This window comes from Mercenaria mercenaria, chromosome 8, assembly GCF_021730395.1.
Source record: "Mercenaria mercenaria strain notata chromosome 8, MADL_Memer_1, whole genome shotgun sequence".
Taxonomy (NCBI): Eukaryota; Metazoa; Mollusca; class Bivalvia; order Venerida; family Veneridae; genus Mercenaria; species Mercenaria mercenaria.
This window is the reverse complement of record NC_069368.1, coordinates 85,437,028-85,509,116: the sequence shown is the minus strand read 5'-3', so window position 1 is coordinate 85,509,116 and position 72,089 is coordinate 85,437,028. Positions and strand designations below refer to the sequence as shown.

Here is a 72,089-nt window from a genome sequence, read left to right as displayed (position 1 = left end):
AACTTTGAATTCTTTTGACCTTGCCTCCAATTCTTCTGATTCTTCTGTTGTATCATCAGTTGTTTCAGTTATTCCCATCTTTTCTCTTCCATAATCTTCTAATCTCTTAAGTTCATCTTGAGGAACCCATCCAACAGGTCTATCTCCCCAATTTATTGGTGTAAAGGGAGCCGGTTTTAAAGCTTGTTGCTTTTTATATTCATCCTGCATTCTTTTAGTTAATTCAGTAATACCTTGTGTCAGATCTTCTGATATACTTTTTGGAAGTAACGCTTATTGCTCTTTAATTCCAGGTAACGTTTTTAACTGACTTGACAATTCTTCTTTTTGACTTTTTATTCCTTCAGTAATTGGCTTATAAATTTCATTATACATATCCCGATTTGTAGCTTTTTTTATTTTTTCTCTCGTTATTTCTTCTCTAAGAGCTCTTACCTTTTGCCCGACTAAGTTTTTTCTTATTCTTATTTCATTAAGTATTGCTAACATTTATATAATAATGTAAGATAATGTAAGATATTATATGATAAAGTTATATTATTATATAATGGAAATTCCAAATTATGATACAAAAAGTGATAAATCTAATAACTTTAAACAATTTTATCCTTTTATGCCAGATTTATGTTTTAGAATGTTAATATGTGCATCTTCTGGATCAGGAAAAACAAATACACTAATGCATATACTTTGAAAACCTCTTATATATTACGATAAATTATGCCTATATGCTAAAAACCTAGAACAATCTAAATATCAGGATTTAATTAATTTTTTAAATGAAATTGCAAAAAGAATTAAGGTAGATCCAAATGAAATACTTGAATATTCGGCTGATCCCAACCAAATAATTGACGTTAATGACCTTGAATCAGAAAAACAAAATGTAGTAATATTTGATGATTTTGTATGTGAAGATAAAAAGGTTCAAAATGAAATAACAAAATACTTTATTCAAGGACGTCACAAAAACTGTTGTGTTATTTATTTAAGTCAGTCTTACTATAAAACACCAAAAGATTTCACATTATATTTTATTTGAAAGTCCAAGTAAACGAGAAAATGATATGATTTGTAATGAACAAAATATTAACCCTAAATCTTTTGCTAATGCAACAAAACAAAAATATGATTTCTTATATATTGACAAACCAAAGAAGTTTTTTAAAATAAACTTTACAGGAAGTATATAGATGGGAGTTTTTAATGATGTAAAACAAATAAGTGAACCTGACAGTATAAGTAAAGGTAAATTTGATATTGATTTAAGTGATTATGCTACTAAAAATCAATTCAAAAAACTTAAAAAGGAAACGGAATCGTATCTTCATAGAAATAACACAATGAACAGAGCATTAGATAAGGGAGATAATGAAATAATCAATCTAGGAAATCCAGATAAAATCGCTGATGCAGTTTCAAGACGGTTTATGTATAAAAAAGTTCAAAGTGTAATAGATGACTATAATCTTGAAGGTATCAAAAGTATTAAACAGACACTAGAAGCAGGAGTAAAGAATATTGAAGAATTAACAAAAGATTTTAAAAACAATTCATTATTAATAGTTGAATTACAAGGTAAAATTGAAGAAGAAATGAAAGCTATGGTTGATTATATTAAAAAACTTGAAGAGAAATCTGATTTAACAGACGGCAACATAAAAAAAGTATTCAGAACCGATTTTGAAAAGTTATACAATCAAATTCAGGAATTAAAAGATAGTATGATTAAACATGAAGAACTAAAAGAAAAGATTATTGAAGCTGAGAAAAAATTACAAAATATGTATAAGTTAGAAATTAGAACAGAAATAAATAAACTAAATACTGAAATGGTAAAAGGGAATCAAGATTTACTCGATACATTTTCAAATAAATTTGCAGAATATAAATCTGAATATAAATCTGAACTGGAAAAGGCAGCTTCACAAAGAGGTGATGACCATGACACAGCATTAGATAACCTTAAAAAAGATCTTGATTCTAAAATAGAAAATGTTAAGAAACAAGTTCGGATCTTGATTAGTACTGTTGACAAACGTCACAATTTAAAATCCGCAGACTTAAATACACTTACAGGTTTATTACAAAAAGATACAGCGCAGCTTAATGCTAAAGTTGAAAAAAATAAAAATGAACTGGACTTTGTAGTTGAAAAATCAGTTAAACAAGGAGAGTTAATTACCTCTAATACTGAATCAATAACCACTAATGCAGAAGTAATTATAAAAGTAAAAAATGTTTTTTTAAAAGAAGAAACACAATTAGCTAGAACAAAAAATACCATTTGTCTGCTTCTGAAGTTCCTACAACAAAACGACTTGATGATTTTGCTGAAGTAATTCTTGAACTAAATGAAAATTTTAAAGCAATAGAAGATGAACTAGAAACAGTAAGACGTGAAGTATTTCTGTTTGAACAATACAATAACAGACAACTACATGTAACGGTTTTTGATTTATTAACACCATATGATATTGAAGATAAACAATTACAACAAAAGGTAAAGACCCGATATTTTTTTGCATTATTTGGAATACGAGCTAATAAGATTACAGATTATAAAAGTTTTATTAAAAAAGGAACAAATAAATTTCCAATCGAACAAGATGAGGATTATATAATTGAAGTTAACATTATCGTAGGTATCGTAGACTCCTTTAATAAAAGTTTTAATTTTATTTTTAGCTGGCTGGGGCTGGATGGTCACACAAATGGAATAGAGTATATATCACCTGAGGTTAAAAATACAACACTTGTTTTTAAGAAAAAAAATAATTTAAGCCAAAAAACATGGTTCGCAATTTTACTAAATGTAGACATATCGAAATCGCCTGGATATTATGATCAATTTACTATAGAACCAGGAAATTATCTCAAAATATATCTAGTCAATTGATTTATTTCCATTTATTTCCATTTTATATAATGGGAATATTCAATAACATAAATGAAAAAGTAAGTAAAACAGAAAGACAAACAGTAAGAAAACCTCCATTGTTTTGAACATCTGCAACAGAAGATGTTTCTGGATTATTTCAATGGAACGTTGTAAATGCTAGTCCTGGTTTAGTTCAAAATGGTAATAATGTAACAATTAATCAAAATTGCATTTTAATTATTCTTATTGATGCAATTAAATTAGATAAAGGAGAAGCTAAATTGGAATTAAAAAGCAAAGAAAGTAAAATTCTTCAAAGTTACAATGTAAAAAATAACAGAAAAAATGAATCTATTTCTATTAATTATACTGATCAATCTTAAACAAATGATGTAATTTATATTAATTCTTTAAACGTTAAAAATATTCAGTTAACAGTTTATGGTTCTGTAACATAACCATAGGCTAATGTATTAATACCATTATCAAGAATATATCTTTTATCGTCATAACATGATAAAGATGTTTTATTTATAACATAACTGGAAAGATTGTGTTGATCAGAACGAATAACTTTGAAGGTGTGATTACTTTGAGTTGAATCAAACAAAGTATCTTTGTATTTTTTATGAACTATTGTTTTCTTAACAATATGTTTTATAAATTCCTTTACATTTTTTAATGTTAACCTCATTTTGTAATAAATATGAATACATTTTAGTTCTTAATCCAATAAATTCAACAATGGGAATGCCGGCAGCTTCATTTTTAAATTTTCCAATCACTTTTTTGTTGTAATCAAAATAAAATTTTGAAATTGGGTTATATTCACTATTTTCAAATAAATTTTTGTCCTTATAAAAATCCTCATATGCATCTTCAGTATTTATTTCATAACATAATGATTCAGTGTCAGTAAATAAAAGCTTTGCTGAGTTTTTATACTTTTCCTTAATGTAATTATAATGAAAATCATACATTAAATATTTTGATAAATCTAGAATGCACATTCCAACATAACAAGGTCTATTTAATAACAAACTTTCTTTTATTCTATGAATACCAAACAAATCCTTGTTAAACATCGTTGAACTAACAAATGAAGGTTTGGCAATGTATTTTAATAAAACGTTTTCATCATGTCTTAATTTAATATTGATTCTTTTGCGTAAATTCTCCATCGTCTTACCGAACACCGAGTTGTTCATTAACTTAAAAAAGTCTTTTCCAAATGAATCCTTTGCTTTAGATCTTTTTTGAGTATTAAAATCAATATACATTTTTAACCAAGGACTTTCGTTAAAAGTTAATATTCTGTGTATTGTTGTTACGTTTAATCCTAATTGTGTATATAGTTCAAGATTTTTAAAATGAACAACATAATTTTGTTTTTTCATTAAAGTTGGGACTGTTTTTTTTTACATTACTTTTTCCTATTTCAAATTCTTTTTTTAATATTTTTACTATAATTTGAAAGCCATTGGTCTGGTATTTTAATTTTTTCAGGAGCCAAAGGATAATCATTATGTACAGTATGTAATTCTTTTGGATATTCAAGATCACATTCAATTATAAAATTAGTTTTGCCCTTTGCAATTAATTTCTTGTATTGTTTTTCGGATATGAATTTAAAGTTTCCAGAGGGTAAAGGTCGGCACATGGCCCAACCATAAAGATTATTGGCGTCGAGGTACATAATGTATTTAGATTCTAATTCAGGATCATAATCTTTCATATATTTATTGTTTGCTTTACTGTATCTGTTTGAATTATAACTTATTCCTCCTCTCAGTCCCTTTTCAATAAAAAGATACATATCAATATCAGTTATTAAATTCAGATTTATTCCAGTCATTTTTAACATTGCATCCCAAGCTAACCCAGGGCTACTAAAATAATGACAAGGGTGAAGTTTATAATATTCCAAACATAGTTTTCTAAAATTTTCGAATACATCAGCTAAAAGTAATACGTCAGTTTTTAAATATAGATCATGATATTCTCCCATTATTTTAATTTTAAATTTATTCCAAAATTTTTTAGCATGTTCATATTCGTTGTCAGATATGTGTGTTTCATTTCAAATAGAATAAAAATCTTCTTTAGGAGGTAATTCAGTTTCTTTGAATATTTTAAACGACTCCATGTAATCATATGGATAAATACCTTTTGTTTTTAATAATTCTAGTGTAACTAAAGGTTCCAGCTCCGCAATTTCACTGCCAAATTCTTGAGATAAATATTTAAATTCTGGAATATTTTTTACTAAGTTATCCAATGATTGAGACATAAATTGAAAACTATCTATAAAAATCAAATCACTTATCAAAAATGCCATATATCTTTCCATCTTATTAGGAATAACATTTCTTTTTTAAATTTTCCTATTTGTTACATAATAAAATGGCCGTCATAACCTCTTAAATTATGAAAAATAACAGGAATTTTGTGTGTTAGTCTAAAATTAATATTACAGTATTGATGAGCACTTCCTCTGAATTTGCCTGTTATATGACAGTGATCTCTTACTTTAGTTTCATTTTCCTTATACTCTTTTTCACAGATATGACAAAACTTTTGTTTTTTTAAATTCGATTTCGTCTTTTTTAGACATTCTTAGTTCTTTGTTAAAATTATCTCTAAATATTTCCTTACAATATTCCTCTTCCTCAAGCATTTTCTCAATAAATTTATAAACTGCATTAGGTCCTCTATAAATCTGGGTTGGTTTAGTATATTTATCGTCATAACAACAAACAACTTTATAACCGTAACCACAATCTATATGTTTTTGATATGGTTCAGTAAATGAAGATTCAGGTGACGGTAAAGCAGTTAAAACTTTCATGGTTATTGATTCAAAATCAGCATAAATTACAAAAGGTACTGCTAAACCTTTATGATAATTTTTAAATTGTACCTTACTTCCCTCTTTTGGCATTTTTACAACTTGAACACCATTAATAGATAAACAATTTGGAATATGTTCATTTAATATTCTTTCTTGAGAAAAAGTTTGTAAACAAAACCTAAAAAAATGTTTTTTTATTTTTACATTTTGTTTTCAAAAACATTAATCTATTAAAGCCTTTTATCCAGACATAATGGTTTATTTTATCTTTATTGATTAATAAAATGTCACATTGTTCTGCATATATATATTTTGAAATGTATAATGGATAAACATTGTTATGAGAAATGGAAGTTCTCCTGGATTTCTGTCCATCTTCATAACCAAATATATTAAATCTGATTTCATTCTGAGTTTTTATTTTATGTATTTTGTTTAAAGTAACAGGAAATTTTATTCCGGAGTAGTCTTTTATATGTTTTTTATATTTTGAAACTCTTTGAGGATCTTTTTCAGCAGGAAATTTATAAGCCAAATGACACCATCTATAACATTCATTATCATCATTTTTTATATTTATTAATCCTTTCATTGGATGTTGTAATGGTTTTGGTAATTCTAAATAACTGGAAGCAGGTAATGGATTATATTTATATCTATTTATATAATGAGCATCATCTGACTCTATTCTCCAGCCACTTCCTTCTGAAATCCAATTACCAATTCTATTTATTATTTCATCAAAAGCTTGACGTAAAGTGTTTTTTTATTTCATGTGTATTAATAATAATTAAAGCCTTTGATTGAAAATAAGCTGACTTATATATTGTATCTGTATAATTAATTTTCGCGAAAGTTACTTTTAAAACAACATTTATTTTTATACCTTTTAAAGCTTTAAGTTCAGATTTAAGTATTTCATAAGAGTCGTTTATAGTTAAATATAATTGATTTTTTGGATCTTGTCTATATTCAATCTTAATTTCAAATTTCTTATAATATTGTTTTGTAGATCTCTCAATTTCCATCTATATATTATATTTAGAAAAAAAAATCACTAAGCAAAAAAGGATTAAAGAATAAAGATTACGAAGAAATAAAATATTTAAATTTATATATTTTTCCGTTAGTTTTGATATTCCACTTTTTACTCTGTTTTTCCCTTCACAGCACATTTTTATTAACACAGAATTTATATCATGGTCTTTAGATGCTGCGTAAGTGCTTCTATATATTTTTTCTTCATTAGTGTCACAATCGGTGCAATAACTCTTTTAGGGTTGTTTCGATGATTATTTGGTCTGGGACAATCACATAATATTTCATTACTTTCCTCTTCTGACATTAAACAACCACAGTCCCATTCAAATAAATTCTTTTCTAAAAAATAAGGATCTATAACATTTTGTAATTTATCAATCACATGATTTTTATATTCATCGCTAACTGTTTGATCAAGTTTTGATTCAATAACGTTTCTTCTTTTAAGAACATTTTTATATGAATTTCTATCTTCATTCATTATTTCTTCTAAAGTGCTAGATAATTTTGGCATAATTATTCTGTCTACTTTTCTATTAACCATTATATAATATACTTAAAGAAAAAAATATCTTTAACAACGCACCTAAAGCACATTTAAAAAATAGACAATATTATCTATATCTATTGAATACGATTTTAAAGTTATTTTTTCTAAATTGTTATCAACTGTTAAAATTTTAATGCCTTCTTGAGACATTCTGTTTAACCATTCTTCATGTAATTTGTGTAAATTTTCTAAATAATCTAAACCAACACTTACTCTATTTTCTTCAGTTATGTTTCGTTTTTGAAGTCTTTTAAGGCATATTTCTGGGTCGGTTTTAACATAAACAAATCCATCAATTGTGTTTTTTTTTCCGTACATTTTTATAATATGATCAGTTAAGAAAAGATTGTATACTGCCCACTCGGGGTCATTTATAATACCGTTGTAGTGATGTTGTTTTGTAAAAACATTACTGTTAGTTAAACAACAACGTTCAAGGACAGAAACACCATCAAACTGTTTAGCAGAAGATAACATTTTTATATGACTGTTTAAAGTCGTTAGCTGAAAAGGTAATAAATATTTGGAAGGTTCTTGAGCAGCAAGTTCAAAAAGGTTATATGAATTATAACTTGGGTCCATAACATTTTGCCATTCATGAATTGGTTCTGAAATTGTATTAAAATTAGGATTATATTCTTTAATAATATCTAAAAACGTACTTTTTCCTGATGTAATTTTGCCTTCAACTGATATAATTTTTCTCATTTATATAAAATACTTATAGGAAAAAAAACACACTTAAAATCAACAATCTAAATTTATTCTTCTTTTTTATTTCTATATCCGTTAAGTTTAAATCCTTTCATTTGCATTTCAAGAGGCATTGAATAGTTTTTTTTTCTTTCTGCATTTCTAACAGTATTGAAAAAATATCTTGAATAACTTTTTTCTCTTCTTCTTTATTTACTTTTCCAATTCGTGCTTTTGTTATAAGTTGTTTTATTTTGTGGTGATGCAATTTTAAAATAGCTTTTTTGTCTTCAACTTTTAGTCTATTAATAAATATAGTAATTACTGATGGAACAGCGCCAGCAACTGCTACAAATATAGGAATAGCTGGAACAAGTGCTAATGCAGCCGAACAACCAAAAATACCTGCTGTAATTTGTAATCCTGTATTTACTCTTCCACAAAATTTATAACTTTTTCTGTAAGCTGCAGCAAGTTTAGTCAAGTGAGTAATTAATTGATCTATTGTTTCTATTCCAGTGGTTGCAAACGGACTACCAAGTTCCTCATTAGAAATCAGATTTTTATTACTCATTTATATAATATATTTTTTAACTTAAATTTCTTCCAATTCACTAAATGGTACCCAACTATTAATTTTTTTACTATAACCTTTCCATTTTACTAAAGCTTGTTTGTTCTTATAGTCTCGTCTGATAACTTTTTCTATTCTAAAAACCTCTTGTTTAGTATGCAAAAGTTCTTGTTCATAAAATGAACCCTGAATTATTTCATCATTTAAATCTTTTATAGTGTATGTTCTGGGATTTGTATTATTAATTCCATGAATTATAAATATCTCCTCTGTCCAGTTTGGTGTATATCCTTTTTCAAAATGTCTTTTAAGTTTGTTCAAGCGAACTCGATCACCACTTTTCAATTTAGGTTTACTCTTTGGTATCTTTAAATTACCATATAACAGTACCTTTATTTAAGTTTTTTTTTGCTGTAAAATATTTCCACATTATTCTTTTTAAACTTCTATTAAATCTTTCTATTACTACAGCCTTTCCTTCATTAATTGTATGATACATGTTAATCTTATTTTTATTCAAAATGATTCAAACTTTTTATTAAATTTTTTTTCCATCATCTACCCATAAATGTGTAGGTGTTCTACCTTCTGAAACTATTTTATTAAACGCTTCAGTAACAGATTCTCCGGTTTTATTCTTTAATGGAATAACCCAAGCATATTTACTGAATATATCAAAAACGGTTAACAAGAACTTCATACCTTTATTATATTTTGAAAAAGCTTGCATATCAACTAAATCAGCAGACCAAGTATCATCAATATCATTAACTATCACTCTTCGTTTAATAAATTTTCGTTTAATAAATTTTCGTTTAATTGGTTTATGTAATTCTTCGGCTAATTCATCGCTCCATGTTATTTCGGTGGTCTTTTTGAGTAAATACTCTACCCCTTTTTCCCGTTTTTTAATTTTGTTTTCGCCCAAGACCAAGTTTGTATTTCGTTTTAATTGCAGGTTTTACAACTAAATGTTTTGCAATCTTTTCTCCAAATGTTTTTGATTTAGTGTTATTTAAGTTGGAATGCATTTGATTGTCACATGTACTTTTTTACACCGCTGTCGTAGCAAAAGTCATGGTTCATACATACTGTGTCTAGTTCATTAACAGGAGGTCGATTATCTAAAGGATTTCCTGGTCCACAATAGTTATATCCTGGGAGTGTTAAACCTTTCTTAGGTAATAAAGGTAACATTGCTTTATGAATATCTAGATTACCTCCTGTACTTTTAACAATCTTTGATTTCATTCTCCACAAGATGAACAGGTAGCCTTTATCATTTTTCTCCCGGTTTTTGCTGTAACATAATGAGGATTTAAATTGTCGGTGAATTTTCTTTCTTTCTAAGAGTATATTTTATTATGTAAACTCATTTATATTATATGTATTTAAATTTAATCCAAATTTTACTTTCAATATATAGCCGATGAACAAATAATACAACAAGTAATCTAAAAATAAGCGTTTACACTGTAAACGTTACTAAAAATAAACGTGAACAGTGTACACGGGAGTAAGAAATTCCACTAATGCTAAAAATAAACGTTTACACTGTAAACGTTACTAAAAATAAACACGAACATCGGACATGATCTAAAAATAAAATAAACACGATCATCGGACATGATCTAAAAATAAACGTTTACACTGTAAACGTTACTAAAAATAAACATGAACATTGTAATGCTAAAAATAAACGTTTACATTGTAAACGTTGCTAAAAATAAACGTGAACATTGTGCATGATTTAAAAATAAACGTTTACATTGTAAACGTTACTAAAAATAGATTTAAAAAACTTTTTTATTTATTTTTTGAAAAATTTTTAAAAAGTGCGCCAGAACCCTTATTTCTTATACTACTTTCAACTTTTTATTTTGCCGCATAGGTGACCAAATGATAGAGCGCTTGCTTAGAGTGCGGGGTGTTATGCGTTTGCTTCCTGACTGCGTCATACCAAAGCTTTTAAAAGTGGTACCAGTAGCTTCGGCTTTTGGCCCTCAGCATTAAGAGGATAGTACCTGTACTGGTCAGATCTGTCACAGTATACTGTGACTTATTGTTCTTTTTGTTGTTTCTTTTTTTTTCAATTTTGAATTTTCCATACACTTAAACTTGTTTTTTCCCCATTCATACTGAATCATCGCCAGCATTGTATACATGGCAGATTCCTCCTGTTTCAACAAAAGGTTTTGTCCAAACAATATGTTTGTAATCAGGTTTGTTATCTTTATTTTACTTAATTATAAAAATCCGATAGTTTTTTCTAGGACTATATACCTTTTTTGATTGAATGCGAACTATCAAAATAGTCTGACAGAAACCCATTTGTCTGAATGGCTGTTTATGAACAGTATAGCAACATGTACAACGCTCCCTAAAATTGTTTTCAAAAATTTGTCTATGAATTTGTCAACCCATTCCCACTCCAAGCGGTCAAATGATTTTGATTGGCCTAGAGATATGATAACATCATCTTCCTTCCTCTCATCAATATTAATGACATTCTAAATGTGACAATTTGCTTCATCCACATATAACCTGTTTAGTTAAGTTTGTAATCTACATTTAGTACATTAAGTGTAATAAAATGTTTTAAAATATATCCGTCCCATATAGGTCATCATCCCCCCACTTCCCTCCAAAAATACTAATGAATGTAGTGTTTATGTTTCCTGTAATTCTTGATACTGCCTGTAAGTGTCTCTCCATCCTCCCTTCACCTACATTACACCCCCACCCACAAACACAACTACCTCCGCACCCCACGTGCACACACGCTACGCGACCAAACTCACACTCTAAAATGCGTTTGTTTAGTTCCTTAGGTATTAATATAGTTTTGCGTTTGGTAATATACCTCCATCCACTCCATTTACAAATGCAACCATAACATCAGTCCCTTCACCTCCCAAACACTTTTTTGTTTTCTTTACCATAAGTCTCTTTTGTTAAGGAGGTAGGTTACCTTTATATCTGTATGTGCGCATGTCCAACCGGAAGCTAACGTGACGATTTACGACGATGTTTACGACAAACTAAATGTGTTTGTATATTCATTCTTCTTAAAACAAATCATAGACCTGTCTTCGATCTGACGCTTTATGGTTTAATAATGCAGAAATAATGAATAAATTGCCGCAGAAACGCTTCAAAACAATGTTGCCTTAAAATGACGTCATGACGTTACGTGTCAGTTACCGCGCAAAATAAATAGCTTTTATCTTGAAAGTACGTAATTCTGTGCATTTTCTTTATTCAAACTATTTTCAAATAACCATTATTTGCTGAAATATTTTTTAGGAGTCTTTTGCTCTGAATAATAATCAATATTTTGCTTCTTTTATGTAGTTATATTGAAATGTTATGCGGAATGTAAGAAAATGGATGATGGTAACCAATGTTATTTGGAATATAGTTGGGTGAGAGGTTACTTGTTACGGCCATTTTCAAATAAAAAATCTAGCAGTTAAATTTGTAATACCTATTTTTCAGGTTCCGTTGATATTTGTTATTTATATACTAAAACTAAGATCTAAAATTGTTCAAATTTCAGTAGAAAATTGTGGTTTCTTGAAATGAATTGATGTTACCATGGAAACGAAGCCCGTGACCTATGTATCTAAATGTAAAATTCAAAAGCGTTGACACTAGTCTATTTAAGAAACACAGCTTCGGCTTTTTATTTTCATTTCAACAATATCCATGAGAATAATAGTAGCATGCTGAACGATTTTTCCATGAAAAATGCCAGACGAGGGGCACTGCTGTAAGTATTCTAAGCTTAGAAATCTGTTAGAATAAATGCAGATAACACGAAAATATAACTTACGTTAGAAATAATATGTTTTAAAGCTACATCAACTAGAAAGATAATCTTATTCAATATTATTTTATAAGAAATTACGACAAAAAGCAAGATATAAGCCATTTTAAACATCTCTGTTGCCATGGTTACTTTAAACTTTATGAAAAATAGGGTACCATGTATAGTGCTTGGTATGTTGCTAATAATATTAGTCAAATATTCCATGTTGGTCATTAACAGAATGGCACTGAAGCGGTCGAAAACCCCTATTTTTAAAAATAATTGTTTAAAAATGAGAGAAAATGCGTTACCATGGAAACACGAGCCCCGCGACATATACATTTTAAGCTTATATTAGAAAGCTAACGTGCATACTAGTAAAATTATAGATTATGCGGACTTCTATGAATATCAATGAAACTAAAATACACTGAAAAGTGTTAAATATCCGTATTTTCCTTCTTCTTTCAATAAGAAATACCTTTGGAGGGTCATGTTCTTCAAACCTGGATAAAAATTGAACTTGAAGGGACAGAGACAAACGAAACTGAGATTTTAGCAGTTAAAACTTCATATTACACGAAATACAAAAAGATGCTGCGGTTCAACTAATTTGAATTTACCCTTGAAACAAGGTAACCTACCTCCTTTAAAAGGAGCTCATACTTACTTGCCTTAATTGCAGAATGTTTAGACTGGAAATTTGACAAAATAGAGTTATGTTTATCTTTAGAAAGGTCTTGCCGATAATTACATTTTAAAACCACTTAAAACCTTCTAGCTTGTATACTTAAAGATAAAATAGAAGAAGTGGAAACCCCACAGGTCGCTCAAAACAACAAAAACGAAAATGTTGCAGGCTCGGTTTGATTGAGCCTGTTCATGGACGGTAGTTAAAATGCATGCTACCGTCCACGCCCTCTAGCCCCGGGTTGAGCAGAACTCAACATTTACACATGCTAAAAGTACAAAAAAATATTTAGAGACATCCGATGTCAACATTCAATAATGTTCCAGTTGTTGAATAGATAGAACAAGCGAAAACACAAACATTCATTTGAGGCAATGCAATGAATTTTACGTGATTGTTTATTATATTATCTACAACGCTTGCACATACCATATCATTACCTATTCTAACATGCTTTTCTCTATTAAAACACTCTTACGCTAGAATGACGTCATGTTAACGTGTGGTGACGTCAATGTTCTTTATTGCGACCAAGAAAGAGTGCTACTATATTTTATCTACTGTTTTAGATTAAGGGCATATTAGAATCGAAATAATTTATAGCAAAACCGTGTATTAACACTATTTATACACTCGGGCGGTAATACGTCGCACAAATAATTTCACTCGGGTTGCGCCCTCGTGAAATTATTTCGCCTGACGTTTAACCGCCTTTAACCGTGTTAAAACACTCTTTTGCTATAAATTATTTCTTAAGTAACACACTGAGCGCAATAAAAGCATTGTTTATGAACTAAGGTTTGTATCTTCAGATGATGAAACACACAAAAACTGTTACTGTTATGTCTGTTTGATGACAGTTTTTGTACAAACATACAACATATGCTCACACTTGTAAGTGTAAATGCTAAAATTATGCTAATATTATGCATAACCTCGAAACAGTAAATATAATATGAAAATGCGGCCACATACATTAAAGCTGCATTTGAAGACTACTGCTGTATCAATAATTATTTGTTTCAAAACTTTTTTGCTATTGGCATTTTTCAGCATTTAACATACAGGTTTCTTACAAATTCTAATATGACTAACAATGCTTTAATCATCACAACGATAAAAAAACGTGATATTTAGCGCCATGTACGCATCAAGAAATAGCGCTTTCAAATTTCATGAAATATTTTACTTAATAACATTTTTTAAACGAAATGTCTCATTGCACTAATCTGTTGATTAATTTACGCACATACTGAGTTAGTTATTCGCTTTGCGGAGTAATTTGCAATAATTTTCGCCCGAACTAAACTCTGCCGCAAGACGTATTACCGTTTCCGGCCCTGGCGTGTATAAACAAAGACCTACTGTTGGCGCCATGCTTGCGCGAAGAAACAGTTCCATCATATTTTATATAAATTTTACAATAAAGAACATATTAGAATCGAAATAATTTATAGCAAAACAGTGCTTTATCACTATTTATATTCTCGGGCGGTTATACGTCGTCCGAAATAAATAATTTCACTCCGGCTGCGCCCTCGTGAAATTATTAAGCCCGGCGTATAACCGCCCATAGTGACAAAGCACTGTTTTGCTATAAATTATTTCTTAAATGTCTCATTATTTAACCTAAAATTAAAAATTAAACATCGATATTTAATGTATGTATTAATGATAGTATGGTCGGCCAAGACCATGTTTCAGAAAAGTCTACACCACATATTTTAACAAAGCGTATGTTATGTTAATGCTATGAATAAATGTATCAATACTGCTATGTGCAGAAATTAATGTCGTTGTTACTAAACATAGACATTAAATTAAGATTCTAAATATTTAAAGAACATTTTATTGCAAAATGAATGCTTGTCTTTATTAACTTGTTGCAATTGATTTAGTTCCACTTTAAATGAATGAAACACCCCTTTAACACGAATAAACTGTTTTTTCTTCAATGTATATAACTTGAAAAATGTTGGAAATCATGTTTCATAAAATCGACATCGGTTACACCTAAGCAGAATTCTTTATTCAGTATCTTCTTCATTTGAGCAATCAATAAAGTTTTATTAAAAAGGCTTTTGTGTCGATCATTTTAGACAATTTACATAGTACCAATTTGAAATACACATGTGTAACTAATATCAAGGGTAATGCATATATTAAAATTCAAATGCAACACTTTAATTTTTAGATACGATTGCTGTCGCAAAATAATGCACAGAACAAAGTGAACATTTAAGTAAATATTTTTCAGATTTTTTTTTGCTTTGTACGCACTAATGTAGTCCGGACAAGCATTTTGCCTTATGGAATATATAATTTTAAGCAAATACCGTAAAAACAGTTTAAGGACAATATCCAAAAATGTTGAATTTGTGATAAACGTTATTTGTAATACATTCTGCATTTGACTACAATACACGGTAATGTAACAAATGTAATTAAAGACAAAGAAAATCTCCTATATAAGTGACCCCCCCCCCGCCCCAAATACCAGACTTTTTAATCCCCAATATACAAGATCCTGTCTGGTCCAGTCTGATAAGGGTCCATAAAACCCCTGTAGACTTGACATGTAGCCTAATTATTGTCAGGGAATCATAAATTTTATTGCCTACAGATAAATTGAATATTTCCTGTGTTTTGCATTTTATTGATTGAAATGCTGTTTTTGTTTTTGTTTAGAATGTACACAAAATTATTTTAATTGATGTTGAGTAATGACCAGGCCAATTAAATAATAACTCTTATAGCAAAGCAATTCTCACTCCTTAACCATTAAATAATTACTTAAAACTTAATAAAAGAAATTAAAAGTTTGTTTATTCAATGATTATGATCTTTTTATTAAAAGTAACAAAATAAAACCAGGAAAAAAGATAATTGCTGGATTTTATTAGAAATTAAGTGTTCAGTTGCATTTTTAATTGATAAAGTGGAATATGGACAGAAGGATTTTATATATTAGAAATGCATAATTCCCCTTGTGTTGTCTAAATAATGATCATTCTTTTATGTTTAACAAAATCCAGCAATAAAGAGATATCATTGTTCAAAATACACATAATATATTATTTTTAAAAGCTATGTGCCTGAATGCATTTTTTATATTTTTGATTAAAAAAAACAAGAAAACAGCAATGATGAAATGTAATTGTTAAAAAACTTGATTATTAAAAATATGAAAAAAACACTGTTGTGTCTTATCACTTTGTTTATTTAGCCCTATTTCAATCAAGCTTTCTAAACTCGTTATAAAGGTGAGAACTGATTTGCTATGAAGGTGAGAAATATCACCTAAAATTTATGTACTGCACAGTAGCTTATTATGATAAACAGAAGCAAGTCTATCAATGGTCCAGTCTTGTGTATTGGCCATTACCACCAATACGCAGACCTTATCATTCCCATAGGCCACATACCTGGCATACCAGAATCAGTGTCTTTAAGTGGAACAAATTTGGACTATTTTCCTCCGGTGATTACATACAGGTACTGTCAAACGTCTCGCACTTTTTGACATGTTTGACCGGTACACACTTAATGAACGCATGACCCTACCATACGCTTCCTGAAACACCACAAATTAACGCACATCAACAAGATAAATAATGATAATTGTTCTTTCTCTTGAGAAGGAACATTTATGGTTGACATTTCACACTTGCCTGAGCAGGTAATGGATAAAGGATACTGTCAAAGGCATCCGATTACCAGTAGGGCGCCGCAATCTTGGACTCTTGCATATTCATTACGAAAAACCTCTATGCAAACGTGTGCTTATGCTAATGCAAGCTATTAACAGCCAAAAAACAAGGAGAAATATCAAACAGGGAATGCCATGTTCCAAAAATTTAGCCTCCCCAAAACGAAACCCACAGCACGCAGACGTGAACACTACAAACACAGACAGTAAGACACACACACGCAAACGCACACGCACACACGCACGCGCGCTCACACACACAAGAGGTCAAAACGAACAAATAAAGGAACACAGTGGGGCACCGCCTTGAAACGGTCAGTGGTAAAAACACCACTCGTGAGCTTAAACCAGTTTATAGTGCGCACCCAACCACACTCTTACCCACACCATGTTCCAAAGACACGGGACAGTGTAAATAAAAGTAATCCCCGCCAGGTGAATCTCTAACACACGTTATAGAAACAAAAATGGATGGCATGTAAAACACAAAAATGCTGGTGTATAATTATATAAAGAAACAAACCTTAAGAACCAAAAACGTATGTACTCCATGTCTATGCAGAAGACAGAGCAACAAGAGGAACACCCTTAAGGGCCCTACGAAACAGGTCAGAAGACATATATCAAAACAGTTCAGTCTTGGTTGGATTTGAAAGCTGATTATCATAGAGTCCCCACCTCTTTCGTCAGACAAAGAGGGAGGCAAAGTGTCCAACTGTAAACGGGATGAACATTAAACATGCGGTATGTCTTAAGCCGACAAGGAAAAATAATTCGTATAGGGTATTAATCCGTGCATGGAATATTTGATAATGTAGATTAGAGATTAAATAATCAATATGCATGATCTGAAAATTACCATTTCTTCTAAAAATCTGTCAGAAACACGGCCGTGATGTGTAAATAACGAGGTACTTATTTCAAAACTGTCATATAATTTTCCAGTAAAACTTGTTGTTAATTTAAAAATCTGATAACTTGTTTGACATTCCCATGAGCAAATATCAGTTATTGGTAAAACTACACATTTAGAAAAATCGTTATTCGCACGTTGTAAAGTCATGATTCGCCGCCGAGAACAGACAAGATGGCGAAAAATGGTAGTAAGTAGATTCCTGACTTTGCACTTTTGTTTTTGATTTTCCATATGAAAAATAAAATATTGTACCTGATTTACATGATATTCATTATCATATTTATCTGTTTCAACATATATGCATAAAGCTGTGGTGTACTCTGGTACTCGCACAATTAGCAGATCAGAGAACTTCAATACATAAACTAGCAGTAGCTGAGTAAACTGTATTGTGATATAAACTGTCTTCAGATATCGATGTTGATGTTCAGGTAGTTAAATCAAAATTTGATCTTAGCATCTCCAGTTCGAATGTAAATGCAGTGCATGACATCACAGACACTTGGAGGTCAAGCTGCCCTCCTCTGTCAGCCCCTACCACATATCAGCCAATAGTTTTAGTCTTAACATTGCATATGTTTTGTTACAAAATCAACATGTTTTAAAATTATCATTTACTATCAATACCATAAGAAGTAGCATTGATATTAAAGCCATTTAAGGACTGTGTCATTATAATGCTTTATGATATCATAATATTTGATGACAGCAGACAACCTAGATTTGAATGTGACCTAGACTTAGGAGACCCAAGTGCATGTGGCCTTTAGAGTATTTACAAGTTTTATTTTCTATGATTAAACATAGTGACAGTGTTTGTACCAAATATTATTCTCTTTACTTTGACATCATACAGACAAACAAGTTCTACATTAGTTTTCATTTTGACGTCATTTTTCAAAAACATTTACCAAAAAGTGACTAAAACATTTAACATAATAGTAAAAATGCTAAAAGTTTGTTTATTACAACAAGTTATACAGCAGTTTTATGTGGAATCCTTGCCTGTTTCACATGATTTTCATGAAGTTAATATGACAATTAGGTTTTATTAAACAAATAATAAAAATAGGTTAATCAAATTTGTTTTAAGTATACAGTGTCAGCAGATGAGTTAAAAAGTGTAACTGCAACTTATCGTTTTGTTTATATATGTATTGTTCTGTTTTCGTAAAAATTTTAACATCAGTGTGGACTGCACGTGGAACAAAGGTTTTCAACCTCAAAACAGTACAAGAGAACATATTGCTGCTTTTACTTTAAAGGTACAAAATGCTCATTGGATAAGTTGACGGGATTACTTCTTTTTTCAGCTTTATTGTTTCTTGATAGATTTTATGAAAAGGCCATAAATGTACCTTTTAGCTCAAATTGTTTCTTTTATAGATTATATTTAGAAAATGTAGATACAATATTAGAACCCGGAAACGCATTAGAATTGTTTTAAAGGATATAATTGGAAACCATATAGGTAAATTACGTTTAAGAAATAATTCAATACAATATGTTACTTAAAGGTATCTTCATTATTCTTGAACGAAATACTATTTTATCTGAATGTGCTTTGAAGTGTGGTGTTTATTAACCATTAACTTTCATCACTTCACTTTATATTAAACAAATAAAACGGCTCACATGCCTTTCCAACAGTATTTAATTACAACAAAAAAACATCTAAACTAGTTTCGTCTATTAGCGTGGCGTTACATTTGTATGGCGAAACCAGTTTGATTTTTTTGGTAATTAAACATGTGAAGTCGTTTTCATTATTTATTTTGTAGACTTTCATCTTGTGCCGAAACTTTAAATTTATTTTACATCAAATATATGCAATTTTTGAAAATGCGTAGGAGATATAGTGGTTCAGTGGAAATAAATGATATTTACACGATTAGGCAGTTAAGAACTTAAATTACTAACAAGTTGGGCTTACTTCATCAGATAAATGCGGCATTATAAAGATAAAATCAAAGTAATTTTTCCAGTTCTCTTAAGCATGACTCAAGTTTGCGAGACAACTTCTCTTATGCTCACATTTTCCAAGATAAGATAATATTGTCCAAATTTTCTATTATAGTAATATTTTTCAAAAATATATAAATGGAATTGGTTTTTGAGCGTAGTATGATAAAAGTAAGTAATGTTATTCAATTCAACTTGATATTAAACCGGATGAAAAGCTGACCAACTCGAGAAAATATTTGGACTTCATCTTTTCACAGTTAGTTACAATTTTGGGATGAGTTGAATGTTGCTTTTTGTATTATTACGTGACATAATTTGTTCAAAATATTTTTATAAATGTTTATAACAGGGGCCCGCAATGTTCTGCTGACAAAACATATCCAACAGACATTATTAATCCTTATTTTAATTGGTTTATTTACAGGTAAGCGATTCCTTTTATTTATAACCTATTTACAGGTTTTGTCCTGGAAAAAAGTTTGTTTTATCTAGGTAAATTATTTTTTTTCAATAAAATTGCATGATGTTCATTCTTTATTTTAAATATTTCAAATTGTAAGATTAAAGGTGAATGATAAAATAAATATGAGATATGAAAATGGTTATTTTGAATGTATTTAATAGAAATTTGTATAATACGTAGTAACCAGCTGTAAGTATAATTAAATACAAATAATTCGTTTTTATAATAAGAAATCACTGTGATTATTTTATTCGGTTTATTTGAAGTTAAAGTGGACATAGTATCTGTTTTTATTTCTGCTTTTCAAGCAAACTCTCCCCGAGCTCTAAATATGTTGCTCTTGTTTAAAGGTTATAAAAAACATTTAAGTTCCCGACTAGGGACTGTAACGACTGACGCAGACGAAAGACACTTGGCAATCACAATAGCTCACATTGAGCACTTTTGCTAAACGGAAATATGGCTAAAAAAGTCAAATGTAATAAACAAACCTTAAGATATTCTTAAAAATAGCTCAACCTGTTGGATTTAGATGATACTATTCTGTGGAAAAGTTGAATCATTTTTATAACAGCGATTGCAAATGATTATCAGCATAAATAATTTACATTTAATTTGAAACAACCTAGAACTATCCTTCATTGTATTTGACCGGAATCAGACACGAATTCTCCGTCATGTCAACAACGGACGATTAAACAATTTAGTTCAACACTATGAAGATAATTCAAACCGTACTTCCTTAGACTTTATATAAATAGCGTGTTGATTTAAAGGGTAACACGGATTGGATATATGTTTATGAAATATGTGGGTTTCGATTTTGTCAACTGGCAGTATAATGGACTTTGCATCTGTTTTGAAACAGCCCTTGATTTTACGAGGGCCATTCTAAAAATAATGATAACCGTGCTGGAATATGATACACAGTCTATGTACAGACTTCAAATTTAGTTTGTCGTTCGAAGTATTCGCCCTCGATTTCCAGGCATACATGCCGCCAAAAAATCCAAGAGGTGAACACTGCAGATTAGCCTTCCCCTCTGGTACGGATACAAGTAACTCAAAACTATCATTTCCAGGCACTTTATTTAGATATTTAAAGCCATCAAGCATCTTTCTTTTATAGCCATTAAAAGAGGAAGTATCACAAGAACATAGATCTAGTAAATTACGTACCCACCATTTAACAGCTTTCTCTGATAAAGTGTATACTTCCTATCTGAAGTATATAAGTATCTGGCTTGCAGGAATTTCTAAAGAATAACGTACTTTAATATACGCTTTAAGTTTGGATTTTTTCGTTTTTCATTGCTACAAGTATTTCGCTAAATATATATGGCTACACCAGGTACAAAATACAAAAGGTAAGGGTAGATTTACCGGAAGCACAAAGCATCCTAAACACAACCATAGAGTTATAAATCGCAAAGGAGGACCTGTAAAAAACTAGAATTTTGTCCATAGGCCACGGATGCCCACACATACTGTGCCATATTTTGTATTTCAAAAACTATCAAGGTGACATAACTACAGTAAAATATTCATATAAAACATTCCTTCCTTTATTGTCATCTGCACATTAAGCTTTTTCATCTGTGAAAATTTGAAGCAAATCAGGCTAATAGTGTGACAGGAGCTTGACACACAATATTTCAGGACCTACGGACGAACGTGCGGACAGCAGCAAAGCTATATGCCCCTACATAAATTATATGCAAAATAAAACAAATGGGGGAAAGGTGGGGATGCTGAGGAAAAGGGAAAAAAAGCAAGGATGAATATTCAAGAGGAAAAACCATGTTCTTAAAAAGCAGTCTTCCTACTCCACAAACCGCATCAGCGGTCTTCCTACTCCACAAACCGCATCAGCGCAAACACGCACTTACAAAAACTTACACAAAAAACTAACAGACACAGACAAACAAATAGACAAGCAAGACCGCCCAAGACACCCACACGTTCACACACACACGCACGCACGCACGCACGCGCGCGCGCGCACACACACACACACACACACACTTGTTAACTTGGGTACCTGTGACCTTAACCCTAGCACATGACACACTGTCATGCCAAGTCATGTTAACATAAATCCATGCAAAATGTGCTACAGACCAGACGAAAAATACAAAAAAAGAAGAGTTTAATCTGCAAAGGTGAACTTGCAAGCAACAACTCATTTTGTTATGGTGACTCTTTGGGTCAAGTTACTAAAAAGCCCACCCATGCGAAGTAAAGTTAATGACCATACAAAAAAATGACCTTTTTTCTTTGATCTCTAAGTGTGACAGTGACAATTGAGACATAGGTCTGGGACTTGCACGCAACACATCGTCCCATTATCGGAAACATTTGTGTTCTAAACCAATGACCTGCAAGTGCGACATTGACTTTGAAGCAAGGGGTCTTGGTCTTGCGCATCACACACCATCTCATTATTGGGGAACATTTGTGCAAAGTAATTTCAAAATCCCATGATGAACGGCAGATTTATGGACCGGACAAGAAACAGACCATGTTAAATTATGACCTCTAAGTGTGACCTTGACCTCGAAGCTAGGAATCTGGGTCTTGCGCATGACACGTTGCTTTTTTATGATGAACATTTATGTCAACATTTGATCTCCAAGTGTGACCTTGACTTTAAAGGTTAGGGTCTGGGTCTGCTCAAGACACATCGTCTTACTATGGGGAACATTTGTGCCAAATAATTTAAAAATCCCTTGATGAGTTATGGACCAGGCACGAAGTGTGACGTACGGACAGTCGGACGGAGGGAAGCACGGACGGAAGGAAGAACGCAGCCAATTTATATTCCTATCTGTTTTACTTCGCAAAGGCGGGGTAAAATTATGCATTATAATTTCACGAACCTCATGCCAGGCTGTCTACAAAGAATATAAAAGGTAAAAAAGTTTTTGATTAAAGATACGTACTCAGCAACTACATATGCATGAAAATACTTCTTCGCGAAATTTACACAGTCTGCCACAAATCAATCATCTGGTACAGGTAAGTGAAATTGCTCAGTTCATATTGTTTCGGTTAGCTTATGGCCGCTGTTTACAGGTGATAATAATCACTCTTCAGAATGCTATATAACTTTAGAATCACATCTTATAAGTTTATTTGAAATAATTGGCCTAAAGAGAAAGGGATTTTCTGAGATAATGTTTAATTAAGAGAAAGAAATAACATTATCATAAATTACTTGATTTCAACAGAATTTGTATGTAAGCGGTAGTAGAATAAAAAGATGAAAAATGAAAAGTACTTTTCTTTTGCAAGTGTTGCTTGTTGATGTCCAAGATTCGTGTAACGTCCGACGTTAAATGGGAGTTTCTGCACAGTTAGCTTTGCATTTAAAACCCTGTAAAAGAAGTTGTGTTTAGCTAAATGAAATTATCATTTTTCGTTTTTGCCTGATTTGTAATATATCAAGTTGAAACGACATTGTTCATAAACTTTAGGTGTATTCTTAAGAACCAAGAGCCGATAAACTGCAGATTCCACAACTATTATGCTTACATTTATAATACGGTAAACAACAATGAGTAATACCTATGATAAAGATCGTCATCTTCTCTTCCCCAACCACTATACATATTTGGAAAGCCATTCACACGAATAAAATGGTCCTTTGAAAAAGCATTTACTCCACCAAAGTAATTCGTCTTTCTGTTAATATGAATAAAAGTAAAAGGCAATGAGTTGATGTCGATATATAAACATAACTGTTTATTGCATGAAAATACTGGGACTAATAAAATGTATTATATAAGGACAAATAGTGACATACTGTGCAGTTATTTGATAATATTTCTCGATATTTCAAACAAATGCAAAACAAACAAAAAATGCATTGAATAAAACAGAAACAATCTCTCTTTCAGTGACTTTTATTACCCGTGTGTTTATAAGCCTGTTATAAATTCTGAAAGAGCATGCAACAATTATAAACTGTAATGAAAGTATATGAGCTGATTAAAAGCCAGTCTGATTTTGTAATTTATGCAGGCATTAAGCTTGATAACTATACCGAATAAACATTATCTTCGTTGATTGCTGTCAGTAATACTTAACGTTCATAAGAACATGACGGATTATGATACTTTGTAGTGCGTTTTAAATAGATATTTGAAATCTTACTAACATGTTACGTTTGAATACATTTTAATGTATTAAATGACCAAACTTACGTGTAATTTCTTTTGTTATTTACCGATACCATACGTTTCGGATGACCACTACAGCAATAACTGTTTCTTGTGTCTCTTGGCAAAAGGTCAACGTCGTGAAATATGAAACAGTTGTAATTATATAGCCTTCGTGACTCATTGAACCCGACATTCATTAATAGTCCTCTGTTGAATGGCTTTGATGTTTCCTACAATAATTAAATGGTTTTCATTTCTCAGGGGTAAAGAAGGGTGTAAAGAAAGCGATACCATAAAGACATGTGTTTGCCATTCCAAATGCTTTCCTATTTCTAATATTATTGTCCCATTGCCTTTCCTACACGCAACTCGACATATTCTGATTCTTACTTGAACTGTACCAGAAATGATTGAACAAATAGATAAGTTTATAATTGAACCACTCTCGAGTCCACATCCTTGAAAAAGTAGTACTGGAGTCATCTGCGAAGGCATAGTCGAGACCCCACTGGGGCTCAAACCCACGATTCCCGGGTTGAGCGGCCAACACCTTAACAAGTAGACTACCGATCTCCTTATGAAACAAATAGATGAGCGTGAAAACAAATACTGATAGTGTATCATTTGTCACCTTTCCGTGGTTTACATTTACAGTTACCGGTCATTTCCTACAAAGACCCTGAAGTTAATTTCGTCATATATCCAATGAATGTCTCATAAAGAAAGTTGTTAAGTCCTATCAAATGGTGTAAAATGTCAATTATCGTTACCCTACAGTCCGATTATATTTTTAAAAATAAGTCTACAAGTTTCCTTTCTTTTCATTCCTAGTTAGCCATGTCCAATGCTCACATAAATCTCAATTCGTACGTTGATGGCATTTTTGCGTCCGTTTTAACTCTTATCAAGTACCGCATGCCGTATTTATGAAGTGATTAATGTTTTGTAACAGTTTAAACGATTGAACTTTTGTGAAAGCTTTTATATTTCTTTCTAGCAATTTAAACCAATGGAAATATTTTACCCAAAAGATAAGTAAGAACCAGAAGCAATAAAAATCAAAATAATAATCATTTGTACACGAATTTGCAATCGATATCAATAAATAATAAATAATCAAAATCATAAGAAAAATAATTCTGGAAATATGGCCGACGAGAAATTCTTTTATTTTTACTTGGATGATGACACTCTACTGGCAGAATTAGTAACAAATGCATAATATTGCTTAGAAAAAATACCGAAATGCGTATAACAAAGTAATATCGGATCCAAGATGCAAGCTTTTCCCATAGAAAAACATATATAAAAACAGATAATAAGAAATAACAATATTACTGGTAGACATCAAACATTTTGGAATTCAAACGGTTTTGTTGCAATGTTTTAACAAATGAACCCTGAAAGTATCTTTACATACACAATTAAAGTCACCATTTACGTTATCTAAAAAAATACTTTCGAGGCAGTCAATGAAATAAATAAGATTATAGTACTCTTAGCAGCTAGAAGTACGGAAGGAATATTCTAATGGATAATCGTTGGAAAAAAGTTTTTTTTTCTTTCTTGCGGCCAAAGAAGTAAAAATGACTTTCATTATTCTGAGCAGCTGTTATTACAAGTATTCAGGTAAAATGAAATTAGATAGATAACACCACCTTTAATTAATAGTTTCTAGTTTCCTGTCTTATCGCAGTCAACAAAAGCATTTCTTTCTTTTCACATGAAAAACAAAATAGCAGAAATAATTTACACTTCGTGCGAGTCCTTGCGATATTAAAAGTAAAACAATATGAAAGAGTTGCGCGCTTAAAATATTATACCATTTAGCAGGCTTGGAATATATTAAAACAAAAATAACAAAAACTGTTTGTAAAACACGTATGCTTCCAGTGATGGGTTGTTTCATTTCCAGTCCAGTGATCACTATGACCTTGATTTACTAACCCCCAAACTATTTGGTGACATTCAATCCATAAGCCTAGTCAAAATAGTTCGACGTTCAAATTGTTTTATATTTGTGACAGGCAATCTAGACGTCTAAACTTTGAAGGACCAAAATAATGGAGAATGAATCAAAGTACACAGCCATGTAAAGTTATTGGTTTTATCGCTTGCGCATATTGCGTGTATACAAGGTCAAAGTTAATCGTGAGCAGTACATACATAGGTTTAAATCACCAGAAAATTCGTAAGTTTGGACATTATTTTACATAAATCAATGAGGAATTGAATCCCCTTTTGATACATGTAAGTTTTATTTGAATGTATAGGCAATTCGTGAAATAATCGGCATTTAAACCTAAAGCATGTACAGAGTCGGCAGCGATGAAACTGTATCAGGAATTATTAAACTATTTTGGTCTTTCGAGTGTTTGACGCGAGTGGGGATATTGCCCATATGAAAAACAAATATCTCAATAATTCCTAGGATCGCGTCAAATTAGTTGGACTATCCATAAGCCATATCATGCTATCAAGTTTGAAGATACCGGATCAAGTTCTTCTCAAGGTATTTGGCGGAAACGCTTATCAAGGCTCAAACCCCTATGGTCTTTACCTTTGACTTCCTGACCAAACAAACCTTTGATTGGTATCAAGTTTGAAGGTTGTGGTTGGTTCTCAACCTAAAATGCAGGAAAAGTTTTCATCGTTTAGGTCCGCATGACCTTGATCTTCGATCCATTGACCCCAAAACCAATAAGGGTCATGTACTTCAGGTCAACCAATATTATCAAGTTTTAAGTTTCTGGACAAGCAGATCTCAAGTTATTGAGCGGAAACGGTTTTCAAAGTGGAGACTCCTGTGACGTAGACTTTGAGCTATCGACGCTAAAATCTATATGTATCATCTACTTTATAAGCCCAACCATTCTACAAAGATTGAAGGTTCTGGGTCAAGTAGTTCTCAAATTATTGTTTAGAAAACGTTTTTATGAGTGAGGCCCCTGGGAGCTTGACCTTTGACCTACTGACGCTCAAAATGTATAGGTGTTATTTACTAAATAATCCCAAACAGGCTACTAACGTTGGAGGTTCTGGGTCAAGTGATTCTCAAGTTATTTAAAGAAAGCCGTTTTTAAAGTTTAGGCTCTGGTGACACTGACCTTTCTTCTATTGACCCCCAACACTTTAGGGATCATCTCATTGACAAGCTGAATCATGACATCTTGTTCGAAGGTTCTGGATCATATGATTCTCAATTCATTGAGTTTTCAAGTATTGTACCCCTTTGACCGACTCTCACTTCGGGAATCTTAGAATTCGACGTGTTAGTTGAGGATGATACAGCAGTACTTCCATGTGGACGACAGACAGAAAATTTTATCAAGATGCTGACCATGATAGCTTATTTTTAATGAAGCATTTTTTGATGCAGTTCTTCAAAAGTACAAGGACATGTATAAGCCCATCAAAACTGTAGCGTAGATGAGTCAATAGCCAAAGACCATATATGCCAGCAAAATAGGTTAAAAGTGTGGTTTCGGGCTGATCTAGAGAATGGATACGTGTACGATCTCAACTGGAAGAAAACGACATTCTGCAGACTTCAGGTGGGTTAGCTTCGCTGGTTGCCATGGACCTTTGCCACTACATAGACATGTTTATATTGTATATACATGTAAATTTGTTTATGAGCCAGAGTATTTTAAGGACTTTCTTGATAGTGGGCCTTACGCCAAGGGAACTTTCAGATAAAATATTAAAGAAATTAGGTGAGATGACAGATAAGGGCGACTTCAAAAGAAAAAAAAAAAACGATTCTCAAAGGCAAAAATATGGCGTCAGTTAAGATGGATAAAAACCTGGTAAAAAGCTGGTATACACACAACAGCCAAGGATGCCAGTGGAACATACACTAGTGAACTGCGTAAAAACAAAACTGGCTGGAGAACATGAACGGAGTGGATCATGTAGATAAACTGAGAACGGAATACGGAACTTTCAGGAAATCAAAAAAGTGGTGGCAGTTAATGTTTTCCCCTGCTGGATACTTCCATTACCAACGTGTTCATTGTGATGAAGGAGTCAGTGTACCATAAACAACGATGCAAGTCGCGAAGAAACTAAGAACGCACATTGATTTCGTAGAAAGTCTCGCTTTTGTATCTGTAAATGGGGTCATGTTTCAGAAAAAATAAATCTATGGAATGTTGTGTTGCAAAATGAAGAGTGTACGTCACGGGTGCAAAACTGTGTTCATTTATTGCCAAAAATTATGTGCTTTAGGGAATATCCTATGTTAATTTCCATAGTGTAACATGTGGCAGAAAAAATTTCAAACTGGATTAATTTAAAAGCTTTCTGGTTACATTAAATTTCGGTGATTTCTGGATGTATATATCGGAAATGAAATTACACAATTATAGCTTTCTCATTGAATGCTCAGTGTGTTATATTTCTCATTAATTAGGAAAACGCTAGCCTGGCATTGCATCTTTTTAATTGTTTTTACTTTTCTAATATGGTCGACAAAGCACTTAAAATGTAAATGACAAAGTACATAATTTAAAAATGTAGTGAAGAGTTTTTACTTTCTAGCACACGCGCATTCGGTAGGTATATACAATGAATACGTAAATAGCTTATAGTTATCTGCAACCGAAATTACCAGATACTTGGTACAATTCTACATGTATTATTTGTCTGCTTCAATTGTCATGTTTATAAACATTTTTATTAGCAAATGTTATGATTGTATTATACGAAAAGATACGAATATATATATTTTATTTTAGAAAAATAAATGTTTTGTCAAAAGTAAATTTATTTTACAAAAAGAAAGAAATAGAAAGTCTAGCTGCATGTTTATCTTCACTCTCTATTCTAATACAGTGTCTTTCTATTTGAATCAATATCTTTAGTTGTATTACATACTGAAAAATGTTCCATCATGTTTTTGTATGAAATGCTATTTATTTTACAGTTTAGCATTTAGCTTATATGTGAGTAATTTCTAATCATCATTAAATAATGGCTGTTTTCTATCTTCCCTTCTTAAGGTCACAGGTAGGTCACATTACTTGGCCAAAATTCAATTAAGTGCATTTTGCTATACAGGTAAGATTTTCACTAGTCATGCTACATTTTTAACATTTACCTCTGGTGATAATTATGCATTCGATAAGTATTACAACTTCGTAAAATTTCTTTGAAATTTGGAACTGAAAAAATAGGAAAAGACTAACATTATTCCGACAGAAATAGCTAAAACGTTCACATGCGCTGATATTTTGTTGCTCCTTCTAAAACCTTCGGCCTTTAGACATTCATCCGCATGACCATTACAAGGCTCAAACTGAGTAGATGTGTATTTCATCAAAGTCTTAAAAGGAAAGCCTACACAGAACGCAACAAAGTAAATACCGTAAAAGTACTTATTTCTGCGGGCTTAATATTCTGCGATTTTTTTTTCAAAAATAAAGTGGTATTATTGCGTACCTTATTTCTGCGGTGTCTTCCTTCTCACGTTGATGGGAATTATTTCTGCAGTTCTGTATTCACCGGTTGTTCTATTAATTTCAAATAGACAGCTCCCGGTTTGAAAATAAAAGCTGCCGGATACTGATGTAACATCGTCATCACATACTGTTAAGTGTTCAATGCAAGGAGAAACAGTCATTTTATGAATACGATCATGCCAAACAGACATGAAAAATGCCTGAATCTATATTTTGCAAACATTCTCATATGTGCATTGTAACGTTATGATAATTTTTGTTAATCACGCCTTTATCAAGTCCCATACAAATAACGGTAAACATAACCATCACCAGACGGATCGGTTGACAGTAGACACAAAGAATACAATGGATTGTGTTTGTCACATAATTAAAGAAAACTGAAACTGACAGCTGACTTCTAAATGGTGACCGAAAATCAAAACACATTCGATGTATTTTTAGCTCACCTGTCACATAGTGACAAGGTGAGCTTATGTGATCACCCTTCGTCCGTCGTCCGTCGTAAGTCCGTGCGTGCGTGCGTCCGCCAGTGCGTCCGTCCGTCCGTCAACAATTTCTTGTCTGCACGATAGTGGTTTCATTTATGATTTTATTTTAACCAAACTTGCATACAACTTGTATCACCATAAGATCACGGTTCCATTCTTGAACTGGCCAGATCCCACTATGGGCCCCAGAGTTATGGCCCCTGAAATGGCCAAACTTAGCTATTTTGAACTTGTCTGCACAAAAGCAGCTTTATTTATGATTTGATTTTTACGAAACTTGTACACAACTTGTATCACCATGAGATCTTGATTCCTTTCTTGAACTGGCCAGATTCCTTTATGGGTTCCAGAGTTATGGCCCCTGAAAGGGCCAGAATTAGTTATTTTGACCTTGTCTGCACAATAGCAGCTTCGTTTATGACTTTATTTTAACCAAACTTGCACACAACTTGTATCACTATAAGATCTCGGTTCCTTTCTTGAACTGGCGAGATTCTTTAATGGGTTCCAGAGTGATGGCTCCTGAAAGGGCCAGAATTAGCTATTTTGACCTTGTCTGCACAATAGCAGCTTCATTTATGATTTGAATTTAATCAAACTTGCACAAAACTTGTGTCACTATAAGATGTCGGTTCCTTTCTTGAACCGGTCAGATCCCTTAATGGGTTCCAGTAATATGGCCCCTGAAAGGGCCAAAATTAGCTATTTTGACCTTGTCTGCACAATAGAAGCTTCATTTATGATTTGATTTTAACCAAACTTGCACACAACTTATATCACCAAACGATCTTGCTTCCGTTCTTCAACTGGCCGGATTCCATCATGGGTTCCAGAGTTATGGCCCCTTAAATGTCCAAAATTGGCTATTTTGGCTTTTGCAGCCATATAGAGACTTCATTTATGGTTTTGTTTGATACAAACTTCCCAAATATCTTCAACAACAATAAATCTTGGATTCCATGACAAATCAAATCCAATCATAGGTTCCAGAGTTATTTTATATTTGATTACCTCCCCTGATTGGAATCAAAATGGATTTATATCAGTAAGTTCTTACAGGACTTATTTGAAATTTCATTATTGTTATTAGTTGGACTGAGAAAATCAGGGTAGATAACTATGGACTGATTTTATGTCAAATTACCTCCTTTTATTTCAAATTAAAACTGTAATATCTCCATAACTACTGAAGATACTGATCTGAAATTTCATTTATGTCAACAGATTTATTTGGCAGATCCTTCTTTTGTCCACTTACAATATTTTTTTTTAATTTCTTCCTTTTTGCGTTACTATAAATAGTTTATTTTTAGTAACTTTTTTGTTAATGGCCGTAGGGAAAACAAGAGACCAGTTTTCTGTGGTACAACATGGATGGTACCTCCAATTTTTAGGTGTATTTTAACATATCTAGACCTTGTAATTTTTTTTTTCTTTTTGGTTAAATTTCTTCCCATTGTTGTTCCTGTTTTTTGGACTTGGATATTTTTTCTGAGGACATTCTTGTCCTCAAGTGCAATGATAACAGGTGAGCGATATAGGGCCATCATGGCCCTCTTGTTATTATTGTTTATTCAACAGCAAAACAATAATAAAACGGTTCTATTATATTACTGTTACTACTAGATTTTCAACTCGCTCCGTCGGCGGGACAAAAGCCGATAACGCTAATAGACATTGTCTTATACTTAACAGGATTATAATGGCGGCTTGTATCGTCGTATCACGGCATGTCAGGACAAAATTTACTGCGGATTATTAATCTGTGGTCTTATTGTCTTCCGCAGAAAAGGCAGAAATAAAGTACTTATACGGTAATAGTTTAGTTATACCATTGTCGCGGCCAAGTGGCTTACCTACGTGTTGTTTGTCTGCGAAGTTTGGTGTCGGTCATCCAGGCAGTGATCTGTCATCACTGGCACCGGTAATACGGTGTCACTACTGAAACAATCATCCCTTATTCCTCATTTTATTATTTTTTTCATTAATAAAAATTAGAACTCCCAAGTGACATATATTTTTTCCTTTCTTTTCCTTTTTTCTTGCCTTCCAAATATTTTTTTGCCTAATATTCCTTTTGAAACTGATGTGATTTTGATTAGAAACATGTTTAGTTTATGTTTGACTATGTATATCATTGACATTGTGTATGAATTGTATGGCATATGTATTTGATGCAAAGGAAAATAAACGGGGTTTCCCAGCTTGGGCCTCAAAAATATAATAGCAAACTCACTTTGATTAACTCATTAATACCTGCAGCCATATCGCCGCTTAATTACTGGCATCAATTTTCCGATACATTCCTGAGCCACTTATCAATTTATCTGCTTTGTATGCCTGTGGATTTTCACTGATAATCAATAATCGATAAGATCTAGGCATCCTTTGATCAGTATCAGGGACAAACATCTGTTTATACCAGATGAATAAAACTGAAGTTTTCACGTCTGATACTAAAATTTATGATCTATCCAATAATTTATAATTCACTATTATTTTAATTTGCAAAATTGTTTCACAGACTACTTAAGTAACACGAATATGGACAACTGCAATATTCAAGAAAGATTTGACATAGAAAAACAGCCATTATTTGATTATTTTATATTTACTCAAATATCATCTTTTGCTAAACGTTAAAGCAAATGACATTATATAAAGGCCTTAACAAGATTTGCATGCCGGGCATCATTTGTTTGAATTTTTCCCGGATGTAACTACACGCATGCGCACTTGGAAATATATTCTTGATGGCTTGCGCCTGAAGTTTTTCCTTCTGATAAATTTATTTATCAAGATTTTGTTTTTGTGCCTTTACAGGCCAAAACGCTACGTCCCTTGAAAAAGAGAACACACGACATTAGTGGCCAGTGTGGATTTTTCCATTGCTGATGGGTCAATTTTAATGGTACGAAAATTTGGGGACGAAACAGGTACTTCGGGAATGACGTCACGGATTCCCACGAACAGCCAATGAAAACGGTTGTTAGAAAGAGGAGTTACTTCCGGAAGTTGGGTTCTTCCTCAGGAATGTCATGTCAACAAACACATGGACATGATAAAAGTGCACATGTCACAAAAGTTTTCTTTATTTCTTTTAAAATTCAGAGCTCAGTTAAACTTTTTAATTAAATACACTTCGGTGGACTACCTTTCTGTGTAGTCGTTGGAAATGCACATGTTCAATGGATTTTGGTGTTTCACATTAAATCTCAATGACTGACAGTTCACTGACAGATTTGACAGCTGTGACTTTGTAAAAGTTTGGGAGTTTGTGATAAGAGTTAGTGACTCTTATAAGTAATTAGATTTACTGTCACAGTAAATATTGACATTTTACTGGATAACTCAGCAAAGTTTGTTTGGAAATAATTCATTGACAGATTTTGTACATGTATATTAGAAAGATGTATTCTTAGAAATTAATTTTGCATTGATATTTTCAGGCTGAAGTTTAAGGAGCTTTGTATTTCAGGCTGCCTCACTATACTTTGAATAATTTGCTGTCTAAAGTGTACAGTGGTTGGCACGGGTGACAGCATCACAACTTGATACAAGCACGGATATACAGGTGGCGAAGGGTTGGTAATTGGTGAGCTAATAATTTCATACTTCATTAACTCATACCTCAGTCCAAGAAAATCCTATAATGAAATATATCAAATATATTATAAAATATCCGGTCACAGTACATTATTCTGGTCACAATACATTATTCCGGTGTAACATCATCTATTTATTTGTGTGTAATTTTCATCAGCGGTGTTCTTGTTTTGGGGAAGAAAAAAGAACCAGCTTGTAACAGAATTTCTTGTAGTTTTGTAGCTTAGTATTAGATAAGTGAAATATTTCATTTACATTCCATTGTCACAGTTGTTAAGGACTGAAGAAGCCATATTTTGAATCTAAAACCAGAAGTTATCTTGTTGAGCTTGTTAGATTGCAGCAGAAGTTTTGAAATGCAATATTTATTCTTTAGATAGAATAAATTGTTCATTTCGAGAGGTTTTCGGGGTATTTTGAACGGTGATCAAGATTGAGGCGCAGTAACAGTTGTGGAAGATATACAGTCAAGTGGTAAGATCTGAATTGAAAATCAGACATGTTTTTGAATAAAATCTGAAACCGTGTTGTGTTATTTCATCAAAAGTTTCTGTTTTTGTGCAGAAAATATAGAAAGCATTTGAAATATATTATCTGCAGAATATATTTCTTGTGTCTTTTTAATATCAAGATTACTGGTTGAAGTTAAAATTTAGTTTGAGCAGTATTTGTACACAAAACCGGTTACCTCAGATAAAACTGTTTTCCGGTTTACCACATTTGACAATTTATTGCACTAATTTTGTCTGTGGTTGAAAACATTTGTTTACAAATTTGTGTTTGAGTTATACAGCTTGTGGTTAAGCTGTCATTAGAATATATTTTGAGGTGAGAAGCAAGCAGTGTTACAGAGAATTTGTCTGCAGAGTATGGTGTACCAGGCAGACCATAACAATCATTGATTTTATATAGAATATCTTTCTAGTGTAATTGAAATTGACTTCAAGATCTCTTGTTTGTGTAATAAGTTTTGATCTTGTGAATGCATTGATTGATACTCATACTATTGTCAGGACAGATTGTATGGTGTACAGAGAAGGTCATTGTGTATGAATTGAGTGCATTGGTGACTTTGCCTTATCAGTGATAGCATTTTGATGTTTTTTTACAGTGAACTGCTGATAGCATTATCGTTACCCTGACTTGTGCTTTATAAAAGAAAAGGCGTCTTAGTAGGGTCATTTCCCAAAATTGAATTTTATATAACATTTCTTTAGCCTCATCAGTGATAGCTTTTTTATTTTTCTTTTATAGTGAACTGCTGATAGCATCATCGTTATCCAGACTTGTGATTTATAGATAGTATGGTGTCTTGGTAGGGCCATTACCTGATTTTTTGTAACATTTGTTTTTGTCATATGTGATCCCCCTCTACCAGTATTAGTGTAATTTATTTTGTGAGGTACAGTTGAACCTTTTTGAATTGACTTTGTTATATGGTATATTTGTTTGCTTTGATCATGACGGATGGAACGAAATGTTCAATGGAGTATTCTTCTGCAGATCTTGAATTTTTTGCTTCAGAGTTACGCAAGTCTTGCAAATTTCATGTCAGTGAGTTTACTAGTACCCCACGTACTACAGGTATATCCCATACTACCACGTATAATGTGACGCCGACCCCAATACGAGAATATAATAGGAGGTTCAGTAGATATGGTGCAGATAGACCACATTCTGATGAAGCTTCTTTTCGTCATCCTACTACTGCCCGTTTATTTCCAGGATCTAGCCTCCCTAGTATGCTGATAGATCTTTTGTGACCCCTCGCATGGATTAAGTGCATCCTCGCATTCCTGGGTTACCATCTTTCTCTGGTGATGGAAAGTTAAATTCTTCCATCTTTGAAATTTGGAGGTATGATATAAATTGTCTCCTTGATGAGGGCATATATCCCTCCCATATTATTAGGGGGGCTATCCGTAAGTCCCTCAAGGGTAGTGTCAGAGGTGTTCTTCTCCGTTTGGGTGAATATGCATCTGTTGCAGAAATTATAGCTGAACTGGTGGGTATATATGGCAATGTATAGTCGAGCGAACGACTCAAGCAGCTGTTTTATAGCGAGAAGCAGAACGTAGAGGTGTCGGTTGCAGATTATAGTCTACGTCTAGAGCGACTTCTTAGCAGAACAAGCAGGAACAACATGCTGAGGAGTAGGCTATGGTCTGAACTCCGAGATATGGACCTGAAGAATGCATCAAGGTACCTCTTCGAGAAGCACATGGATTATAACACGCTTCGAAAAGAGCTGAGAGCCATAGAAGAGGATGTTCGCCAGTCTAGAAGAACCCCAACATCTACCTTCAAAGCATGTAAACCTGAAGTGAAACAGGAAAAATCCTCTCCATTTGAAGACAATAAGTCAGATACAGCTGACCCGGTTGCTGCCAAACAGTACGCTACCACCGTAGAAAGTAGACTACTTAAGGAGATGCAGAGCATGACCAAGCAAATGGAACGGATGGATGCCAAAATCTCTGGCATGGAGAAGGACATTAGAGACTTGAAAGCTAACCAAGCCAGTAGAAAACAGTGGCACGGTGGTAAGACCAAAGGAGCAGATACTCCAAAGGAAGAAAATGTTGACAATCCAGATTTAAACTCCGACCGACCTTCGTCGTAGGGCAGATCGAAGGTCGAGCTCATCACAGTGTTAGCCCTAGTTCGTCTTTGCCACTTGTTGGTACATCTAATGGGGCCGATATTCTTATCAATGTTACTTTGACAAAATGTTTGATAGACACCGGATCTATAGTTTCTACCGCCAGTAAAGCCTTTTTCAAATCATTAGACCCACTGCCAAAGTTGTGTCAGCTTTCAGACTTCAGTTTGGACGTTACTAATGGTTCTCAGATACCATATTTGGAGTATTCTGTTTTAGATGTTTCTTTTCCATCTTTTACATCAACTACCATTCCAGTCCCTATTCTGATTGTCCCTGACACTGCATATTCACTCACTGTCCCGTTGATTATAGGTACCAACATTAGGAACTTTTTAAAGTCATATGGAACCAAGGATTGTCATCTTCTCTGTAGGAGGTCTTGGCTTCCCTGCCCGGAGAAAATACCACACCCGTCACACTTCTTCATCAACGCAGAGTTATCGTGGAACCGTATGAGACTACGACTCTTGAAGGCAAAGCAAGAAATGTTGGCAACATGTCAGCAGGTGTAACAGAGTCTACTGATTCCTTGATGTTGAATGTTTGTCCTAGGTTAGTAAAGTTGCAGCCAGGTAGCTATTTTTGTAGAATTCCTGTGCGTGTAAGTAACTTAACTGCCAGACCCATATCTATACATCCTAGAATGACACTTTGTAATTTACAGGATGTTTCTGTTGTGCGGTCTATTGATCCCTGTGAAGGAATTGTTGATAAATCATACAACTCTACCAAGTCTTTGGAAGATCTTGGTATCACGATTCCTACTGACACACTATTTTCTGAACAACAACATGCAGCCATTTCCTTTCTTTGTAAGTGGAAACATATTTTCTCGGCCGGACCTACAGATCTTGGTTCAACAGACTTAGTTGAGCACGAAATCAAGCTATCTGATCCCACTCCTTTTAAAGATCGTTACCGTCGCATACCTCCAAGAAGAGGTTCGTGAACACCTGCGAGACATGATCAATGCTGGAGCGATCCGGGATTCGAAAAATCCTTTCTCTTCCAACGTAGTTCCTTGCGTTTTTGCATAGACTACAGGAAATTGAACATTTGCAGCATCAAAGATGAATATTCACTCCCTCGTATTGATGAAACTATAGACTCTCTTGTTGGTTCTACTCTCTATTCTAAACTTGATCTTCGCTCTGGTTACTGGCAGGTCCCCATCAAAGAGGAGAATAAGCACAAGACCGCTTTCAGTGTTGGTCCACTCGGCTTTTTCGAGTGCAACAGGATGGCCTTTGGTTTTACAAACGCCCCTGCAACCTTCCAACGTTTGATGGAACGTTGTATGGGAGAGCTCCATCTCAGAGAATGTTTGATATATCTTGATGATATCATTATCTTATCCGATTCTGTTGATTCTCACTTTCGGCGTCTTGAAGCAGTATTTCAACGTCTCGAGCTGCATAACCTCAGGTTAAGGGGATCCAAATGTGAGTTCTTTAGACCTCAGGTTCAGTATCTTGGTCATATTGTGAGTTCCAGAGGTGTTGCAACCCATCCTGAAAAGATCAGAGCTCTTACCTATCCAGTTCCTACAAATATTAAGGAACTCCAAAGCGTTTTAGGTTTTTCCGGCTCCTACAGACGGTATGTGGAAAATTATGCTCAGATTGCCAAGCTCTTGAACGATCTCTTAGTTGGAATATCTACAAACAAGGCCTCTCGTAAGATAAAGGTTCCCTTTGTTTGGGGTCCAGAGCAACAGAAAGCTTTCTCTACCTTGACCGAGAAATTGACCTCTCCGCCAGTCCTGGCTTTCGCAGATTACACCAAACCTTTTATTCTAATGTCGACGCTAGTTGCAGTGATTTAGGTGCCGTTCTTTATCAGATTGGACCTGATGGAAAGAAGCATGTTGTATCTTACGCAAGCAGGGGCTTGAGAGGAAATGAGAGACACTATCCAGCTCATAAGCTTGAGTTCCTGGCTCTCAAGTGGGCTGTTTGCGATAAGTTCCATGATCACCTATATGGCAACTCTGTGGAAGTCCGTACCGACAACAACCCACTTAAGTATGCTTTTTCTTCTGCTAAACTGGATGCCTCTAGCCACAAATGGCTTGCTTCTTTGTCCACCTATGACATCAAGATGAACTACAGGTCTTGTAAGGAGAACATCGATGCCGACACATTGTCTAGAATTCTCTCTTCTTGTCATGACTCTAACATTCTTCTTTCTGATGCTGTAAACGCTTTACTTCAAGCTCCGTCTGATGGTCCAAGTCAGCGACCAGCTGTTGACTGTATTTCTTTCAGTCGGCAAGTTCTTACTGACAACCCCCGTGATGAGGTACCTGTTGGAAGTGGTTTGAAGTCGATAGACTGGAAGCAGGACCAAAGAACTGATCCAACTCTGACCCGTGTTATTCAGCTTCTTGAAATAGGTCACAGACTCACTGAACGTCTGAAGGCGCACGAGACATCACAGGTGAGAGCTTACCTCAGAGAGTGGAGTAACCTCTATCTCATACATATGTCCAATGGCTATCCCGTCACTCAACTTGTTCTTCCTGAACATCTTTTGGACCTTGTTTTCCAAGGCTTACATGAAGAGGCAGGTCATCAGGGTTGTTCCCGTACTATTTCCTTGGTCAGATCTCGTTTCTTTTGGCCCCAGATGAAGCAGTCCATTGAACATAGAGTACGTAACTGTCTTAGGTGTATTCGACGGAAGAGACTGGATAAGACTGCAGCCAAGCTAAATCCTGTACATTCCAGTTATCCTATGGAAATTGTCTGTATGGATTTCTTATCCCTTGAGATGTCCCGTGGTGGTTATGAAAATATCTTGGTCATAACCGATCATTTTACTCGGTTCGCCCAGGCACTCCCAGCCTAAAACCAGACTGCACATACTACCGCAAAGCTTCTCTTTGAAAATTTCATCTGTCACAATGGTTTCCCTAGTCGGATCCATAGTGATCAGGGTCGAAATTTTGAAAGTGAAGTGATCCGGGAGTTCTGCAAGATCGCCAATATTGACAAGTCCGGAACGACCCCTTATCATCCGCAAGGCAACGGAATGCCGGAGAGATTTAATGAGATAATCCTCAATATGTTGGGAACATTAAAAGATCACCAGAAGACCAACTGAAAGTCTCATGTCCCGGCCCTTGTTCATGCCTACAACTCTACCCCTCATTCTTCAACTGCTTACACACCCCATTTTCTTATGTTTGGGCGCCATCCAAGGCTTGCAATCGATGCGTTCTTGTGCATCGAACCAGATAAATCTGAGGTCAAGGACAAGTCCAATGTTTCCGGTCTTCGCCACAGACTGAAGTTTGCTTATAGTGTAGCAAGCAGAGAAGCCAGGAAGCAAGGTAAAAGACGCAAAAGGTGGCATGATCTCTAGGTAAGGGAAACCAAGCTTGAGGTTGGAGACAGAGTCCTTGTAAGGAATGCTGGCATCAGAGGGAAGGCCAAGTTAGCAGACAGATGGGAGAAGGACGTGTACATCATTTTTGGTAAGCCTACTGAAGGTATCCCAATGTTCGAAATGGGAAGGAGCATAGCAGAGAAAAGCCTAGAGTTCTTCACAGAAACCTGCTACTCCCCCTTACGGGAATTCCTTTGAACAAAACCCCACCCTGTCCAAATCTAAATTCTCCCAGAAGTGTTTCCCTCAATGCACAAGATTCTTCTCCGGAAACTTCTGTTCATTCTTCGGGTACTCCTGAGACAGAGAACATTCAACATACATCTGTGAATACACCACGGAGAACGTCCCTAACAAATGATGTTTCTCATTCTGTTTCAGATCAGGCAGATCCTGTTGAAAGGACAGAACACAGCCCGGCTCCTAGTGCTAAATATGTAATACCAGCTCTACGTGGTAAGCCTGACGATCTAAAACAGGTGCAGAGGCCCAGACGAACCAGAGCTAAACCTGGGTTGATGAGATCAGATAGCTGGAATTTTAAGTGATACTGGCCACTTTCATTTTATTCGCATATGGTACAGTGTATAATAGTTGTATTTGATATGTTGCACGTCAATACACCTGGTTCATTGAATGTATCACATAAAAGTACTGAAATCCTTGAGTTCGATGTTCGGTGGTTAGTCTTGTTGAAACGGAAGAACTTTGTTTGCTATATAACCATGTAAGGTGTTACTATAAGTGTTTGTACACGTATATCTGTAGTAAACATATGACTTATTGTAGTGAGTAGTTTAGTTACTTTACAGTCTAGAATCACGTTGATAGTACATTAGTAATTCTGCTCCAAGCTGGTATACTTAGATTATTTTGAATGTCGGGGCGATATTATTCGAAGAGGGGGAGTATGTCACGAGGTCCAAAACCACTGAATATCAGTATTTTGTCTATATGTTGTATTGTCCTCGTTCCGTGTATATATTGTATGAAATGTCTTTATGTGTTATTATTTTGTATTATTTCCATACAGCCCGATCCTATATGAATTCCTATATCATTTTCATTTCATTTACTTTTCTTCCAATAAAACACTGTTACTTTTCTAGTAACATTGCCTACTATCATTAATTCAATTTGCCCGACTGCACATAGCACTACTGTATTCGTCGGAATTTTACTTTCTTCATACTCAAACTAAGATAAAAATTGTAAGTAATGATAATAGATGTATTTTTGTACATCAATACGTAAAAACGCGATTAAGAGAAAGAAAACATTCTAAATTTTACTTTTACATTTTACCTTTGACCTGACTGTGACCTTGAAATGACCCCATGGATACGATGGTTCAGAATATTTCCGCAGATGAAACATAACTATTAGCATAGCTGTCAAGCATTTACAAGCTTGTCATCACAGGACACATTTTCCAGAAATAAAGGCAGACCATAATAGATACAAAATATATGCCAATAAGGGCAGAAGTAAATAATGTTGATACTTTTAACAATATATAATGCTTTAATAAATTTAGGATGGTACATGAAAGTAACAGCAGTTTACACTGGTATATATGAATGTGCTTATTTGATCTTTGGCCTCATCATGCCCTTATCATGAAACCTAGAAGGCGACATCTCCTTAAAATTACATCTTTCATCTTATGATTCACCTTTATTCAAATATCCGAGTATAAACAGAGAATACCATTAAAGGTCAAAATTCCTAGGATATTGGCAAATTATGCCTAATTTTCAAAGTAAGCCAGATTTGATATAATTACGTTATAGTAAGACTCTGATCGAATTCGCAAGGGGACAAGCAACATTCCCATGGAACAAGACAGAATTCTTCCTTTGTTTTCACCGGAGAAAAGTTTAGATACTGATGAACTTAGACTAGATCTTTTTGTATCATTTGTTAAACTGTGGTATCATATCCGTTTTACAGACATGTCATGTTCAAATACTTTGTTTTGAATGATGAGTATAAATACGAAATGACAACACTTACGGTGCTTAGTACAGGGTGTTTTTGACATTCTTCTTTTCTGAATCATAACTTTATTAATCGTATTTTAAAAATGTCTGAGTCATTCTCATCATGTACAGCCCAAGGTTTTCGCACCTACTGTAATGTGATGAAGTAACTTTAAACAATAGGTAACAAACACGTCATCACCATAGCGACATACATACCTCGGGACACCTATTTACAACATGACAGGACTAAAAACATTTTTCGATATATGTTTCAAAACTTTTTATGAACTTATTCCTAACACAAATACAGTGTGGGTTTATTTACTGCGTATAAGATCCCTATATAGACGAAATATATTGCTATAGGCTTGACTTCTGTGAGTCTGTTGATGAGAGGATATGAAATGTGCAATAACCCTCACAACCCCTAGTACCGGCTTGAGTGAAATCCTTATCTATTATCTTAAAAGAGAAGAAGTAATACCAAAGTACACAGAATCTAAATATATCTTTTAGAGTGGTTACTACCTATCCCTCTCTATGACATAAGTGATAGTTGACAGCATAGTTGACAAAGTGAAATGATATAAATAAAACGCAATTAGCATTGATAGAAAATATTGGTTTCCTTATGAAGCATACATACACCTAATATTTGTTAACTGTCTAAGGTTAACAACAAATTAAAGTAAAGAAAAAAATGTCTCAGAAGGAAAGTCCCACTGTAGAGCTGTTTGTATAAAAACACTATACATATTCAAAATGTGTTTTTCCTTTTCTTTACATCAAAGATAGTGCTGAAACTGTAGGTGTGCTATTTTCATGCACGCTTTATTTAAAGCAATATCAAATATAAAATGCACTCGGTTACAATTCTTTGGAAATTTTTTTTATATTAGTCATCAAACTAGTTTCCGACTATTTCTAGAGTAAGGATAAGTTCTGGACGTTCTACAAATCACTTAAAACAAATGTCAATTCTTTGACCAACACAACTATTTGAATAATGGATGAAACTGGTTTCTTTATCAAAATGATGTGTAACAGAGTAACAAATGAAATAGACAACACTTTTTTCAAAGAGAAATAATCCAAATGTGTGCTCAATTGAGAGAAAAAAAAAGCTTTAAAAAAACCAACGCTAACTTGACTATTTTTATATTAATCAATTGAAGTTGGATATGTTTGCAAAGCTATTGTTGAATACAGTACACACATTTTATATTTTGAATCAGTTTAAAGTTTTACTGTTTATCATATAATTATTTCAAAATTGATATAGACTGAAATATTTGAACCTCAAGATATCCGTTCACAGTCCCATTTTATATGTTAATTTACTGCCTCGAGTTCATACAGCTGGTAATGCTTTTATCGCATTGACATATATCTGTGCATAAAAGCCCAGTCGTTTTCCATCTACATCTGAGATTCCTACATCTAGATGTACACTTGCAAACAATGAACTCAATACAAGCTTGAAGAATCGGATCACGGGTAAGAAGAACAGGCTTAAGTGTGCCATCTGCCACCTTTCATCCCATGTAAGTAGGTACAGGAAGGTCTGGATTGGGAACAGTTGCTTGGTTCCATATCAGAGCTTGATAATGAGCTCTTTTAATCTGAAATGAGCATGCATCACTGGTTGGGGGATGGGGGCATGTGTTCAGGACTTGTAGACCTGCCAAACATTACATTTCGAGCACTGTCAGTACTAACAGTATCTTGGCCATACATCTTGCAAATAAAGTATTCACAGCTTTTCATTACTTCATCAGACAGTTGTACATACCCGAGACCTTCTATCAGTTTTGCATTGCTTATAAAGACCTTAAATGCGGATGTTTTAGATATTCCACAGAAATACGATGTTGTGTCACAGCCAGCGAGAGCATGGAAGGCAAGTAAATTTCTACGCAACTCTTCAGTTATTGATGGTTTATCTAACACTGTGCTGACTTGAATGTATTTTCGTTTTATTCATTTTTTTTTTTTTATTTATTTTTTTTTTTTTGCTATTCTAGCCAACATCAGGTTGTACGATAAAGACCATCTAGTCAAAGCCGTAAGGGTTATTATTATACCAATTATTCCTCCACCTTTCTTCTCAGTTGCATTCAGCCATTCTTAACTTTCATCAGGATCCACTTGATTGGATTTTGAATTTGACCTCTTAACAACGAAGTTGCCATTTCTGAACTCTTGCATCTCTTCTTGAGGCAGCTGATGTGCATCTGCCAGATAGACAGTTCCCCAACGTGCATAATTCGTATGTTCATACCTAATAATTTTCATTCACACTCAGTCCAGAATGTCCTTCAAGAGAGAGCAAATTAGCCCTTAATTTAAGTACTACTTGTGCCAGTGACAAGAAGTCGTCACTTGAATTATATTTCGGTTTTGTCAGCCAGTCATCACTATTGTAAGTAGTATCATAATGGGCATCACTAAGCATTGACACAGCACATTCATATGGAACAAGAAGTGCATTTCTTTCATCAGAGTATGTATGGAGTGGAGTTACAAACTGAAACTGGTTTCTCAATTTACGTTGTAGGGCTTCTTTGAATGATGATTTTCTAGAATTAAATGACACAAGAATTGTTGAAGAAGTCTCTTCAATAAGTGTGCAGTATCTGTTCCGAATGTCTGAAAGTTACAGTATTTGCGATTTCGTTGCAGCATACTAAAGTTCATGTATAAGAAAGATCATGGCAAGATCTGTATTTTGCTGTCCGACTTTGTTTTGTGAACTCCGTATTGAAAAGAATTTAAACATTTGTTTTGATATTTGCCCTCTGCAGCTGTGAGGTCGTTGACATCAGAGACGCAATCGCATTGTGTTGTCAAGTTTAGCATCATTTAAGATACTATCACATACTTGGAAGGTGGTTATGTTTAAGAGTTTTTTCATGTTTTTGTTTTGACAGAACATACACATATATATTGGTTTTAACCGATCTCCTTGTAGGAGTATGTAGTAAGTCTGACGAGGATCCAGCTTTATCTGATGTTTGTCTGGAGGCTTGTTTTATATCAACACTTAGCTCTGACTGGAGAGTTTGTATTTGATTTTTTGTGAACAAATTTAGAATAACACTTTCTATGGCAATGTATTTTGTCATTTTCATCTTTTTTTTTTTGCAATTCTTCTAATGGCTTCATTGTTAGAATAATCTCTGAATTTTTTCTTGATTCAGCTTAGAGCTGTTATGCCTTGAGGCTGTTTAGTTTCGAGTTTGTCAGATTTTGCCTCCTGACAAATGATGCATATTTCTAAGCTATCTTGAAATGGTCTCTTTAAGTATAAAGTCATGTTAATTCCTAATGTGGAATATTTTAACATCTATGAAAAACAAAATAATATTGTATTACTTATCATTCACAATCAGTAATAGTATATAAAGCTAGCTTAAACAAATACTTTTAACTAAATGTATCACAGATATTGAAAGTTAAAATAAATACAATTAGAATTTAATGTATATACGAAGTATTCTTGACACCTCTAAAACCGTAATGATTACGAAAGAGTGTGTCCTTGTCAGAATTAATGTAGATTAATGAACAGGTAAAGCATTCCGGAGTGTTTAGATAAGGACTTTACAATGACATGATCAGACTCATATTGTTATTGTAACAGAGACCTGGATTGTTTATACTAATTAAGTTCAAATAAGTCATAATCTTCATCCCTGTCACAGTTAATTTTCACCAATTATTATTATGCTTAGATATAAAAAAGTTTATTGTTCAATAAAATCTAACCAGGATTACATATGTTATACATGATGTTCTTTTCTCTATTATAGACAATGTCATGTTAATTAAGTTTTAATTTCTCCATTATTTTTGTCTTAAACTTTGATTATTTCAAGACTGCAAAAATCATTTCATCAAAAATTTTCTTTCTGACATCAAAATTCCAGCAGAAACTTTTAATCTAATACTTATTCTCATGTTTTTTTTCTATTCTATGAAAGACGTTGAATATTTCTTTAAAAAATATATAATTGTCTTCAAATTCCCCTTTTTGAACCCCTGAAGTACAAAGTTTTAACTTGTAAAATATTTTACTGATAAATATTAACTCAATTATACTAAAAATATGAAACAATATATTAAAACATATCTCAAGATAAACATTTGTATCATAAAAATATCAATGGAAATAAAAATCATAAAAATAAGTGGTCATTTTGCCCCTATTTTCAACCCTTTCAGAGGCATTTGCCAGATAGCCAACATATGTTTTTGGATTCAGCATACCCAAAATATGTTTAAAAAAGTATGTTGGACCAAATACGTACAAAATGCTTGTAACTTCTTAAATAAGCATATATCTGCAAAATCGGTCTAGACTATAATCAATAACAAGGATTTGTTCTTACCATTTCTATTACAAATATCCCGTAGTCGAGTCGTTGTTGTTGCAGAAATGGGTGAATATTTCTCAAGAACACTTTAAGATGATTTTCTCTGTCCCTGTAGGGAACAATGATAGCAACCCTCCATCTAGATATGCAGCGAGGAGGTGTGTAGCGTCCTCCTGGCAGTACATTATTTATATGATGCTCTAAAACCTCCCAAGATATATTTTCAGTTGATATGTTGTAGAATGAATCTATAAAGAGAAGTAAGAGAAGATACAAGAAGAACATCTTTAAGAAAAAATGAAACTCAAACGTTATCAAGCACAACGGCGTTAAAATATGATACGTTATCTAGAGTTATGAAAATGAAACTAAAGTAAATAAATCAAGAATAACTATTTATGTTTTACTTCTTTCTGTACATTTTTTTTGTGTTTTGTTTACGAAAGGCAGATGCAGTATAAACAAAAAATATCGCTTTAATTTGTCTAATGCATTTTTAGCCCTTGGTTATTCTTGGACTTTATAAAAATGTCCGTAGATTCGATTTGATAGTTTGTGTAATTATTTTGCTATCAATGATGTTTCCTTTCCTAAGATCATACCATGCGTGTTAATTATCAAAACAAATGAAAGTCATTTCTATTTTTAAATGATTTGGTTGGTAGTTTCAGGTCATGCTTAGCTTTTTGATAACCAAACAAGTACTATACGTAATCAATAGCCGGCACGTTTTAGATCAATTTATAAAAGTCGAAGGTCAGTGTTTACTTTCATGACAAAATCCTATCATATTGAGCAAACAACATTTTTACCTATGAAAATGAGCTTGAATGAGTTAATCAATGAACACTTTTCAAAACTCAATGTCTATCAACCCCTGTTTGTTCTTTCCCAGGTCTACCGGCTCAAACCTATCAACCAAGTACCCGATATTATAAATTGCATATCTGACACTGTCAGGGAATAATCAGGTGTAATATTTAATTGGCACAACAAATAGTTCCAAAGAGACTGGTTTGAATTGTAGGATTATATTCTAATATATAATAAACTTGACTCAAAATATATATTTATTATTATTACTTATCTATTTTGTTTTACTTTGAATGCGACGAAAGTAATATTCTGGCGATTACAGAAGTGCCGTGTGCAGTCAAAATTAATGATAGTAGGCAATGTTACAGTGTTTCATCAATAGAAAAAGCGTAATTACTCTACACATCGATCATATCAATTTTGAGTCAAAATCAATTGTGTTGATGTTGATAGGCTGTTTACGTAATATAGAAAAACCTTTTAATAAAAACTGGAAAATTAAACAGTATTTCATTGACCTTTTATATGCTATATATCCAATCAAAAGATATCTTAGAAAATTAGTTACACAGTCTTAAAATAACTTGTCATAACAACAATGTTTCATTCGCTGTCAAGATTTTGTCGACCTCCGGGCAAAAGCGAGCTTAATATGGCGAACATAATGTTGAAGTTGAAGTTTGGGAAGCACACCTAATATATTATTTTATAATATGTTTAATCTTTTAAAATTATTTCTTTTTAAACACAATGATTGACCTATTGTAGCTATACAGTAATCAGATAGAAGTGAATTACTTGGTACTGGTTACCATGTTTTATAAACATTTCGGCTAATTTGGATGGCAAAAAAGTAACAAGAAGCAGTTGCAATCATTGTTCAACCATTAAATAAAACGTTTGCACAAAATTCCTATTACACAGTTGGTCAATTTATTGAGGTAGAACTATAAACGTGGGCATTGTTTTCACTGTTACAAGAAGATGCCGTCATTTATACACCTGATAAATTGTTGATAAAAGATTCTAAATCCGAACACATACCGACACAAGCGCGCTTCATTCGTGATATTTCCGTTAAACTATCATGTGCATTTTCCAATATATTCGGTACAAATTATAATTTGTCTTAAGTTTGTTATGTACATTTACTAGTTTGACCAATACATTTATTTGTCTATGTTGTGCATACACTAGTTTGTGCTGTTCAGTTAATTGTTCGTTATGTGCTTTTCCCAATATGCTCGGTACAATCATAATTTGTTATGTAGCTAATACAGTTTGTTATGTACATTTACTGAATTGTCCGGTACATTTCTTAATTTGTGTTGTGCATTCGCTAGTAAGAAAGCCACATGGCGAACTATCTATTGGACATCACAAACTAGTGAATGCATAACACAAACTAAGAAATGTACCGGGCAAACTAGTATTTGTACATACAAACTCTTTTGTCTACAAGACAAATTATGATTTTTACCGAATATATTGGAAAATGCACTTGACGAACTATCAATGGTAAAGCACAAACTAGTAAATGCAAAATACAAACTAAGAAATGTATCGGACAAGCTAGTGAATGTACATAACAAACTGTTTTACCTACAAGACAAATTTTCATTTGTATCGAATACATTTGGAACTGCATATGACTAGGTAATAAGCATCATGTCAAGACAGTCTAGGCGTTCCATACAGAAGTGTTACACGTTTTGTTATATTTTATCCACATTTCATGGCACTTCGTTTTGGTTCTGGAGGAATGACAAAACCAAACTGAAGGGTTAAATCAACTGTATTGAACAATTTATACTTGATGTGGGATATACAAGAAGGAAATTAGTCTCCCCGTACTGGACTCATTGTTGTTATATTTTCTGATCTTTTAGGATCATTGAGTACACTCAATTATACTTTAAAAGAATGCCGCTTAAGCGGGTGCTAGTGAGTGTGAGGGGTGTTGCATATTCCATAACCTCTAATGAACAGACTCAATCAAACCAAGTCTGCTATCTTATCTTGCTTGGTTGCATTCTTTCTTCCAACGGATCTTCTAACATATTTAATTATGTATAATATTTCCTGAATTTCACGCCTGTAAGTTGTTAAAATTTAAAATAATTGATAAAAAACAAAAAATAAAAAAATAAAAAAACAATAATAAATAACACAGTCTCGGGAAATACACTACCTCATTAGTTCAAAGAAGGCTGTTTATTTTTCCATTTGTAATTATCTAAAACAATAACCGCGACATTAAATTGCTTACAAGAACGAAAATATGAAAATATCATAAAAAAATAAGAAAACCGCAATGCGTACAAATCAACCGAATTATTAAAGGTAGGAATCTATATGTACTCCAGTAAATGATTTTTTATTTACTAAACATATCAGATTTTGACAAATTTTACTGCTAACACAAAACCAATCTAAATCAATAGCTAACCTTCTAAAGCGATCTTTGTTTTGTATGAAATTAACAGTTACCCAGTTACTAGGTATGCATTACGTCTAACCTTCATTGCTCTTGAAGAAACGTACGAAGACATGAATTATTTTTTGCAAATGTTGTTTTCATAAAAGGGATGTAATACAAGTTGATACTTATTACATTTTTATGTCGATTTTAAGAGATATCAAATATCTGTTTTCGCTATTTAACTTGGTGTAATACATATTTCAAATATTGACCAAAAAACAATTATCTAATAATGTCTCTTTCTGGTATTTAAAATATTTCAGTCTATATTAGTATTAGGGTAATCAAAAATGCCTGAGATACTTTTCTAGCAGTACCTAACAGCATGGAGTTCGAAAAACAAATGCATTGGATGCCAATTTTATTTTGCTATGAACAATATTTGGCATAAACTCCTAACACTCCTAGAAAGTGTTCGAATTAAAAGATATTTTTAAAGACTATTTATATCCACCAAGTACTTTAAATGTCCTCTGGCTATTATTAGAAATACTCTTTTAGTGATTATACTTTCCCATGGAAAATGATTGATCTCCCAACAAAGGCGGTCATTTGTCATCGTGAAACCACCTTCCCATGGGAAAACATTGTTGGCTTGATTATCCAAGTTCCTATGTTTCATATAGACCACGTAGACAGTTTTGCATGTGGAGAGATAACAGGGCTATTCTTTTATTTGGCTTAGTTACCTAGTTTTCGACCCAAGATTTGTTTTTACATTTAGAAGTGTAGAATAAGTACGAAAACAATCTAAATCTAACGGTTACACTTTATATATAACATTTAAGGCCGAATATAATACCAAAGTTTTGATTTGATTATCTGGAAGTATGTTGACTTCTTTTTAATTTACATGTAATTATCCTTGCAATTAGTCCTAGTTACCAAGCCATTGATAATTAGTAATCCCGGTTAAAAATCTATTATTGCGAGAAGAACTTATCATTTATTTGACTGTAAAATGTTGTCAAATACAGGCATATTGTATGATATCAGAATGATTTAAGACATATAAAAAAATCAGCTCCACTGTTTACGCTGACATTTAAGAAATGAAACTTTTTTTTCGGTGTTTATGCGAAATGAACGACAAAATAGGATCAGCAAATCCATGAGTCGCACTATAATACATTATATTTCCTTTCACTTTGTAAACAAGAGAATATCATCAATCGCTCCGGTCACCGTAGCCCATTGGTCAAGGCGTCCGCCTCGGGATCGGGAGGTCGAAGGTTCGTTAAAGAACGTACGTCAGGGGAATGTTTTTCACGGGACTGGTTCCGAAATGGCCGGTTCGTGAGCCGCGAGCTAGTTTAATGAATGGTAACCGGCTTCTTTCCGCCTGGCGCCTGGCATAGTGGTAGGAGTTGGGAGGTAATTGGTACGCACTATAAAGGTGTCTCATAAGCAGACCTGGGTTCAATTATTCTCAAAAGTAATTAATTAATTACAATTAAAATAGAAATGCTTCAATTAAATTACAATTATCATAACTTGCTTTTTACAGAAGTAATTAATTAATTACAATTATTTTAAGGAAAATAATTAATTATATTTTTAATTATTTGGCCATATATTCACAAATAGAATCATGATGTTACTATCAAAGACATATTAATGATGCAGCTTTACAAGCCCTTATTGAATTTCAAAAACATGAACACTTCAAAGTTTTCTACTCTGTCAGTGAACACCATTCACAGATTTATAATGCAGTAGCTTGTTTATAAGTCCTTATTGCCTTTTAAAAACACTAATGCTTAAAAGTTGCTGTCTGTAGTTATTGTAATTCAGTGGCTTAATATCATCAATGGTCAAGCAACAGCTTCAGGTTTATATCCAGATTACATTGATATATCTTTTAGATGACCAGCATATAATAGTTGAAATTTATACCCCCAGGTGACAACAATCTGTATTGTTGCCAATATTTAATTGCCATATGTTTGTGACAGTTTGCTACATGTAATTGAAGAGTAATTTAATTTAATTGACAATTATTTTGCATTTGTTTGGATTTTAATTAATTAATTACACTTGTTTTGTCTCAATTATTAATTACTTTCAATTAATTGAAAAACTGTAATTAATTGTAATTAATTAAATTATAATTGTAATTGGACCCAGGTCTGCTCATAAGCCAAATTGGGGGGACACTATGATAAACAATACCTTTACCTTTTATTTTGTGGCATTTAACATTATTATCTGATTCCCGGCCATTCTGTTCACCACACGGAACAACTGCGACGTAATCTAAGGAACGTTCTCCCTGACTATACGCGGACGTCGTTAAAACAGCGGCCGGTTATCACTAAGCAGCGATGACGTAAATTTCGCGTCTTTCCTTTTGTTGTTCATACGAGATGAACGTCAAAATTTTCAATGGAAAAGAATGGGGCGAATACAAATATTTAGATATAATGTGATGTTTATCACATCACACGTCATAATATGAAAGCTAAAACTCTTTTAAAAATATTTATTCCCTTTTTTATAAAAACCCGAAAACATTTAGTGCATTGTTAATTTTAACTGGTTACTTACAAGTGTAATAGACCGGTTTTATTTCTTGACAAAATGTCTAAACCTCAAACTTATTCCAACATGAAGTTTTATTGCTGATTTATAATCTTTAGTTAGGTATACAATACAGGAAAAAAAGTCCTCAAAAGGAAAATGTTAAAGAGATTAACTGGCTGTAGTTATCCTAACTCTCTTACACCGGATCATTTTGCTAGATATTTTAAAGTCATGAACAACCCTGAGGATAGGTTTTATTAGGCAGATGAAGATGTTTTGTTTTTTAACTAAATGTATTTAAATGGGGAACTTCAAAGTGGAGGACCAGATTTATTATTAAATAAATATTTCGAACGCGGAATACATGTTGTGTTTTATTACCATACTTATCTCAGTTATTTAACAAATGTCTAAATATAGGTTTTTTTCCAGTCTCTTTGAGCGATGGTCTTATCGTTCCCATTTTTAAAAGTGTTGATACAAGAGAGCCAGGCAATTATATAGGTATAATACTTCTAAATGTGTTAGTCAAATTGTTCACCAGAATCTTAAACAGCCGACTTACGGAGAAAACTATCATGTTTATATTGAAGTGCAAGCTGGCTTTCGCAAGCATATGAGCACAATAGATAATACTTTTGTGTTTAACAGCCTTATTTCTCATATTAATAGTAATAAAATCTTTTCTGTGCATTTGTTGATTTTCAGAAGGCTTTTGATCTCGTTGTTAGAGACATTTTAAGGTCCAAACTTATTAAAGCAGGAGTAAGGAGGAAAATTTTAGATGTCATTAAGTCTGTGTATGATAATGTAAAATCAAAAGTTAAACTTTTTAATAATGTCAGTGATATTTATGAATGTCATTTAGGGGTCAGGCAAGGGGAATGCCTTCCTCCTTTCCTTTTTAGCATGTTTTAAACGAAATAGAAGACACGTTCATAAGAGAAGGTATAGAAGGTATTGGTACTATAAAAATCTGTCATTCATTATATGCTGATGATGATATTATATTATTTTCTCAGTCTGCAGACGGTCTTCAGAACTATTTAAATGTTTTGTATAATTATTGCTCTAAAAGGAAGTTCACTGTTAATATGAAGAAATCAAATAATATGATTTTTAGAAAAGGTGGTCGGTTGAAAGATAATAAAGCATTTAATTATAACAATGAACAAGTAGAAACTGTTAGCTAATTTAAATACCTAGGTGTTCTTTTTACGGCAAAATGTTAGCAGGCCAAGCCCTGAAAGCCACCTTTCAACTTAATAAATATTTGTATAAGTTCATATCTATCTCGCCAAAACACATATTGAATCTTTATGATAAATTAGTTACACCGGTAATGAATTATGCCTCAGAGATATGGGGAATTAACTAAGAATGTCATCACATAGGCTAGAAATAGAAAGCGGCATATGGAAAAAAAAGTAAGCGCCCCTTTGGATCAAAGAACATGTTTATTTTGTAATGTATTGGAGGATGAATACCATTTTAATATTGAGTGCTCTCTAAATCGAGGGTTGCCCGCAAAACTGCGGTAACTCACTTTTTTTTTGGAAAATCCCTTTTTTGATTTTTTTTAAAGTATTTTCATATAATACACCTGCAGAAAAAATTATAGGGTTATATTCCCAAAACTTTTGTTGTATAATTAAAATGCAACCTAGTTGTAACTCAAAATGACAAAATGTAATTCCCGCAAGACTGTTGTAAGTTGACCTACTGCAGTCTTGTGGGAAACTGATGGTCATTTGTCAATAAGAAAAGAATGACTTACTGCTATATTGCACGGACAAGAATTTTGAACTGTTTTGGTTATACTCCTTAATTGCTTCTTATAGTAATGCCTTTAACAGAACTTGCATGCAAGGATGTGGTAAGAGAGTCTAAATGAATTTTTAAGTCAATGCACAATGCGTCTCTTATAGAAATGATTCGGAAAAACCTTTTTCATACAAATTCAATAGTCTGTAGCGGTTAAAGTACCTTTTATACACATATACAATAATTAATCAATAGTTTACAATAGCTTTTAGCAAAAAGAAAAACTGATCAGCAATATGTACCGTCATCGTATGAGTATAGGTTGCACCTTTTTACCTAGATTCTGGTCAGGAAAAACCAATGTGCCCTATACATGGGTATAGGACAAGCCACATTTTTTCCTGGCTCAAAATGTTACGAAAATCTATCTTACACCACATAGCTTTACATTGCAGACAATTTATGGGGAGTAACTATCTAGACTCCGGCATAAAAGCAGGTATCATGACCTGGTGTCTTTAATGATTCTTTTATAAAAAAATAAAATTAAGAACTCCCTTAAAAGCTTTAAAGAAATGCAGTTTTTCATCAATACATTTAGTAGATAATCAGGATATGTTTTAGAAGGTGAATATATTGAACAGGTGTTGAGAAGTTTGAGATAGTTTGGACAAAACTTTAAATACCTCCCGATTTTAGTAAGTCTTTTTTCACAACTTTGTCAAAATCATGGGTGGTGCAACAATGGCTGACTGATGCCGGAAAAAAAATGCATTTTCTTAAAAATTTACATGGTTTTGAAATTCCCTTTTTGCTACCAATACATGTTTATAAGCATTTTTTTCAGAAATCTGTATATATTTTACACTGTGTCTTATACACAAATGCGACCTACACTCTTACATCATCATGACGGTATGTTTTGCTCCCCTATGATCAAGACTTTCTGAAATTCGTACAAGCAGTCTATTTAATTGCAATGATAGTCTATCAAATTTGACCACCTACTGCAAACTCAACTCAGTATCAATTGATTTGTAACATGTATTTGGGTCATGAAATAACACTTTCGATCATGGAAGTGATATTACATTTATATAATACAAAATTTGATTCATATATGTATAGATTAACTGGTAGAGCGGTAACTCGGAGTAGGGACAGAACAACAATTATTTTTGTTTGAATCATAAATGCGATGTATCTGTTTTGACCTATTTTTTTCTCTCTGTAAACACGCCACTGTTCATAATTTTCATTTATATGTTACTTATTTCATATCATTCAGATGTGAAACATTTTTTTTATGCTTCAGTATTTATTATCTCGATTATCTTTATTATCTTATAATCTGCCTATGACAGAAGCTGTGAAGAACTAATATTATGTTAACTTTATATCAATGGAATATATATCACATATAAATGACAGTTTCAACATGCAGCAGTGAGAACAATGCCAGAGTAACTTTATAGTGCTGCTTCACTGGAATGTCGCCCTGTAGATGCATGCAAAATTTTAACCAGGATTTTCTAAGTCCAAAAGGGGGCAAAATGTGCCCTAAATACAAGTCATAGTTATGGAACTTGACCCAGATAGGTTGGAAAATGACCTAGAAAAAGAAAAAAATAAGTCTCAAAGCTAAATGTCTTTAACTTATAGCTATATCTACTTGCACTGATAAACTTTAACCAGGATTTTTGGGGGCATAATTTGGCCAAAATGCATGTCAGAGTTATGGGACTTCATGCTATCACCTACATTCATAACCCCAAAGACACCTGGTAAGTTCCAATTCAGTATCTGCATTTGTTTTGGAGATAGTAATTTGAATGTAAAACTTTCCAAGATTTTCCAAGTCCAAAAGGGGGCCTAATTTGGCCAAAATACATGTCAGAGTTATGGGACTTGACCCAGTGAGGTTGATAGTTGACCTAGAAAAAGTAAAAAAAAGTTTCAAAGCTATATGCCTTTAAATGATAACCATTTGTACTTGCATGCAAAACTTGAAGCAAGGTGTGACGCTGACGCACCGGCGACGACTGAGATACCACAATTTGCTTACATGTAAAAACTCAACCAATAATTTCTTAGTCAAAAAAAGGGGTTTTGGATTTTGTAAAAAGAGCTATCGGAGGACAGCAACGCTAGACTATTCAAAACCCTTGTAAACTGAATGAATATAAAAGTCGAAAAAGGGTCATAATTCTGTAAAATTGCAAAACAAGGTTATGGAACCTGTGCAAGTATATCAGCTCATGACAACGAACAATTATCTTAAGTTTCAATTCATTCCCATTATCAGCTTACATACAAAAACTTAACCAAAAGCTGCTAAGTCGAAAAAGTGGCATAGATTTGTAAAAATATAAGTTATGGAACCTGTGCATTGCATATCATAACATCACAATGAACAAGTGTGACAAGTTTCAGTCCATTCCCATATGTAGTCACTGAGTTACGAGCTTACGTATAAAACCTTTACCAAAAATTTCCAAGACGGAAAACTAGCATAATTTTGTAAAAAGCAAATTCTGTAATGGAACCTCTGCGGTGTAAGTCAGCTTACCACAGTAAATAACTGTGTGCAGTTCCAATCCATTCCCACCAGTGGTTACTGAGATACCAACTTCCATACACAAATTTCACCAAACCTTGACGCCAATGAATGGGTGAGTCCAATATCTTGTTTCAGTAGACAAGCTAAAAAGCATTACAGAGTTATGGAACCTGTGCAGTGCAAGTCAGTTCTTCACAGTGAATTATTGTGTGAAGTATCAATCCATTCCCAGTTGTTACTTACATAACAGTTTTACATACAAAAACTTATTAATAACCAAAATGGGATGCCGACACAAACAAATAGATGAATCCAAAAGCTCTACCTTTTCTTGGAATAGTTGATCTTACAAGAACTGTCCGTAAGACAACACCCTCAACTTTTCTCAGTGTTTGACTCTGAATTAGAGCATTGCCAGTAAAAGGGACATAAATCTGTCAAAATTCTAATCAGAGTTATGTGGATTATTTCTTATGTTGTAGCCTTTGATGTAAATAACTTTTTAAGTTTCAAGTCAATAGCTTTGATAGTAACAATTATATTAGACGTTACATAAAACTTTAACCAAAAAAATTTAAGTGGAAAAGGGAAATAACTCTGTTAAAAATTAAAAGTTAAATTAAGTTATGTGGATTTTTTCTCCTGGTGCAGACTTTGAAAGTGAATAACTATTTCAACTTTCAAGTCCAAATCCTTGATGGTAACAGATATTTGACTTTATCAAAAATGTTAACCAAAAAATTTTAAGTTAAAAAGGGGCATAAATCTATCAAAATTCAAATCCGAGATATGGGGATTGTAAACTTTGATAGTGAATAACCATTTTAGGTTTCTAGCTCAGATAGTAACAGAGAATTCAACTTTATCAAAAACTTTAACCAACAGCGACGCCGACATCGACGCCGTGGCAAGTGCAATAGCTTTATATTTTCTTCGAAAGGTCGAGCTAAAATGTGTGTAATATTAATGTCAAACTTGCTTCTATGTTTGAATTGCATGCATGTGTACACAGTGATGCCAGGCTCTCATAATTTGAGTAATTTATGCCAAGTTAACCAGGCTTCAACAAAATCCACTATCCTGTTGCAGATATGAATAGAAATTTGCTCTGAGCATGTGAAACTTGCTATAGTACTTGCCCTGCAGGATTAAATTGTATTTTTTGATCAAAAATATGAATAAATCCGATTAAAAAAAGCTTTGCAGAAGCCAGATAGCTAAAAGATGTAAAAGGAATTGTAACTATATAATTAATCCCTCGATCCTTAATGTACCATATTATGATTGCATTTTGTAGACCCTCGACAGTCAAGAAGATTACTCTTGGTACTGCTTTTAAGGGACTTCAAAAAAAAAAAAATGTCTGTAAAATAATATTCTCCTAGCAGGATGAGTACAAATTAAAGCTGGACAAGTGAAAATTCTAAGCAGTCATCCTTCAGAACTACAATTACTTTCAAGGAATTTGTCGAGCCCTGTTATAGAAATGCCACTGTTACATTCATATTTGTTATATTACTCTCATTACAAAAGTCATGGATATTTATACCAGTCCACTCATTTAGTTCAGGAGATAGACTACAGGACTATGGCTTAAAAGTTCAGTACTTATAACATCTATGTCACAATCATAACGCTGTGACAAAATAATTGTGGTGTACAACACCCACAGTTTCAATCTTCTTTAACTAGGAAAATAAATCAGATTGTGCAAAAAAAGTTTATTTAAAGTTAGCATTCTAATGAAGTTGTTGCTAGAAGTAATGGGGTGTGAATTTATGGAAAAGTAAATAACTATACCAGAATTGGCATTTAAATTACTGATTGAGTGCAAATGTAACAAAGCAGACCGTTCATATTCACAAAGCCGTTTCCAGATTCATCAGTTTATATAAAAAATAAAGCAAAAGAAAAGTTAGAAATGCATAATTTTAAGTTTTCTATTTCAAATGCAAAAAGTAGTAACTAATACCAATGTAAATAATTTGTAGTCTAAAATACTGCAAAAGAGTTGTAACTTTAGATACAACTTTTTTTGCAGTAAATATCAACAATGCAAGTGAAATATATCAGCTCGCAAAAGAGTTGTAAGTCAATTTACAACACTTCTGCGGTAATGACTTGACTGCTAAAAGTTAGAAAAGTCATGCAATATAGTTGTAAGTAACTGTAAGTCAAATATCTCAGATAAGTATAACTTTAGACATAAATACAGAATTTATTTCCATAAGCAATTGAAATTTTTCCAACATGTCTTCAAGTTTTGTCAAATAAGCTGTTTCTTGTAAAATAAGAAAGTTTTTAGCTTTTCCTGAAAAGTTTTCAAAAATATAGTTAACGCAGTTTTGCGGGCAATCCTCGATATACGGATTTAAGGCATCAGTACATTAGAAGATAATATTGGTTTCACCCTAATTGTATCACATTTATGGAACTAATTCAAACCGATTATTTAAGAAAACTTTCAGCGTATATATACAAGGCGTTTGAAAAACGAAACTTGATTTTGAATTCAATGTAGCAGTCATTAATAAAAGTTATTAAAAATCTCTATTATGTTGTAACACTCGATATTTGTTATGATGTTAAATAATGCTCTTACAGTCTCTCTATCCCACAAAGATATAGCATGCATTTGGTATGAAGTGTTCATCTATTGATTTATTTATTGTCATCTTCCTTACACATCTTGGAAATTTGCACTGTTATTTCGTCTTTGATTATGTTATATTGATGCATGCACATGGGCCAGAATTGGCTTAATACATAATAAAGTTATATACACATATTCTTATATATATTGAAGTATTAGTCTTCCTCTTTTTGTTCATTATTTTGCTCAAACTTTCTGCCTTTGATCTTAGCCAGTAACTTTCCTTTTGAACAATTTACTTTCCAGGACATTTGTTTTCGTCTGATTTTCAACAAGTCGTCTTTTATTTGTTAATATAACAATGATTTAACAAGTATCATACAAGCTTGCTCTAAAAGAAATGCAAGCGGAGATGATTATATTTTCTTTCACCATCTCAAACTTTCGTCTCTACATGTCCCAAATGTAACCCAAAATACACATATGGGTGTCATTTGTGATGAATATATGAACACACAGAAAATGAAGCAAGACGCTGCAGTCAAGCTTAGAGGATTCATACAACAGATTACATCCTGCATTCTACTTTTATGTTCTTGTATTCTCCTGGGATCCAGTTTGTTTGAAAGGCATTTCGTTGATGTTTTTTTTTTCTTTATTGTATGTGTCTGGTATTATATGTGCTATATAAATTCTGTGTGATAATTGTGTCAGTATGATGTATTTATTTACACGAATGTCTCTCTCTCTCTCTCTCTCTCTCTCTCTCTCTCTATATATATATATATATATATATAGCTTTATGTTGTGCTCGTCCTTATTGGAGAAAATAAAAGAATCAATCTGTCTACCATTATGTTCGACGTTATTGTTTTGATTTCTGCCAGCTACTTTTGAAAAGTACGGAAGTCATCTTAATTTGTTTCCTGGTTTAGTTCGTGATATGTTTGGAGAAGTGTTCACGATAAGGTCTTTTTTAGTACTTATTGAGCTCAGATCCCTATTTTTAGAACTCGCTTTTTCACATTCGTTAACTTTGTTATTGTCTACCGTTATTCTGCGAATTTTACGTAGTCTAGTAAGAACTTCCCAACGTTTTTGCCCTTTAAAACATTTACCATCCATAAATACAATATGACGACGCCCATATATATATATATATATATATATATATATATATATATATATATATATATATATATATATATATATATAAGAAAAAGCATCCCATTGGTTTCCTCTATACAGTAAACCTCGCTTATAAGGAACAGCTTGGGACCTCTAAAAATTGTTCCTTATATCCGTATAGCGAACTAGTTCCTTGTAACCGAGGTTTGTATAACGAACACAATTTGTATAGCGTACACTGTATGACTGACGTTTAAAAAGGGCTATGTGTTCAAACTCCGGGCCGACCATAAATTGTTATGTATGTGAGAATGTAGCGTATGTCTGTTCTTTTCTTAGCTCACCTGAGCAATGCTCAGGTGAGTGTTTCTGATCGCTCGATGTCCGGCGTCCGTCGTCTGTCTTCTGTCTGTCGTCTGTCAACATTTAGCTTGTGTATGCGATAGAGGCTGTATTTTTCAACTTATCTTCATAAAATTTGGTCAGAATGATTACCTTGGCCGATTTCGAAAATGGGTCATCTTTGGTCAGAAAGTAGGTCACTAGGTCAAATCAAAGAAAAACATTGTGTATGCGATAGAGGCTGTATTTTTCAACTGATCTTAATGAAATTTCGTCAGAATAATAGACTTGATGAAATCTAGGTCATCTTCGAATATGGATTAGCTGGGTTCAAAAATTAGGTCACTAGGTCAAATCACGGAAAAAAAATTGTGTATGCAATAGGGACTGCATTTTACACTGGATTTCATAATATTTGTTCAGAATGGTTGCCTTGATGAAATCTAGGTCAAGTTCGAATACGGGTAGTCTGGGGTCAAAAACTAGGTCACTAGGTCAAATCAATTAAAAACCTTGTGTATGCGATAGAGGCTATATTTTTCAATTGATCTTCGTGAAATTTGGTCAGAATAATAGCCTTGATAAAATCTAGGTCAAGTTCGAATATGGGTCATCTGGGGTCAAAAACTAGGTCACTAGGTCAAATCAAAGAAAATACTTATTTATACTCAAGATGTTTTGCCCCAATTTTCATGATGATTGGACAGAATATTTTTTTCCATGAAATCACTAGGTCAAACATGTTTACACTGTTATGGTGTGTTATGGTGTGTTTCTCAGGTGAGCGACCTAGGGCCATCTTGGCCCTCTTGTTTATATTTATCTTGCACAAGGAAATTCTATACTTAAAATGACCAAACGAGCCTGTCCTGCAGCATTCTAATTTCAATCATCATTTAATCCAATTATCGCGATTAGCGGCGAATTCAAAACACCTAAGTACACAGCGTGTTAAAAACCAAATTCAGAACAATAAATCGAAAGTTATATCTCGTGTTGATTAGATTACGTAAACATACAATACTACCTTAATCGACCATGCATTTATTGGAAAATGTGCATCTTTGATTGGCCAAAGCACAAAGAGTCATCGAAAACTCCGCCTTTTGACTGACAGGCGCAGCACGCGTTTAGAATTAACAAACTAAATATCATAGAAATGAAAAAAATTGTGTTTATGCGATGTTACTCTGACGTCATCAGCGATTCTTCTGTTTATTTCCGGTTTTCAATAATTTTTATTCTCTATGTTTGTTCGCTATAACCGAAGGGTTTTGCATTGAATTTCATACTTTGGGACTGGAAAAAGTGTTCCTTATAACCGAGTGTTCCTTATAACCGAGTTCCTTATAACCGAGGATGTTTACATAGAATAAAGAAGGAATAAGATCGGTGAATTGAAAACTGTTCCTTATAACCGAGTGTTCCTTATATCCGAGTTCCTTATAAGTGAGGTTTGCTGTATATATTTTTGTCTATTTTCATATTATAATCATCAGGGCAGAAATATAATATATATATTATATAGCGATATTTGTCTACTTTTTTCCTAAATTTAATATGTTTTTGACATTTCATATTGTTCTTATTCGTTCATCATTCAATACATTTGTGAGTACAATAGTACGTGAATTAAATACATATTTAAAATTTAGCAAAAATAACAGACTATCATAATTGTTCTTGGCTTTGCAAATTAATTCCATGCAAGCTGTAACAAAGCAGTCACGACTAGACGTTAAGAAATCCTACGGTTTTAAGTTTCTTGATTGCTTTAATCCTAATATCAAAATGGTAAAATACATCATCATAATGTTCACAAAGTAAAATAACGTGCACATATGCTAGAAGTTTGTAATATTTTGGAAAACATGGTAATTGCCTCTTCAGTTAATGAAATTGACAATTTTAATGAGTTTTAATACACAGTCAAAGACTTACACAAAAACACCCCATCCGACTGTATGAGCTCCATTGACCAAATAGATTTATTGCGTCTTTGGACCATTCTTAAGGCAAGTATTAACTAAACATTCTTAAATATTGCGTGCGTTTAATTATTTACAGTGAGGTTTTGTTTAAGAAATAATATATCTCATTTCATGATTTCTCGCTGAATAAAATCATTGTAGTCCAAGTGCGAAGGAATATTATCAAGAGGTCGCAGCCCGAGTGATATAATAATACGCATCTGAACGACAACCAATGATTTTATTAAAGAGCAAATCACTAAATGAGATATATTATTCGATTCTTCAAGAATAATTGTAAAGTGCATTCTTGACGACATTCATTTATATTAGCCTGTTTTCCCTTGTTTTCTTTTTAGCCTTCTTTGTTTAATAGGAAAATGAATCAGACCGTGTTAAAATATATAATATTACAGTATGCGGATAAAATGTATTCTATTAAAAACATTTAGATTTTTCATTTTCCTTCTCATTTCAGATAGGTCTGGTTTCGCTAAACTTAAATGTATGCACCCCGTACTTTTCTTTAAAAATGGCATACCTGTGAGAAAAGTAAAGTTCCACATAAATACAAACATGTACAAGTTTTGTTGTGTTCAGAGTCCCACAAACATATTTTAGGTCATATAGTGGTATTTTCACTTTCGTATATCGTACTCATAACAGTTATATGTGTCTCACATAATAAATATTGAATGCGTGTTCAATTACTTTTATAGACCTAAACAGTAAATAAAGATAGTAATCATCAAAGCTAAATAATAAGTTGTATTAAAAATATGCTCTAATACTTACTTAAACTCACAGATTTGCAAATTGGTTTAACTTCCACTTCCACACTCACAGACTCGTTAAGTGTCCAGTACAAATATAACAAAATCGTCAAAAGAACGACATACAAAGGGAATGATTTTACCAATTTGTTCCTTAACATATCTGTACTGAAAAGCAAGACAAAGTGTTACGACTGTTATATATTCTAAAATATTGACAATTTAAAACAACAACAAAATAAATATAATGTACTATGCATTTTTATATGAAACAGATTTATTGTCTTGAAAACTTATTTGAAGTTTTAACGTAGCGATCACAGAGTCCTTTTTTGGTAATAAATTTCTACAGCGGGAGTGAGGGAGTTGCATATACAAAGTAATCGTCTTATAGATTTTTGAATTTTGTTGATTGAAGCATATCTTGCTTTACGCAATATTAATTATTGTTTGTTAAAAATGTTTTTGTTTTTTTTGTGTGTAGAAATTGTCTCTATCGTATATGTCATTCAAAGGTTGTTCATCAGATTTGATCAAGTTATGGATTGGGTCGAAAGTTTAAAAAATGATCATTTTCACATATTTATATTCATTGAATACTTGATACATGCTTGAATTTCACTTCAGGTATTTTAAAAATATTATCAGTTTCTCTTGGTTGCAACCAAGGTTATTTTAGAATTTGTATTAAACATAAACATGCCGAAGAAATCAGGTGAATGTAAGAATGATTACATATCATTTGTTAAATTTTCATGTCAAAAATAAAATATATATTTAGCCTCAATTCATTAGAAATGCAAGTTTGTAAAACAGTTTATATTCCTGTTTCATAGTATATCCTGTTGGTTGCGCAACGAAATATACTGAACAAAAAAAAAGAAACTTCCGATTTCTATACATACTTTTAATGTTATAAAACGAAATCAATATGTCAAATAGCCTACATATTTTCGGGCGAAATATTATGTGTCAAATAAAATCAATTATAATTGGATTGTAAAAAAAAAGAAAACATTGAACTCAATTTCCTCGTGCATGCACGGACCAGTAAAATTGGTGTTTACAAAATCATACCGTTTAGTCTGATTTTATAGACTTTATTGTCAATAAAAAGAGATGATGAAAGAAGAAAAGAAATTTATTCAGTTTTTTTTTTCTTTTGTATATGCCTAGAATTCCACCAAATTTACGTGAGCATGCCATTGGCAGGCATAATGTTGGTATGGCGACGAATGAGGTTGCTAGGGTTGTTGGCAGTTCTAGCCGTGCTATGCGAAACGTTAGGCAACGTTTTCAAGCAACAGGTTGTACGGAATATTTACCATGTAGTGGACCTCCGCGCGTCACGTCGCACCTAGGCAATCGTTTCCAAACTGCCACTGCCACTGCTGCTAACACCCATGGTACACATAACAACCGAATATCCGACCAAACTGTACGCAATCGTCCGCGCGAAGGTGTCCTATATGAATGTCGTCCTTATGTTGGCTGTGCCAACGCATACAGTGTGTTATTTGGGCACGTACACATCCTCACTAGTTAAGGCAACAATAAAATTCATTCAATGAAAGCTTTCTCTTCTCCGACGAGTCGAGATTTGACATTTCTCGAAGTGACGGCAGGGTTCGAGTAAACCGTAGAAGAAATGAACATTATGTCCACTTCTGTATACTTGAACGAGAACGCTTTTATGGTTGAGGTTCCGCCTTGGTCTTGGCAGGTACTGCGCATGTTTTTCGATCACCTGTTGGGAAATCGAATGCCAAACGCTACCGAGAGTTACGCGATGCACGTCATCTTACTGTTTCAAAATATGCCAATATCCCTCTGTTTCAACAGGATTATTCCACAAGCCATACAGCTAGAGATACTATGAAATTCCTCAGTACATATAACATTGCTTTTATTAATGACTGACCCGCCAAAAGTCAAGATCTGAATCCCATCAAGCACCTGTAGAATAACTTGGACCAGCGTGTTAGACACCGCACTATTCAACCGTCGAACGTCAATGAACTAACACAAGCCCTAATTCAGGAGTGGAACAACATTCCATCGGCCGAAATCAACACACTTCTCTGTTCTATGCGCCAACGATGCAAGGCAGTCCGCTATGCTCAAGTCTTAATGTGTGATTTAAGTGTACGAACCCTGCCACATTTAAGCAACCATTTCATAATTTTTCCGTAAATAATAGAGCGATAAATTTTGCAAAAATATTTGCATTGAAATACTCTTGCAGCACTTGTAAAAAAAAGTTAACCATTGTTTTAATATTTACGTATATATGCACTTTAACAAAGCGGAAGTTGCTTATTTTGTTCAGAAGCTACACCCTATTTTTAAATTTCGCTTTTGATTCAGTTGTTGAAATATACCAATATCTATCACATGCAAGTGTTAACTTAGGATATATATAGGAATCTAAAACAAAAGTCTACTTCTTAATACTTTCGTATTAAAGGGGAGTAATTACAAAATGTCATGAAGATAATAAAACTTGCATTTCTACTTAGTGGTATTAGTTCATGAAATTGGTCTTTTTGTTCCTGAAATAAATGTGTTACAGACTATATCTGAAAAACGAACAATGTCACAGAATGTTGTTCAAATGTGAATTACCACTTTTAAAGCAGAAAAATAAATGACAAAAATCGGAAGGAAAAAAGTAATAATAAGAAAGAAAGAAAGAAAAGCATACATTATTGTATTGAACATACTTAAGCGAGGCACAAACTTAATAATCAACTGTATTTTATGTTTAAATGATATGTATTATATGCTTGACATAAAGGCATGCATTATTTTAGCATTACGCAAGTGTTATAAAGCTTAAATTTTGACGTCGTTTTTAGTTTACAAGACGTTGGTCGAATTAATGTATCGATGTTTCATCATGAAAAGCTAGCGTGTGATGTAAAGAATATTACATTTGTGCCTTTCCACATTGAGTTAATCATACTCGTTGAATGAATTGATAAAAGGTTCGTTAGAGCCATGCGTTTTATTAACAAGTTTAATAAATTCAATGAGAAGATACTCATGTGAGTCTCTATATCTCACATGCGCAAGGTTAAGCAATGAATATGCATAAGACAGATAAAATAAATCTAAAATGATAAAACTGAAAAAAAAATACTTACCGGTCGCTGTCCATAAGATATTGTAATTTATTTTAAAACTCCAAACTGTCTAGCTCGACGAACAGAAGTTATAATTGTGTTATCTAAAAGCGACCCCACATTACTATAACTCTCTTTATAGTGTATTTGTCAGCCGTGACTACCTAGTCAAATAAAATCTGTTTCTGGTTTTAGGGTTATGTTTTTGTATGTTGCAATACCCAGTAAAAATGAAAAAAAAAACATACACATGATATGTTGGCCCAGGTTCGAATAAAGCTTTATTTTGTTGTTTTTTCCCACAAATTCCTGTTATCTATGCCTATAACACTCGAGCAAAAGGCAAAATATCACGGCCAGCTCAGTACAAATGTGTATTGAATGTCGTAGTACATAGGCGATTGGACAGAAATGATTAAATATACCTATGCCTGAGAAAAAGGATTGAGATTTCACCCTAGGCCTCTTATTAAAGATAAATGATAAGGGTAGATTTCCGAGAAGAATATAACATCCCAGCTGTATAGCCATGCATCACAGAGAAGGCCAGAAATAAAAATAAGCTGTAACGGAAAAAATTGTCGATGGGCTGCTTTCTAAAATATAAGTAACAAGTACATTTTAATAATATGCAAGAAAGGAATAAGGGGTAGACCAAAGAGGGAAGGGGTGTTTGAGGAAAGAGGAAAGGGCAAGAATGAATATTCAAAAGGGAAAGCCTAAAACTAACAGGTCCAGAAAAACAAAAAGACAAACAAGAAAAAACACAGTGGGGCACCGCCCAACACACACACGCGCACAAATGCACACATACACAACACAGAAAAAAACACACGTAAACAGCAAACAAACAGGAGAAAACACAATGGGATTACCGCCCGGGTAAGCCGTCGGCCAAAAGTATGGTAGGCAGGATACATAAAAAAAGAAGAGGGGACGCAAATGCACGGGGGTTGCAACTGTGGTAGGGGGGAAAGAGAGGAAAGAATCGCTACCAACAAACAAGACAACATACGCAACACAAAACACGAGACAAGCAAAAATTGGAACGGCCAGTAGCCTGTATAAAGGAAATTAGGGGTTAAAACGCGTCTAGAGCATGCCAACCTCGCACGTACCCAATTTTCAAAAAGTTGAACAAGACGGTGTAAATAAAGTAACTCCCTGCTGAGGAAGGCTCTTACATAAGTGACAAAATGCCAAATCATATGAAGTAAAACATTGAAAACGGGGCAGTCTAAGGTATTATTATACCAATGTACTCAACACATTGGCTGAACTCAAAGAACCAAGAGCCTAACCTTTATGGGCACGACTAATGAAGTTGCAAGACAAATCCTCACACTCCGTCCGTTTTTTGTAGGTTTAAGGAGAAAAACATCACGGTTTTAACACTTTATTTGTCATCGCATTATCATATATGAGAGCGTAGCGACTAACTGTCGACGAGACAATCACCAAACATGCACTGTGCTTAAAGATTTTCGCTTTGTGTCTTCTTTCGATAAATTATTTTTCATATTTTACAAATATTTGATAAAAATAGACATTATGTTTACTTTTTTGAATTTATAAACTACATCCCCATTGTACTAGGGAAGTGTTTTAATGTGTGTGTGTGTGTGTAATATTTCTTTGAAAGTTCGGGCGATCTGTAGTAAAATGTATTGAAAGCCTTGCGTAGTTCTTGGTATTGGTAACCCCGTCTAAATAACATTTTAGTAATATGAAGATTTCATTAAAATCCCCTGAGTTTGAGCAAGCTCTTGCAAAAGGAATTGATGAAACATGTGTAAAAATATGAAATAGAGACACTACATGATGTCGCTTGAGGGATATCCCTATTAAGGCGGGTGAAGTTGTTAATCTTAAAATTGATATCAGCTCTTTCTTCTCTTTTCTGTCCTAATTGTTCCGTCCGCATGTCCGTCCGTCAGTCTGTCCGTCCTTCCTTCAGGCTACCCAAGCCCACAATTGCATACTTGCTATGGCTATGGGAACAATAGGTAACTGTACTTTTTCTTTCATATAATTCATTCAGTAAGGCTTTTATGTAGCTATTTTTCTTTTACATGGCTAAAAAAATACAGAGAACAAAAGAGTAGCCACAAAAATACCCATATGTAGGAACGTCCGTCCGTCCGTCACTCCATTTATATTTGTGTCGTTCATATCAAAAAGTATTGTACGAAGGGTCATCAAACCTCAGCACGTAAAGCTGTGCACCAGGGATTGGGAATTGGGAATTGGGATCTCACATAGTTAGCGTTAGGGTCCTTGACATAGCCAAAATAAGCATAAAAGGGCCTAAGTTTGTGTCGTATGTATCTACAGTTGTATTTAACCAGGTTTTATGGAACATTACAGGAATATTCACTGCGAGAAAAATAGTTAATATACGGGAGTGTACGGGATTTCGTATATTACCCATATACGGGAAGAAATACGGAAAAACTATAAAACGGGCGTGTACGGGGCTCGTATATTTAAAAGTCCGTATACTAATAAAATACGGATTTCCGTATACTATGAAATACGAAATTCTTGATATACGATACCCCGTCTATTATTGAAATACGGGAAAATCTTAAAAAGGATTATTTTGATCGTATACAACACCTTATATTTCCCGTATATGTCTAGTGAACGGGAATAAATTAACCCGTATATTACGAAAATACGGGACGTATATTTCCGGTATATTCTTCGTTTACTATTCTGTATATTTCCTGTATATGCCAGAAATACGGGATATGAATAATGTGTATATTTCGAAAATACGGGACTTATATTTCCCGTATATTCTTCGTTCACAACTCCGTATATTTCCCGTATATGGCGGAAATACGGGATTTAAATAATTTGTATATTTCGAAAATAAGGGACTGATATTTCCCGTATATTCTTTGTAAACAACTCCGTATATGTCCCGTATATGCCGGAAATACGGAATTTAAATAATTTGTAATTTTCGAAAATACGGGACTGATATTTCCCGTATATTCTTTGTAAACAACTCCGTATATGTCCCGTATATGCCGGAAATACGGAATTTAAATAATTTGTAATTTTCGAAAATACGGGACTGATATTTCCCGTATATTCTTTGTAAACAACTCCGTATATTTCCCGTATATGCCGGAAATACGGAATTTAAATAATTTGTAATTTTCGAAAATACGGGACTGATATTTCCCGTATATTCTTTGCATAAAACTCCGTATATTTCCCGTATATGGCGGAAATACGGGATTTAAATAATTTGTATATTTTGAAAATACGGGACGTATATTTCCCGCATGCTTGGTATACAACTCCGTTTATTTAAGGGTTAGAGCAATAATTAAAAGGAAAGTCTGTTCACCAAGTTTTGCTTGTGATATGACACTCTTAAGTTAAAATTGCAGCAAAGATTTATGGGTTAAAGATACATTTCTGTCTTTATATACATAATGATCGAGCTTTTGAAAATCTATTTATACTTTGAAATGAAATTTGTTTGCTGGTTGCCTCTATTTTAGCACAAGTGTGACCTTGATCTTGAAACGAGCCATCCGTAACATGCGCTCTGCACGTCGTCTCGATGTTGTGGACATTTATGCCAAGTTTCTTTAAATCCTTCAAGCAGTTCAAGAGTAGTTACAGAGCGGACGCAAAACAATGTCATATAAACCTCTATCAGTGACCTTGATATTGAAGCGAGCAATCAAAATGTTGTCTCGATATGCTTACATTTGTGTCAAGTTTTCTTTGAAATCCTTGAATGGGTTAAAGAGTCACAGAGTGGATACAAAAAAGCTAACGTACGGACGGACACTGGCGTCATAACATTATTTGCACGCCAACCTTCTGGCGTATAAAAATCAACGACATTGATTAATTCATCCTTTCTTCGAGGTTTCGAACTTTCTACAATGTACAATGTATATTCCTTCGTGTTTTCAAAATTTCTACATTCAGTGTATACAAGGAATACAGTCCCGATTTTTGCATTAGAATAAGTTGCTTTTTACCAATTTTTCATTCGTAATCTATATAAGACTGAACATGTTTGTCACGGGGTACCGAAGGTAAACTGTCTTAATTATAAAGCTTTATTTAAACGGTCGTACAAATTCCTCCGTGGTGTATTGGTCAGCTGTTTAGGGGTATTATCGCCTAGGCAATCCGAGTTCGATTTCCAACTCATTAATATGTTTTGCTTGGTTTAGCATTCCTTTAATAAAAAAGTTTAGAAAGAAAGATCATTTTAGCCAAAATATGGAGCCAAGGCCCTTTAATATTGATAGAAAAAGATGCATTTTTTTGTAGTAAAACAAATGGAAAAGCAAAGGCACGGAATAATTCATTCTTTGTTCTTGCGCGTTTCCAAAATTGAAAAAAAACAACAACAAAAATAACATACATTCGCGGACCATCTCAAATATGAAATCAGAGACCTCAAGTAATTCATACTTTCTTCTTGCATGTTTTTTTATTTATTTATTTTTTTTTTTATTTTTTTTTTTCAGTACAAGCAATTAGGATGGATTAAGCTAACATTTTCTTTCCATGTCAATCCAATCAATATATGTAGTGAAAATTATATTCTCCGGCCATTTCAAAGGTCAAACGTTGTGCATGTTTTCGAACTTGCAAAATGAATGCTAAAATTGAAAGAAATAGATGTATAATACTAATATTTCATGAACTGATAAAAAAAAGCATTTGCGGACTAAAACAGGTATCAGCTCAAAGACATGAATAAATCCATCATTTCCTCTTGCGCGTTTCCGAATTATTTTTACATTAAATCTAAATATTCGATTGAGAAGAAATACATTAATTAATTCATTCCTATTTATTTGTAGTGATAAACACATTCGTGGATCATCGCCATTGGAAAAATCAATTGCCTGTATTAACTATTCTTTCTTTTGCACATTACCATCGCTCGTGCATACAATGCAAATAATTATAAAAGAAATGAAGTAATCCATTCCCGTTTTATACAGTAAAAATATATAAGACCTTCCGTAGAATATAACACCATAGACGTGTGTTGATACTTTACTTATGAAATCGATTCTAATATTTTTACAGACGCAACAAAAATTGATATCATAAATTGACTACCTCAAATGAGCTTTCAAAGAGAAAAGACAGTTTGAGCGAATTCCATGATTTTCGAACGTGATCGCGAAAATATTCGAGTGCCAAGACTTCCTACTCGCATTTTTTAAATTTTTACTCGAATTTCGCGAGATAGTGACCGCTAAATTTGATACCTGGTCTGCTATCGTCCGGGTAGGTCGTTTTTTGACTCTTTTTTTTTTTTTTGCGTTTAACGTCACATCGACACAACTATAGGTCCTATAGCGACTTTTCAGCTTTGTTTGTGGAGGAATACCCAAGGTGCGCCTCCGGGCATTAATTCATCAAGAGCGGGCACCTGGGTAGCCCCACCGACTTTCCATAAGCCAGCATGATGGCTTCCACACATGGAGAATTCAACACCCCGAGTAAGACTCGAACCCACATCGGTGAGGGGCAAGTGGTTTTAAGCCAACGATCTAAATCACTCGGCCACTGAGGCCCTATCTGGGTAAGTCAGACCTTTAAACCAACGTGTAGATAACATGGCATTTTGATTATGAAAAAAGCACATAATTAACCGTAGTCATTTAGTTTAGTTCAATACAGAGAGTTATAAAAATGTATTTTATACTTCTTTGTTTAATTCTAGCTGTT

At 33.3% G+C, this 72,089-nt stretch overlaps 1 protein-coding gene across 1 annotated transcript; it reads right to left on the bottom strand.

The window, feature by feature from the left end:
* Window positions 1–23,343: 23,343 nt before the first annotated feature.
* Window positions 23,344–66,528, bottom strand: LOC123530156 (beta-1,4-N-acetylgalactosaminyltransferase bre-4-like). Its single transcript, XM_053550302.1, has 6 exons — window positions 66,381–66,528; window positions 63,257–63,402; window positions 46,299–46,531; window positions 24,351–24,538; window positions 23,713–23,829; window positions 23,344–23,521 (listed from the first exon to the last, which is right to left on the bottom strand). The coding sequence occupies exons 1-6, from the start codon at window positions 66,392–66,394 to the stop codon at window positions 23,359–23,361; spliced, it is 861 nt and encodes a 286-aa protein (XP_053406277.1). The 5' UTR covers window positions 66,395–66,528; the 3' UTR covers window positions 23,344–23,358.
* Between the last annotated feature and the right edge of the window lie 5,561 nt (window positions 66,529–72,089).

What these genes read in the sequence shown, in the direction of transcription:
- LOC123530156 (XM_053550302.1), bottom strand. An exon ending in AATAACAAAAGAAATTACAC is followed by an intron (nt 23,830 to 24,350) that starts GTAAGTTTGGTC and finishes TCATATTAACAG; the next exon opens with AAAGACGAATTACTTTGGTG. An exon ending in GATGACGATCTTTATCATAG is followed by an intron (nt 23,522 to 23,712) that starts GTATTACTCATT and finishes CTTCTTTTACAG; the next exon opens with GGTTTTAAATGCAAAGCTAA.